This window comes from Hakea prostrata, chromosome 8 (genome assembly GCF_041222555.1).
Source record: "Hakea prostrata isolate BN-2017 chromosome 8, UWA_Hpros_2, whole genome shotgun sequence".
NCBI lineage: Eukaryota > Viridiplantae > Streptophyta > Magnoliopsida > Proteales > Proteaceae > Hakea > Hakea prostrata.
The window spans coordinates 16,892,307-16,963,006 of NC_142607.1; the positions used below are offsets into that span (position 1 = coordinate 16,892,307).

The 70,700-nt window shown below is 38.8% G+C and overlaps 6 protein-coding genes across 9 annotated transcripts; 1 reads left to right on the forward strand and 5 right to left on the reverse strand.

The window, feature by feature from the left end:
- Positions 1-12,605: 12,605 nt before the first annotated feature.
- Positions 12,606-14,953, forward strand: LOC149007304 (rop guanine nucleotide exchange factor 12-like). Its single transcript, XM_089165954.1, has 7 exons — positions 12,606-12,891; positions 12,999-13,115; positions 13,293-13,450; positions 13,540-13,614; positions 13,716-13,982; positions 14,082-14,402; positions 14,507-14,953. The coding sequence occupies exons 1-7, from the start codon at positions 12,606-12,608 to the stop codon at positions 14,951-14,953; spliced, it is 1,671 nt and encodes a 556-aa protein (XP_089022080.1).
- Positions 14,954-17,036: 2,083 nt separating this feature from the next.
- On the reverse strand, positions 17,037-17,717 carry RPS17 (ribosomal protein S17). Its single transcript, XM_089165955.1, has one exon. It carries the CDS (start codon positions 17,661-17,663, stop codon positions 17,196-17,198), a length of 468 nt encoding a protein of 155 aa, XP_089022081.1. The 5' UTR covers positions 17,664-17,717; the 3' UTR covers positions 17,037-17,195.
- Positions 17,718-21,085: 3,368 nt separating this feature from the next.
- Positions 21,086-27,686, reverse strand: LOC149007306 (aspartate aminotransferase, cytoplasmic). Its single transcript, XM_089165913.1, has 12 exons — positions 27,426-27,686; positions 25,643-25,714; positions 25,177-25,238; positions 25,015-25,098; positions 24,655-24,754; positions 24,447-24,567; positions 23,997-24,160; positions 23,392-23,529; positions 23,066-23,187; positions 22,307-22,401; positions 21,887-22,007; positions 21,086-21,404 (listed from the first exon to the last, which is right to left on the reverse strand). The coding sequence occupies exons 1-12, from the start codon at positions 27,633-27,635 to the stop codon at positions 21,320-21,322; spliced, it is 1,374 nt and encodes a 457-aa protein (XP_089022039.1). The 5' UTR covers positions 27,636-27,686; the 3' UTR covers positions 21,086-21,319.
- A 12,835-nt stretch (positions 27,687-40,521) lies between these two features.
- On the reverse strand, positions 40,522-43,455 carry LOC149007307 (tetraspanin-19-like). Of its 4 annotated transcripts, none has more exons than XM_089167533.1 (5): positions 43,093-43,455; positions 42,059-42,144; positions 41,871-41,944; positions 41,661-41,765; positions 40,522-41,567 (listed from the first exon to the last, which is right to left on the reverse strand). In XM_089167533.1, the coding sequence occupies exons 1-5, from the start codon at positions 43,347-43,349 to the stop codon at positions 41,394-41,396; spliced, it is 696 nt and encodes a 231-aa protein (XP_089023659.1). In that variant the 5' UTR covers positions 43,350-43,455; the 3' UTR covers positions 40,522-41,393. The 4 variants fall into 4 exon arrangements, with proteins under 4 accessions (XP_089023659.1, XP_089023658.1, XP_089023661.1 ...); XM_089167532.1 differs by having other exon boundaries at positions 40,528-41,567; positions 41,871-41,951; positions 42,045-42,144; positions 43,093-43,452; XM_089167535.1 differs by lacking the exon at positions 43,093-43,455 and adding an exon at positions 42,841-43,064 and having other exon boundaries at positions 40,534-41,567; positions 41,871-41,951; positions 42,045-42,144.
- Positions 43,456-44,688: 1,233 nt separating this feature from the next.
- Positions 44,689-49,843, reverse strand: GL2 (HD-ZIP IV family of homeobox-leucine zipper protein with lipid-binding START domain-containing protein). Its single transcript, XM_089166102.1, has 10 exons — positions 49,667-49,843; positions 49,271-49,527; positions 48,752-48,869; positions 47,086-47,280; positions 46,626-47,006; positions 46,436-46,537; positions 46,119-46,328; positions 45,590-46,036; positions 45,389-45,475; positions 44,689-45,291 (listed from the first exon to the last, which is right to left on the reverse strand). Exons 1-10 carry the CDS (start codon positions 49,745-49,747, stop codon positions 44,911-44,913), a joined length of 2,259 nt encoding a protein of 752 aa, XP_089022228.1. The 5' UTR covers positions 49,748-49,843; the 3' UTR covers positions 44,689-44,910.
- A 10,440-nt stretch (positions 49,844-60,283) lies between these two features.
- LOC149007309 (uncharacterized) lies at positions 60,284-65,851 on the reverse strand. Its single transcript, XM_089166947.1, has 3 exons — positions 65,214-65,851; positions 61,505-61,585; positions 60,284-60,682 (listed from the first exon to the last, which is right to left on the reverse strand). Exons 1-3 carry the CDS (start codon positions 65,572-65,574, stop codon positions 60,303-60,305), a joined length of 822 nt encoding a protein of 273 aa, XP_089023073.1. The 5' UTR covers positions 65,575-65,851; the 3' UTR covers positions 60,284-60,302.
- Between the last annotated feature and the right edge of the window lie 4,849 nt (positions 65,852-70,700).

Here is a 70,700-nt window from a genome sequence, read left to right on the forward strand (position 1 = left end):
TTGCTTCCACTTTCTCTACTTTCATGCAAAATTTGTTTTCCTCCAATAACCCTTTGGATCCCTCCTTTATTAAATGCTTATTTCCGCAACTGTCCTTAATGATTTGTTGACTGGGGTCTCTGCTCTCCCATCTTTGGAGGAATTAAAAAAGGTAGTTTTCTCTTTAGGACCTAATAAAAAATGATATGTTCGACTTTGTCATCTCCTTCTTCACTACTTGTACTCTACCCTTTGGAGTCAATGTCAGCTACAAAATTTTGGCCAAACTCTTAGCCTCAAGACTTAAACCACTTCTAAGGGACATTATCTCTCCTTGTCAAGGGGCCTTTGTGCCTAATAGACAAATTTATGATAATATATTCTTGGCTCAAGAGATTTTCCACTTTATGAGGAATACCCGGGGGAAAATGGCTTTAAAGCCCCTAAGCGTGACATGTTTAAGGCCTTTGATAGGGTCGAATGGGGGGGGGGTCTTAACCAAATTATTCCAATTCCTTGGCTTTAACAAAAAATGATGTGACCTCATCCACTCCCTTATCTCCACTTCTTCTTTCTCTATTAAGCTCAATGGCAGACTGTACCTTTGTTCTTTGGCTCCCGAGGACTACGACAAGGATGCCCTCTCAGCCTTTATCTTTTCATCCTAATTATGGAGATCCTTTCTAGATTGCTTAATGAGTATAGATCGTTGAGAAGGGCCGTTGAAATTTCCCACTTTTTTTTCCCTAATGATATTCTTCTTTTTGCCGTGCCAGAAAAAGAAGACTCACTTACCCTAAAAGCAATCTTAGACTTATTTTTAGATATTACTGGTCAAGAAATTAACTTTGTCAAAAGTGAAGCTTTTTTTAGTAAAAATGTCTTGCAACAACACAAGAAATCTCTCCTTTCTACTCTCAGCATCAAGGAGATGAGCAAGAAGCAACCTACTTAGGAACAACTCTCTTTCCTAGAAGAGCAAAATCTAAATCCTTACATTTCATCCTCCACAAAATGCGGGAAAAAATGGTTACCTAGAAAGCAACAAATCTGTCATATGCCGGCAGGGGAATACTAATTCAATCAGTTCTCCACTCACAACCCCTCTACCATATGCAATTTTTCAAATTTCCCATTACTTTTTGTAGGAAAATTGACTCCTTGTGTCAAAAATTTTGGCTTGAACATCCTCACAAGCAAAAACAACTCACTCTCATATTATGGAACCAATGTTGTCTCCCTAAAGAGCATGGAGGTCTGGGATTCAAAAGAATGGAAGATGTCAATACTGCACTTCTCCTGAAACAAGGGTGGAGAATTCTTACAAACCAAGAAGCAATGTGGGTCCAAACTTTAAGGCTAAATACTTTCCGGATACATTTTTATTCAATTTGAAAATACAGTAAAAAAATGGTTCATGGACTTGGAACAACATCTGCAACATTTACCTGTACTAAAGAAAATGGTGGCAAGAAAAGTCGGCAATTGAAGAGAAGCATCCTTTGGTTTGACCCATGGATACAACCTCATAGCAATCAACAAATCTACACACCAATCTAGGAGCCACATAACTACAATGATTGGGCAAGAAATGCTATAGTTGTGCAAGTCAAAAATTCAGATCGACTAAAGGAATATCTTTTTACCCACAATCAACCGTACCTCACTTTTCTTACATCTCTCCACCTTACTCTAAGAATTGACTCCTGGCTTTCACTCCTTTCATGCAATGGAAACTTCTCTGCCAAATTGATAGTAACAAAGCAAAGAATCCCTGACCAAAATGGCTTCTTGTGCCCTTCGTGGAAATTCTTTTGGAAGTTACCCTTACACCCTAAATTTAAAAGCTTCTTTTGGCAAATGCTACAAGGACTTCCACCAAGTCGGTCCTTGCACAATGGACCTCATCACAATAAATGTGTCATTTGAAAAAAGGATGTCGAAAACCCTTGGCACCTTTTCATCTCTTGTGAATGGACCAAACGAATTTGGGCTGCTAGCCTGTTTGGCCTACATTTGGATCAATTCACACAACAACCCATTTTACAATTGTGTATCATTTTCCTTTCTATCCCGACCCTTGATAAATGTTCCAAAAAGTGGTTAATCTCTGTGTTTACAATCACTTGCTACTTTGTATGGTAGGAGAGGAATAAAAAGATCTTTAAAAATCAACCTCTTAGCCCACAAAAAAACATACATAACATTTCTTTTTGGAGTGAAACCCTTCAATTACCTTTAAGAACCCCTGAAATACCTTTAAATAATGTTGGCATAATAGCTTTAATGTCCACACTCACTTGTTTTTATCACAATATATGCATCACTAATGAGATTCAATTGCCTCTTCTACTATGTGCAGGGGTACTTAACCCACAGCTAAGCACCGCTAGATGGAGCGTAGGCATTTTTTGGGAAGGACAACTTAAATATGTTAGCACAGTAAGTATAGACAGAGGTGACATCATTGAAGCTACTATCATTGGACTTCATGCAGGAGTTGATCGAGCCCATTCTTCACTTGTCAAGCTTGCAAATATTTGGTGCAACTTACAACAAACAATGGACCTTTTTCAACAACCTATGAAGCACAAGCAGTGGCCGATTGTTTATGTCCCTATTTTGGCACATCTAACTTCTTGTTAAGGCTAGGAGTGATGATGGGGACAAGAAACACAAAATAGCATTGCAGGACTAAGAAGATCTCAAGCAATGGCCCCCGGCGTCTCCCCTTCCCTTCTCTTCTCTCTCCCACCACCTCTGCGACCCCTACTACTACTAGTTACCCCTTTAACCCCTCTTCTTCCTAGCCTTCATTGCCACCATCGCAACCTTGGAACTCACTTTTCCCCAAACCCTCTCTTCCCTTTACCTCAACCGATTGTTCCTTATCATTCATCCCTCCATTGCTTTCGGCTCCCCATCCCCTCATCCATGTCCCTCCTCTGCAACCAATCCCGGCAACCTCCCTTGGAAATTGGTTATTATCGGCCAATTTATTGGCCCTTGTCCCCCCATTAATGTTATCAAAGCTTCTCTCTCCAAGCAATGGTGTGCTCAAGCCTCTCTTGAAATCTTTACCATAGACTCTAGTATTTTTTTTGTTTAAGCTCCCCTCTCCATCCTGCAAAGCCAAAGCACTTGAAGGCTCTCCCTGGTTTGTTGGTAAGACCCCCGTCTTTACCAAGTCTTGGGAGCCCTCAATGCCTTTTTGCCGGGATTCATTTTTCTCCCTCCCCTTGTGGATTAATCTTCATGGTCTCCCTCTAGAATTCTGGAGTCCTGACTGCCTCAGCCGTATTGGCTCAGCTCTCGGTCACCCTCTCCGTGCTGACCTTAAGACACTCAATCTGCATCGGCTCTCTTATGCTTGAATTTGTGTGGATGTTTCTGCTGATAAACCCCTATACCCCCTTGTATCTCCATTGAAGATGATTTTGGTTGAAGATGATTTTGGTCTCCACTATGACCAAATTATCGTTTATGACTAGATCCCCAATCGATGCTCCATCTGTGCTTCATTTAGTCACGATGATATGCATTGCCCTGTCGCATCGAAATCTTTGGCAAACTCAACGCCTCCTCCCTTGTCGATGCCTGAAGACCTTGTGCCCTCTGTCCAATTGGACTCTTCTCTTGCTTGTGTGCTACTGCCGAATGATGAAAAGATGTCGTCTCCTGCAAATGCTTCTGCTTCCTCTCACCTAATCATCGATAGACTTGAGAAATGTTCCATTGATGTTGTTGTTGTGGCCACCGCCTCTATCGGAGCTCAAGAACTAATTAGCTCTACTGTTGCCCTTGCTTTAGGAGGTGTTTCTACCGCTGCAAACCACCTTTCTCCAACTATCGGCTTTCCAGCCACTGTCCATACTCCAACCGACGTGTCCTCTGAATCTCTAATCCCTTCTCCCACATCATTAGCTCACCAAATCATCGCCGGATTTCTTACAATCTACTCCTTCCTCAACGTTGGTAGCCTGCACTTACCGAAGGCATCAATCCAAGGGAAATGCTTGCCCAATCAGTGAATCTCTTCCATCTCACGACCATCAATGTCGCTGCTAACCGTGCTATAGCTTAGGACCCTGCTTCTTCCATAGAAACTGAGAGCCCTTCTCCCAACCTCTTAGGGTCGTCACTTTTTTTGCCTGATCCTCAACCTGCAGAGTTCCCCTTCCATGAAATCTCTAATTCTGAAATCCCTAACCACTCTTCTCCACCTCTATTTCTTACCCAGTTTGGTAAATAAGCTTCGGAAGATGCTTCCCAAGACAACCCTATTACTCCTTTCTCACCCCACGATCTGACCAACTTGACCACTTTATCCCCCCCCCCCCTAAATCTTCATTGTTGGGCCCCTTGCCCATGGGCCCAAGTCCTTTAATCCTAGGTCTCTTCAAAGTTGCCTCTGTTCTCCTCATTGGACTGCATGGTTCATGGGCCTAATCAACCCAATCCTAGCTCCGCTCAGATCTCGTCCATCTCCCCTTCTCGGAATTACCAAGCCCATTCCCCAAAATTCGCTTGCACTGTCATCTCTCAGGCCTGTAGCTCGACCCCTACCAATCTGAATTCGGATCCTCCCCTCTCTCCCCCATTGCATGTCCTTGACCGTCCTGAGTGTCGAAGGAGAAATCGCCCAACTAAAGAGCACAACCCTTTTGGAGATGACTTTTGGTGGATCCTAAGTCCTCTAAGAAAAAGAAGAATAAGAAGAAATTCACAAAATAGTTTATTCGGCCCTCTTTCTATTGGCCCTGTTTTTGTTGTTTTGTTAGTGTTTTTTAGCCTTTTCTCTTTGTCTGCGATGTTGTAAGTGCGTTGTTGTTTTTAATATATTTATTTATTCACCCAAAAAAAAAAAAAACAAAAACAAAAACGAAACAAGTAAATATTAGCTTCCTCCCCACCCTCAAACTATGGTTTACTACCTTAGCCTATAGGTCAACAATAGTCTTAACAAACACTCGAACTACTATAGATGTATCTAAGCTATGTAACTATCCTTCCCAAAAAAAAGAGAGAGATTAAAGGGACAACAACGTTAACCCACGTGATATTCGCAGACGATTGCATATTGTTTCAAAAAGACCGTTTACGGAGTATTTACACACTCAAAGAGTGTGTTGAGCTTTACTGTAAAGCATCAAGTAAAGCAATCAACTACAAAAAAATCCAGCTTATGCATCAGCTTGAACACAATTTAGACGTTGCAATTTCAAAGGTTTTATTTCACTCGCTTAGTGATAACATCGAAGAGAGATTCACCAAATGGTCTAAGAAGCTATTGAGTCACACGGGAAGAAAAATCAAGCTAAAGGCCATGGCACTCCCATCATCAATCTAATGGTAGCCTATCTTCTTTAAAGGTCATTTATGGGAGGCAATGCATCCAGAGAACTGGAAATCCCTTTGGAACAGTAATACTCTTCTGAAGGCAAAGATTTAACTACTGTGGGATTAAAGAACAAAGGAATTCAGGTGGAAAAATGTTGTGGAGAGTGTTAGAAGTGGAGGAAAGCATTACTCATACACTCCTACAACACCAAATGGCAAGACAAGTTTGGTTTGGATGCTTGTTATCGTTGGAGGAGCTCAAGCTTACAAGAGCCATCCATGGCAAATTGAATTGGAGTTGCAAACATTTTAATGAATTAGGGAGTAAGGACACAAAGCGAAGCAAGAGTCTTTGTCCATTTGTGGCTTGAACCTTGTGGAAGGAGTGACTAAGAGGGTTAAAAGGGGAGCATATTTGGGGATTGGAACAGGTGATCCAAGAGGCCACTCGAGCTCATGAACAACTCTGGTTCAGTAGTTGGAAGAAGCGTAATGCAGTAAGAGAAGGTAAAAATGAGGAAGGATACCAAAACCCAAGATGAACCAACCTTTTAAATGCGTACAAGTAAATGTTGATGTTTCTTGAATAGAGAAAGAGGAGTAGGAATCATTAAAAGAAACAGGGAGCAGAGCTGCAACTTGCAAAATTGCAATGCCCTTTCACTTGGTCCTTGAAGGTGAAGTACTATTGGAAGCCATTGCATGCAAGTGATAAGCATAGAGAGGTGGAATCAAGCTGCCAATAGCTTATTAAGATCATTTAGAACCCATCTAAGGAGTGCTCCCTTTTAGTTCTTCCAATCATATAGGACATTGGAGTTCTGGTCACCAAGTTTGAGATGTTAAACCAATGTATGTTTTTAGGAGATCCAATAGTATAATAGATTTACTAGGAAGGAAGGCCCTACTGATTTGGAGCCCGATGGATTGGTGTCCCACTTCATAGTGGGCTAGGGTGGACTATGTCAGGTGGGTTGTGAAAGGGAATTTTGGAGGTATGAGGGTAGAGGATCTATTTCTCTTGGTAGTTGTTGGATCTATGCTCGGCAACTCTTCCTGCTAGATTTAAATAAATTTCTATTTTACCATGAAAGCACTCTAGAAATTGTAGAGTTCCTAATGGAATTGAAATCAATGGAAGGGACAAAACGATAGATTTACTGTTTTAATCGATTAAAGGGATCAAAATAAATGATAATTCAGTCATTTTGAAATATCAAAGAATAAAAAATAATAATAGCCGACCCCTCTACTAGGCTTTGGAAGACTTGCAACCAACCGTAAGTTTGCCTCTTGGTAAAGTGATCAGTTCCCAAGTGTCATTCTTCTTCTTTAGAGGTTAGAAGACTTGTGATTTAGTTTGGCTAGGAGTCTTTTGAAGATTCTTTGGTTGATTATTGTAGAGGTACTTTCTCTATTTTGGAGGAGTCAAGCGTGCATCTTCCAACAAAATGACTATTAAAAGGCACATGTGCGTGGTTACCTTGCTCACACTGGTTGGGGATACCTCTGAGGGCATTATGGAGCTTATCCAGAATGACCAATTTTTTCTTTTTGGAGGGGATGCTTGCGAAACTACTATAAGCTTTTTAGAATAGTACAAAGATAGGTAACATCATGTGCGTCCTTTGTCAACGCATCCTTATATCAAATCTTCTCAATAAGCATGGGTACCAAGCCAATCGGTGATTGAGAGTTCGATCAAAGCTTGGGAATGAAGGGTGCGAAGCTGTATTTCCACATATTTAAAAGCTATTTCTTTCTTAGTCATCTTTGGCCTCCAAACCCTTCTAGTGCCTGACTTCCTACACCTACTTGGTGATAAGGGAATAATTATATTGAACCGGGTTTACTCGCGGTTTGGTCATTAACTCCGATCGAATATGGTTTAACCATGGTCGGGTCCCGAAATCTGGTCGGGATCGGTTCAGAGTTCGAACCAAACCATTGAGTAAAAAAGAAGGAACCCTACGGTATTGGAGATAAACGTGATCCCAAAGAATTTGTGATACGTGATTGAGTCATAACTGGTAATTGCCACTAATACAAAGTGAAGGATCATGCCAAGGAAGGTAACTACCTTCATATTTGAAAAAGGGGTAAAAACCTAAGATCGAACGATCATCAGAAGGAGGCCCAAACGAATCCAATGATTGGGAATCAAAGGTAAAACCTATATAAAAAAGAAATCTATGCACAGTGAAGGTATTTGAATCGTTTCCTTTCCATTACTATACTCAAGTCAAGCTCTGCAACACGTCAGAGCTTTATGATCATTTCCATTACTGAATTAGCCTTCGGAGGTGACTCCCTGACCCCACGGTCGGGCCACATCTAATACTGTTTTGCAAGTCATCCCTAGGATCTAAAAGCTTAGTAGATTTTGGACGCATCACTTAGTCTCAAGCATTCCTCTCTCAAGTAATCAATGCCGGGGGTCCAGTTGAAGGTGCTCTCTTCTTTACTCCATCACATAGGATAGAGGCTCACTCTACATCTATAGCTTACTCTACTTCTTATGCATCTTCTGTCTCGTCTCTTGATTTCAGGGAGCCATGGAGCAAGAGTTCTCCTCCAAAAGTAGCTCTGGGAAGTGGGCTTCATTCAATAGAATGCTTTGTTGGTTCAGCTCCTAAGGTTCCACTTTCTCGGTTCAGTGTGGAGGGAGGCGCTCATTTTTGACCTTTCAGGGGACATGTTGTAATTTGAACCTGGCAATACGTGCTTGAGTTGATGATTTTTTTATAGAAGAATCAGAAGTGAAACCTTTGAAAAAAAAAAATATAGGAAAAATAGAGATTTTCTGTTCTTTTATCTATTATTATAGCATGTGTAGAGTATTAAACCTTTTGAATAGGTCACAAGTGTGAGTAATCGTATATTATTAGATAATATAGGTTTTATGCCGACAAATTTGAGACAGAATATGATAGTGGGAATGTTTAATCCAATATATATATATATATATATATATATAGAAATAGATTTATTTAAAAAAGTGATCTATGGTCATCTTTATTTAATGGGTAATGGTTGACAATGAGAGTTCTCAAGTAGAATGAACATATTTAAGAATTTCAGACTTCTTCAACATGTGCAGTTTTAACTGGAGAGGAGATTAACTGTAGTAGTAACTTCCTTTTATTTCCTACCAAAAGAAAATTTTCCTTTTTATTTCAAATCATAAATATGGAAAACAGTTTCTTTTTAAATATGTTTTCAATAATTTTTATTATTATAATAATAATTAATTTTATAGAAGATCTCAAGATCTTATTGAAAAAATTTTAGGCTCAAATTATATCAATAAATGGTTCCTAGTCTTTTATTATAAGATTGATATATGAATTGTGCTATGTGGTAAATACTAAAGTATTATATGTCACAAGAGATATTTAAATGTGAAGTTCATCTGGGTCAATTTATGGATAACTCGATTCTATTCTCAAGATAATTTTAACAGGTAGTTTAAATATACTACGGGGAGAGTTTATGACCTCTTCACTGAGAGGCCTTAGTCATTGTTAATTAAGCAACATTTTAATGGTATATATAACATGAGAAATACATTTTGCATCTATATTGTTTGACACCTCTCGTTGTTGTACGAGTAAAGATCTCTTCCCTGGATTTTTGGCTATGGTTGTACGGATATTGTCCACGCAGGCCTCCAGTGATAGACAACTAGCATTGGAAAATCCAATGGTTAAAAAGAGGGGTAAAATTGTAAAAGTGATCCTTTGATATTATAGTTTCACTAAAATTACATATTGAATCCCTTAAAGTTACTTAATTCACATGAGGAGCCTGCTTCATGATCTAGGGCAAAATTCAGCCTTAACCCTTGATAAAACCGTCCTTCACGCTGGTAACGATGAACTATCCAAAACCAAGAAGACTTCCACCATTTCCATCTTCTGCATGGGGATTTTTATTGCCTGCCGACGCTATGATAGCGCCATGTCATCGGTTGATCAAACGCCGAGATTCAAGTTATTAATCTTTACATTAAGGATTTAACATAAATTTACAAAGTAAGTCCTTCATCTTCGATAACATCGACAACGATGCCGGCGCTCCTCTCTCATCAGAGCGCGGGTTGTTGATTTTAGGGCAAAACAACAATTCTAATGTTCAATCTCAGGACAGCTATGTTCGATAGTCAACCTCGTCAACCAAATAGGTTAGACAAGGTATAACAACATAAATCTCCCAGTCCTGAAGCATCAAGCAAGTCAATGTGATTCAAAACAAGGAAATGTAATTTGGGAGGAAAGCCACCTTGAAGGTAGAATTTCAACGCGGGTGACGGGGTGCACCTCCCTTTCCCAAATTGAAGAAAAGCATGACCAACAACGCGGCACCGACCGGAGGCAACGGAGCAAGCGCGATGGGTACGCATTGTAGAGTCCCACCGCACAACCTTATGTTCAAAAAATCACCGCCGAGCCACCAATTAGTCGACTAAAAATGCCCACCCAAAGAACCCATTAGAAATCGAGATCCAGAATAACTAAAACCATCGCCCCAAAACATGAAGTTCTAAACATGAATCCCAAACTCAACGAAAGAAGCTCCATGCCTCACCAACCAAATTCGAACAGATGAAAAGAAGAAGCAGATACTAAAGGAAAAAAGACTCAACAAAAGGAAAAAATCCCCAAACCTGAGACTACAAAGAAGGGTGCAATCGGACGGTCGGAAGGTACGGTTCGGTGCGTACCAACGAATATCGAAAACCAAACCGACCGGCATCAATCAAACGGATCGGTTCGATTACAAAACGGCGGCACGTTCGTATCGACGGAAAAACGGTTAAACACGGACTAGTCGGTACAATTTGGTACAAATGAACTATGCCACGTTATTAGTTCATTAGATCCTAATGAAATTGTGATCAACCAATCGATATAATATGAAATTAACATAGATAAAGCAAATAAATCTAATTAATAGAGGCAAAACAAGTAAATCTGAGAAGAGAAATGAATGATGAAACAAAAAATTAAAATAGGGAATTAGGGATAGGGAAAAGATTAAGTGTTTAATTGTAAAATTACAACAACCTAATGTGTACGGACAATTGCACAACGACCGATCAGATGAGTACCTAAACGGAACCGCACCAAGAAATTGAACGAATCAAGAACGGCGACGGTGCGGTTTAGACGGTGCGAACGGTAAACGGTTCGGCACACAATTGACACCCACTACAAAGGAGACCGTATAAATTTCGCCAAAAATTGAAGAAGAGATCACCACAACCAGAATCGAACCCAAAAATGAATGTAACAAAAGAGGCAAACAATTTATGAAATGAAAAAAAGGAAAAGACTAATTATGAAGCGAATCAGGAAGAGATCACCATAATTAGGCGGCGACTCAGCATTTCAACGGCAGCCGATGACGGCCGGTGCTCTGATTTCTCGGAATCATGCTTCCAAATGCATCGTTGAGAATGAAAGAGGGTGCTCCCAAATGGCGTCGGGGAGAATGAGGGAGGGTTTTGGCAGTCGGGTAAACAAAGGACTTTCTTTGTAAATAATATAAGTTAAACCCTTAAAATGCAAAAACAAAAAAAAACGAATCCCGCTCGATCAAACACGATGACAGGCACATCAAGCCGCAACAACGCCCAAAAAAACCTCGGTCTCGCCCCCCTCCACCCATCGGCTCTACATGAATCCGGATCATCACCTCCGTCGGGGAGCACTAACGGTTTTACCACCACAAAATTAGTGGGCCCCATAGCTGAAAAATATTTTAAAAAAAAAAAAATCCCACCACCCACCCCTGGCCCCCCCTGTATTTTGGGGTGGAAAAGCATGCTCCCCGACGGGGTCGCAGATCTAGACTCCTCTTACATGGTCACACTAACACCTTGAAGCGCCAGAAGCCCCTCAACATTCCATCACCTTAAATCTCAGCAATCTTTCAAAACTCCTCCATCTATTCCCTCTTCCTTTTACTAATTGTATCTCTCTAACCCATAATAGTTTTTTGTCTGCATAGCTAAGAGCAAAAATCCGTGTTTCCTTGACGGTTTTGACTTCATAATAGTGGTGGGTCTTACTTGAGAATAATAAAAAAATAATGAGAGATGAAAATCTTAATGACTCTCACGTGGAACCCACATTCTATTATGTGGTTGAAAACCGTAAGAAGAGCATATTGTTCTCCCTTGACGGGAAGGTGATTCAAACTCGTGATTGTACTGCCTATTGGAAACATTCTTACAAGTATGTATGCAAGTCAAACTTTGAATTTAAAAATTAATGATTGATGGATTGGCCACTTGGAACAAATGGTATCATTCCAAATGGTAAAATGATAGACAATCAAGAGGAAACTTAACCACTAAACGATAAAAAACCGTGCCCAAATAAAAAACATTTCCCAAAACTAATAAATAAAATAGAAAACCCGTATTAGAAAAAAAAAGCACAATTTATAATTATTTTTATTATTATTGACATAGAATTCTGATTATTTATTAATGCCTCTACATATTAGGGACTTGTCACAATGTTAGATTTCCTTTAATATCCATTTTTAGATCTTGTATCTAGTATTTCTAAATCAAAACTATAGAAAATCTTCTTTTCTTTTTTTTGGTAAGAAATAGAAAATCTTTGACATATCTCTCTATCTATTCCAACGTGCAGAGCACCAATTCATGCATGGGTAATTTTGTAATTCTCCATCAGCCGGCAGACATGGACATGTACCAGAGAGAGAGAGAGAAGGTAGTTATCCTCGCATGTCTCCGCGGGCTTTTAGGAATCATTGACTCTTCAAATGAGAACTTGAAGCTTCAAGCCTTCAACCTCCATGGATTTAAAACAAAATCAACCAAATATTCCTCTCATTATATTATCTCCTCTCTCTCACCACCTCACCTTTCTTTCTCAAACATGCACCCCACGTTCTATTTTTGTTGACAAAAGCAAAGAGAAAAACTACACAACCCTTCCTTGCTTCTAATTCACCTAATCAACCAAAACCAGAACAAAACAGCTTCTTCTCAACTCTCATTCTCTCTCTCTATTTCTCTTTCTATCTCTCTCATTTTCCTTCCATCATGGAGATGGGTTCTTTCTCTACCTCAATATTTCCCTCTTCAACATAGTCCTCTCTAATAACTAACAACTAAAACCACAATTTTGTCAGCTTTCTCTATCCATCTCTCTTTTTCTTTTTCAAACTGTATTTGCTCTTTCACATGTTCTGAGCTGCAATTTTCTTTCTGCTCTTGATTCTCACCACCCCTCTTGCTCGAACTCACGATGGTTCGAGCATTTGAACAAGATCATACAATTCAGAAATCCAGATCTTTTCACTTCAAAGGAATGTTTGATATGACAGGAAGACAGGCTCAGAGCCTTATTATTGAAAGTTACAAAGGAAGATCAATGGTGGATGATCCAGTTCAATTTCGAAGTCAGGGTTCAAATTCACCGGACCGACTGGAGAAGCAACAAATTGGGACTGCACTGAATCGATCATCTGATGCTGCTCCCAAGTCAAGATTAAGCAAGGAAGGTGGTCCACAAGGCAAAGACAGAAGTTCAGGTAAAACCAAATCAATTTGATTTGATTTGATTTTTATCTCCTACACCTTCTATAAAGAGATCAATCTTGATGTGCCTTGTGTTAATTCTACTGGGTTTGGGTTTCAGAAATTGAAATGATGAAAGAAAGGTTTGCTAAGCTTCTTTTGGGTGAAGATATGTCTGGTGGAGGAAAGGGTGTTTCATCAGCTCTAGCTTTGTCAAATGCCATTACCAACCTTGCAGGTTCTTAATTTCAACTTCTCCATTAAACTCTTTCTTAATTTGTTACAATAAACATAAGTATGAATGCATTACAGGGGTTCCATTAGATCAAATTTTGCTAAGCACTCAACTGGGAAGGAAATTTTCACGTTCAAGAAATTAATAGCTTGTGGATTTTCTTCTTTATAATTTATACAGCTTCTGTCTTCGGGGAACAAAGGAAATTGGAACCCATGGCTCCAGAAACGAAAGCGAAGTGGAGAAAAGAAATTGATTGGCTCTTATCTGTCACTGATCACATTGTTGAATTTGTCCCTGCACAACAACAAACCAAAGAAGGAGGACCAACTATGGAGGTGATAGACTTCTCCCTCACATTCTTCCTTTGATAAATTTTGCATTGTAAATTGTTTCTTCTCACATTGTTGATCTCTTGATCAAATAGATAATGGTAACACGCCAACGAACGGATCTGCACATGAATATCCCTGCCCTGAAGAAACTTGATGCCATGCTCATCGTAAGCACCTGATCTCTTTAAGATTTCAATGATGCTTAAAAGGCTAATTGGTGCTGATGGTTCCTTTCTTTTTCCCCTGTGGTTTCATGATTAACCAACAGGACTACCTGGATAACTTTAAAGACCAGAATGAGTTCTGGTATGTATCAAGGGACTCCGATGATGCTGAAAATGGAAATAGGCAGGATGACAAGTGGTGGCTACCCACTGTTAAGGTCCCAAAAGATGGGCTGTCTGGTGTATCAAGAAAATGGATACAGTTCCAAAAGGAATCTGTGAACCAAGTACTAAAAGCAGCAATGGCCATAAATGCTCAGGTTATATCGGAGATGGCAATTCCTGATAACTATATTGAGTCCCTGCCAAAGGTAAGAAGAACAAGAACCTATATTAGATTTATGTGGAGCATTTGTTTCCTTTTTCTACTTTTAACTCTTATTTATTTCGTTGCCTTATCTTGGTATTAGAATGGAAGAGCAAGTCTTGGGGACTCTATCTATAAGAGTATCACAGTTGAGTACTTTGATCCAGAGCAATTCCTCTCCTCTATGGATCTTTCGACGGAACACAAGATCCTAGACCTAAAGAACAGGATTGAAGCATCTATTGTAATTTGGAAGAGGAAAATGATCAACAAAGATGGAAAGTCTTCATGGGGTTCAGCAGTGAGCCTGGAAAAGAGGGAACTCTTTGAAGAGAGAGCAGAAAGCATTCTAGTACTTTTAAAGCAGAGGTTCCCCGGCATTCCACAATCATCACTTGACATAAGTAAAATTCAATTCAATCGGGTATGAACATAAAATCTAGTCATTTGTCTTGCTTGTTTTTTTCTATAAAAGTTCTACTTATGTATGTAAGCTGAAAGAGATATCTTGAATCCAAAATGCTACAGGATGTTGGACAGGCTGTTTTGGAGAGCTATTCAAGGATACTAGAAAGCTTGGCCTTCACAGTCATGTCGCGAATTGAAGATGTTCTCTATGCTGATTCCCTGGCTAAGGATCCATCACTGGCTGACTCAGACAGAAAACTTTCAGTTGATTCCTTGTCCACGGGGTCTGCAAAGTTTCCAGATCTTGAAGAAGAGATACAGAAGTTGAATTCCATTTCCACACCTACTTCAATGACATTATCAGATTTTATGGGTTGGCATTTTGATCAAGGAGAAGCTGAGGCAAAGAAGGATTCAACGGATGGTATAGAAGAAAGCTTGAAAGATGATGATGATGAAAAGCCCTTGATCAAACCTGCCAACATTAATATCCCCAACAGGAAAATGTCCTACATAGAGAAGCTTGAGATCTTGGGTGGCTTGAGAAGTCCAACAGCTCGTCATTAAACAGAAATGTAGAGCAAAAATAAGAAAAGAAAGAGAAAGAAGGAGAGTAATAGCAAAAGAAAGTGAAGGGAGCTTGAATTCCCAATGTAAATATTCAGACCCAGAAAAGAGTCTTTTAGACTCTAATTGCTTTTGTTACCATTTTCTTCCTATTGTAGATGATGCAGTTGGGTAAATGCTCTACTCTATATCCTAAATGGGTGTAATTGGTTCGTAGAGTTGTAGCAACTGATCACCTTTTATTCTGACCTCCATTTCAGAGTAAAGCATTGCTTCTTCTTAACTAGTTCTATATATTGGTTGAAGTAGGAGCCTCCCCAGTCTTTGCTATTTGGGACTGTTGAGTTGAAATATTAAAGGTACTGATTGTGCAACTGGATAGAAAAATTACTTATGGACTCTAAATGTAAGAGATGAACCGTTCTCGAAGGCTTCCACACAAACAAAATCCAGAGGGGAAATTTTCCTACACAGCTTTACCACAACATTTTTGCAGAGAAGTTGTTTCAATGACTTGACCTCAGGCTACAACTGTCCACCAACCATTGTGCCAAGGCCTGCCCCAAATGTAATTTAAGAACAAATGCTGTTTGTGCTGTTTGTTCAGGGGTTAAGTTGCACTTGTTCATCACAATTCTTTTTTTTTTTTGGGGGTAAAGTCGTCTCATCTTCAGACTTTTGGCCATCCACTTTGTCAGATCTTGAGTGAGTGGCAATATCATGAAAGAAGTGTTTGAAGCTTTTATATGGCAGAGCAACCTGCTTCACCTACTCTTGAGATCACTACTACAACAAATACCTACTTTCTTTCAGGGGAAAAACACCATAGAAATCTTTGATGGTAACTCCTAGTTAATTTCTATTGAATAGGATGTTTCTCCATGCTTAGAATTCTGATCTTCATTCCTAGGAACATCACTAAAGTAAAATTGCATGTACTTCCTAGGGATTTTTATTTGCGGCAGCAGCAGGCACGCTCTAGATTTGGCCACGTATTTAAAACAAGATCGGATGGTGTAAAATCAAAAGGCAGGGGTACATATCTAAATACGGAAATTTCTTTTGACATCAAAAGGTTTATATTTTTTAAAATTTACAAAATCACTCCATAACTCAACCTGATTCAATTCCCAAATTTCCCAAACCCTCCACTCCACATCTTCATCCAGCCATCATCGTCAATTTCAGCGAGCTCCTTGGAAGACAATGATTGCTATCAGTGTTGTTTATGCTCTCAAGAGGCAAGGCAGGAGTCTCTATGGAGTTAGGTGTTAGGGTTTCTAAGAAAATTTGGTTTTCATCTTTCCTTTTTGTAAATGGGTTCTTCAATTTGATTCTTTTTGTTCTAATTAGTGTTTCTTAACTCATTTTTTGAATTAGCTGTAGAAAGAGATGTCTTCACAGGTTTCTGTACTTGGAAATCCATGAAATTTGTATCCTTTCTAACATCGGTTCTGTATTTTCCTTATTTCATCTTGTTCACTTAAAAACCCAAACTGCAATGATGAGCAATTAAGGAAAAAAATGGTGAGGTTTAAACTCATCTACTGACAGGTACAGTGGATTGAAATGTGTGGTTTCTGGTTATAATATTGCAAAATGTTAAGAGAAGAAGGCTATCGAATTTCGGATCATCATTTCTGTTTTTTTTGGGGGGGATTTGATCTTGAAAATTCTTGTCAAGAAAGTGAAGGCTAGCTAGGTTTTATCAAAAAAAGAGAAAAGGCAAACCGTGCAAGAAAGAGTCGAAAAATCCTGCGATTAGGCTTTTGGATAGTCCAGATATCACATAACTAAGAAAAAGCCAAAACTTAGAACCAACTTCCAATACAGAAAATTCTCTTTACGCAGCAAAAGGTTCTCAAAGCTGAGACTTTACGTCATTAATCTTCAATTGAAAGCATCATGCCCCAAGTTCTTAGTGGCAATTAAGCAACCATAAAAATGGCAGTAGTGGCTGTTCCCCCTTCCCTTTCCCTCCAAGAGAAGCCGACTAGGGTTCATCAAAAGTGGTTCTGCTAAGCTGATTAATATAGAACAAACTCCAATTTTGTTTCCAATTACTAATCATTTCACAAGAAACTTGTTAAACGGAGAACAATTCCATTATGTCGATTAATTCATCCACAAAACCAGAATAATTTGGAAACTAAAACAGTCATAACCGAACCAGTTGAAGGAAGCATTGATAGGAAGTTCAATACAGTTGAGATACAAGAATCAAACGCGCAATCTTACTCATTTAAGTCTGCTGGGACTCCAAAGGGATACTAAGCTCTTTTGGCACATCTTCAATAGGTTTGGGACGATTCTTCGCAGTGACGGGAATAGCAATAAAGGCCTTGGTCTTGCTGATAGGTCTGCTGCTCTCAAGTTGAACATAATCACCAACCTTGAACTTGTTCTCAGGGTCGTGAGCCTGGAACTTCTTCTTCTTCCTTATCCTCCTCTTGTACTTGGGATGTGGGTAGAGACGCACCACCTCAACCGCAACAGTCTTATCATTGGTGGCGCAAACAACCCTTCCTTGCAGGGTTTTCATGGCACGAATTTGAGGAAGACATGGCGGAGATGGGTGTGAAGTCGAAACAGACGAAGAGGGCTTGTTGAGGTGCTGAATTGGTGAGGATCCATGAAGGAATGGAGAGCTGATGCTGAGAGACTTCAATTTTGGGAGTAGTAGAAATGACGAAGGCGAAGATAACAACATTCTGGACTAGCGATGGCTGTGCAAGGGAGTGATTTTGCTCTCTTCTGCTTGCACCTTATCTTTGTGGATGAGAAGGAACGATACGGACGGCTAACCGGCCGAGCGGGTCATGTGAGTTGAGATCGGCCATAGATGAGTTTATCCCAATCGACCGATTTGTCCCGTCCAATCAGTTAACCTAAGAGCAACACCTCTCTCTCTCTCTCATACATTTACAGTAAAATTTAACGGTCTCAAATCGGTATGGTGTTGGTACTTCAGTACCGTCAAGTTTTAAGGTATTGGTATTGAGTATCGTATCGGTCAGGTGATTTTAATAGACGTATCGAGTATTATATCGCTTTGGCTAATGTATTATAGTGTAATTCAATGGAGAGACGTATCGAGATGTATCGTATCGGTTGTGTCATATATGGATACGTATCGGCTAGTATCGTATGGTATCGTGGGATACTTTAAACCTTGGTTATATTATTTTCCCTCCAGTGTTTGGGTCATGATAATTGACTCCTTTGTGAGAGAGATATGTAGAACAATGCATCCTCAGTTGTTATTGCTTGCGAAAATGCATCCTCAGTTCTTATGGTGTAGCTTAGACTTAGATTATACCATGATTTACCTTATGCTTAGATTATTGTGTACTCTTTTTACTAAGGGTGTCAATCGGTACGGTTTCAGTAGACTACCAACTTTGAATACTGAAAACTAGAACCATACCGAATTTAAACGGTACGGTACGGTTTCGGTATTAAATCAGTACAAAAAAACGGTTTGAACACAGTATCTAGTGCGATACAATTTTGGTAGGAATGAACTTATGCCACTTTTGTTTTTAGTTCATTAAGAACCTAATGAAATTGTTATAAACCAATCAATGGAATTTGAAATTAACAGAGATAAAGGAAGTAAATCTAATTAATAGAGACAAAACAAGTAAATCTAAGAAGAGGAGTTAATGATGAAACGAAAAACTGAAATAGGGAATTAGGGATAGGGTAAATGTGAAGTGTTTTAATTGTAAAATTACAATTTATATCCCTTAATTTAGTATGGTATCAATTCGGTACGGTTTCGGTACGTACCGACGGTATGAGTACCCAAAACCGGAACCGTACCGAAGAAATTCGGTTTCGGCACGTACCATACCGAATTTTGAACGGTACGGTAAGGTACGGTTTTAGACGGCGCGGTTCGATACCCTTAAACGGTTTCCGTATGCAATTGACACCCTTACTTTTTACATTTCCATTTCAGTTATTATTGTTTTGAGCTAGAGAACGAGACGCAGTACAATATATCCTCAATCCTTTCCCAATGGATAGAATTGTAGGATAGAACTATACACCATTACCATTTAAACTCATATGCTGACGGGAGTAGTGAAAGATTGAAATGTGAGGTTTCTGGTTATAATACTGCGAAATGTTAAGAGAAGAAGGCTATCGAATTTCAGATCATCATTTCTGTTTATTTTTTGGGGGTTTGATCTTGAAAATTCTTGTCAAAAAAGCAAAGCCTAACTAGGTTTTATTAAAAAAGGAGAAAAGGCAAACTGTGCAAGAAAGAGCCGAAAAATCCTACGATTAGGCTTTTGGGTAGTCCTGCCGTCAAGTTTGGGATTGGAAGTTTGGGATTGGGTGAAGCGGGGGTTTAATTTTGTAAATTTGTAGAATAGTAAATCCTTGAATGTAAAAATAAAAATAATATTTACATATGTACCCCCCTTTTGATGTTACACCATCCGATCTTGTTTTGAATACGTTGCTAAATCTAAAGCATTGGTAGCAACAGGCAGCTGCTGCTGTAAATAAAAATCCCTCCTACTAGGCCTTCTCCAAGGCTCCTTAATGGGTATTTGTGGTTCTAGGACAATGAAAAGAACATACAAATGAGATGGGACTTTAGGCAGCGTGGACCTTGGACTTCTTCATCGTAGCCGAAGCCTTCCTTGAGAATGTTGTTAAGCTCCACGGAATTCCCAAATCACTAGTCAGTTGATCGACTGACCGTGACCCTCTATTTCTCAGTACATTTTGGCAAGAGCTTTTCCGACTCCAGGGGACCGTACTCACTATGTCTGCAGCATATCACCCTCAAAGCGACGGGCAAACAGAAGTGGTGAATAGAGGCTTGGAAATGTCCTTGAGGTGTTTCGTGAGCGAGCAACCTCACCTTTGGACTCAATACCTTCCATGGGCAGAGTTTTCTTACAACAATGCCTTTCACTCTGCAATACAAACAACCCCCTTTGAAGCCGTGTATGGACGACAACCTCCAGAAATCACACAATATATACTGAGTACAGCCATTAACAATGTGGTGGACAAAGAGTTACAAGACCGCAATCGGATTCTACGAGACTTAAAACTCCACCTTCGTCGCGCTCAACAAAGCATGCAACATCAGGCGAACAAACACCGTCAGGACCTTGAACTCCAACCTGGTGAGTGTGGGTTTATGTTCGTCTCCGTCCCTACCGGCAATCCTTCTGTGGCTATGCGCATCAACCAAAAATTGGGGAAACACTACTTCGGTCCCTATCAAATCCTGGCTCAAGTGGGAAAGGTTGCATACCGCCTATCTCTGCCCTCGAGTTCTCAAATCCATAATGTTTTTCACATTTCTACCCTGACGCCTTGTGTTGGACAGCTACCGCCACCAGCATCTCCACCGGCAAAAGCCTTGTCTGAAATCACTCCCGCTGCTATTTTACAGCACCGCCATATCCAATGCCATCACTCATCTATTCAGCAAGCTCTCAATCATTGGAAGGATTTTCCATTTGAAGAAGCCACCTGGGAAGATTGGGCGGTGCTCAAGCTTCAGTTTCCTTACCTAAACCTCGAGGACCAGGTTACACTTGCAGGAAAAGGTAATGTTACCCTCCAAAATGAAGCACAGAATTCACAGCAAGAGCTGGCACCTGACTGGTCCATCCAGCCAAGAGAGAGACACGTATCCATAAACTTCCATCAGAGAGTGACTTTATTGTCGGCAAACACAAAAGAGACTTCAAGAATTAATGGGGGTAATTGAGGAATTTACATACTAAAGGTTCATTCTAGAAGGTTTGCTTAACCGTTTACTGATGTATAAAAATCAGAAAAGGAAAATGAAAAGATATGGAAGAAATTAACCAATTCTCTATCTCTATCTCTCTGTTCTGACTCTTCTGAAATCTCTTCTTCTTCCTTCTTCTGTCTGCAAATAATTCTGTTCGTAACAATTCTCCAGGCTACTAGCAAGTCATAACATCCACAGTTTCTTGCTACGTGGATTGAAGATCAGGAGATTTCTAATGTTCTAATTCCTTCACTTCAATGAAAGATTTGTAAAACCAAGACTACCACATAAAGAAAATGGTTATGCCTTGCCAAGATTTCCCCCTAAACAAACTACACCCCAACCCCCAAAAAATAAAGAGAAGATTGCACACAAAGAATATGGTTCAACCAAAATTTCCATACAATGAATTTGGTCCACAATTCACTGGCTTCGACTGCATTCGTAGGATATCAGTCGCCACAAAATTTATGTCCAAGCAATTTAAGCTGGGGATATGATTATTACAAGTACGATAGGGTAAATTCTAAAAATAAATACTCAGCCATGGATGTAACAACAGATGAGCTTGCAACATAAAATCCAATATTAATTTAGCCCATACGGGTGACAGCTGCATGTATGGCATCTGCAAGATGGGGAACGGTCCTTGAGCTCAGACCTGCCATGCTAATTCTCCTGCAACATAATAAGAGAGCAACACAAATTATGAGAGACAACAGAGAGAGAGAGAGAAACAGAGACTGATACAAGACTTCAAAGTTTCACCATAAGTGAATTTTAGACTCCATATACCAAATCCCAGCATTTGAATAACCCAATAAGATGGTTCGAAGCTGGTGGGATCAATAACTCACTGAATTGCTGTTATAAACAGCTAAACCCTAAACCCTAACATAACAATTTAAGAATGAGATGTTTGAATTGAAGAAACGCCTGGTGTGAAAGGTTTAACCATAAACAAAAACCAGCAAAATTTACAAACAAGTATTGGGGATAATAAGCATGTTAAAAATATCTCTGTAAGAGTTATAGATTATAGAGGCCATTGGTTCATTAGACAACTTCCGACTCATATTTGAGTGAAAATTTTCGAAGGGATAATCTATATCCAAGAAGGATGCATTTAATGGACAAGTGTCCTGGAGAAAGAACTTTACCCGTCTGACGTCATGTAGATGTGATACTCTTTGGTCATGAAGGAAACTTGCTCTGAATTCAACCCTGTGAATGTAAACATTCCAATCTGTTTAATAATGTGACTCCAATCGCCTGGTGTACCTGCAGAGAGGCAAAAGAAACACCAAACAATCATGTAAGCTTTCACTGAGAATAATATTTTGTGCAACAGTTATTCTGTTATTGTAAATTGGATATATAAATCACCAAGTTCCTCACAGGATAATCTGAATCTATTCATTAATAAAGGCAGATCATTGCAACTGAATTGGGAACTTGATATTTGAATTCAATACATAAATGCTAAATTTTCAGCCATGACAAAATCTTAGGAAATCAAGATTAATAAAAACAAAATGAAACAAAAACAGGACACATAAGAAATGCAATGACTAGCTAACCTCTAGAACGTAGAGCATCAAATAGTTGCTGGCGCATGCTGATAATTCGGTCAGCCATTGCTTTCAACTCAATTGTCCATTCATGAAACATATCCCTGCAGTCAAACCACACAGACTGTTTTACCAGAAAGAAAAATGCACATAAGGAAAATATTAGTGACATAAAGCGTGAATAAATAAAAGCTTGTTTTACACCATCACCTTGCTCTAACTTTTTATTAGTTCTTTATTTTTAATTAATTATCGCCATTTGTGGAAGTGGACCTTGGCATATGGTAAAGTTTCTCCATGTGACCAAGAAGTCAGGGGTTTAAGTTTGGAAACAACCACTTTGCAAAAGCAGGGGTGAGACAGCATGCATTAAATTCCTCCCAGACCCTGCGGCGGAAGGAGCCTTGTGCACTGGGTACACCCTTCTGCCAAACCATAAAAGTTACATATACTATATGACCCAGTATTAGCATCTTTTATTTTATTCACCCTGAAAACAATTACAGTAGTTTTTTTTTTTTTTTTTGGGGGGGGGAGGGGTGTTGATTAATTGATTGATTAGATTGATTTGTAAATATCATAACTAGGGCATGAGACTACGGGTAGGGTGATGTATATTGGTTTCCTAATCCTCATTTCATTATTGGGAATGCAATAACTTAATCATAACAGAGAACTTGTTAATCTTATTTGCTTTGCCTATCATTTTTCCAGAACCTGGTATACTCAGGTTATATAATTCTCCTTGATGTGTAGCAGCATTTATACCTATCCTTGAGGACAGTAGCTACAATGGATGCACCATGGATAGGTGGATTCGAATACATAGGCCTGATAACAAGTTTCAGCTGGCTTTCAACCCTGCTTGCTACATCTGCTGTCCTGCAAACCTGCAGATTGGAAGACCTTTTAGATTCATAATATGAAAACAATAAGGTGGATAGCCTCAAGAATAATGATGTCACAATTTTCCTTTCAATTATTTTCCTACCAGAGAGTTAAAGTTCAACAGAAAACTACAATTTTACTCAAAAGAGAAATAAGCCACAGCCAATTTTAAATTGATAGATCAGTTGCTTGAAAAGTTTTCTTACAAAGCTGAGGGCACCAACACGCTCCCCATATAAACCCAAGTTCTTTGCATAGCTTTGAGCTGCAAGGCATTCACCACCATCTGCAACAAACATTCGAACAGGTTGTGCATCGGCATCCAAGCTTCCACTTGCAAACCCCTAGAATTTGAACAATGCACGTGGTAAGTTAGAATGGACATCCAATCTGAGATTGTCATGTTGTGCCTACACCCATGGAAAGAAGAAACCTACAATGTTTATACTAAATAACTAAAAGATGATGACTATATAGTGAATAAAAAGGGTAAATGCACAAGGATCCGGCTTTTGCAGAGAATTGGAAGGCTCATAAAGGAATGACTATGACATATGACTAAATAATGTAACTCTAAATGCATCACTTTATAAACTAAACAACTCGAATGTATCATCCAGAATGTAAATATATGACACCTGCATTGGCATCTTAAGACTTTGCACCATAACTGCCGTGACTACTGTGGACCAATTAGCCAGTTCAGACGATTGATTTTCCAGAAACATAATTTTGTTATGCAACTTTAATTTAAGGATCACAAGGGACTTGACAACCTGGACTATCATGGTTTTAGCTCAATCAAAGTTACCTGATAGGCACTATCAAAGAAAGGCAACAGCGATTTTGATCTCATCAGCTGCCTAATCTGCTCCCACTGGTCAAGGGTTGGATCAACACCAGTTGGATTGTGAGCACATGCATGAAGCAGCACTATTGCTCCCATTGGAGCAGAACCAAGATCTTCTAGAAGGCCTGGTTTCCACACAAAGAAATATCAAAACATCAACAAAACATCAGATGTAGAACACAAGATCCAAAGCTGAAACAGTAAAAGACAAATAAACAGAATTCAATGAGTAACCAAAAATGATTTGAAGAAATACAATTGAATATTCAGTGAAAAAAAAATCAGATTTTATTTTAATCTTGATATTTATACAGATAAGCAAATTACACATTACAGGGGTAAATGAAGATTCAGCAGTGTACGTCTGAAAGCTTTATAACAATATAAACCAACCATAAAAACAGCACAAACCTTGGAAGTTCAGTCCACGTGTAGCTGGGTCATAGTAGCGATAAGTCTTCACAGATAAACCAGCTATAGTGAAAACTTTTGGATGGTTTCCCCATGTAGGTAGTGGTATGTATATTGTGCGCTGATAAAAGGGTATTATTAAGTTGTAAGTTACACTGATCATCATCTAAGAGAAGAATTCAGGTTTGATGAACACGCAAACTCTTACCTGGTGATAATGTCTGGCCAGAAACTCAGCACCAACCCTGAGTGAACCAGTACCAGACAAGCACTGGACGGTAGTCACCCGGTTCTCTTGAATAGCAGGACTGTTACAAAAGCAGGAAAAAGTATCAAACTAAGTGCAATAAAGCAAAACATGTTCAATGAAAATCTCTCTGCCCCACCGGCCCACCCCCCCCCCCCTCTTAAAATCAACACAACAAATTAACAATAAAAAACATTAATCTTTTGGTTTATTGGCAATTCAAGAATTCTCTATCTTTGTCTACTTGCAAGGTTTTTAACTTCAAAATGTTTCTATATTACTGCAATTAAAATTCCAACTGAAAATACAAAATATTCTTACCTGTCAGAACCAAAAATAAGCTTAGCACTTAATTTATTGAAATCTGCCAATCCAGTAATTGGGAGGTACTCCTTAACACGGGACCTGATATTTGCACAAAGTTGTTCAGTAACCACTTCATTCAAAGTCAGAAACAGAGATAACAAAGGTTCAGTAACTTACTGGTCATTTACTAGAAGCTGCTCTGCACGTCTCACCACATTCAGAACAAGAGGTTTGCCTTCCTGTTAACATAATGTTCATTAATTAAAATACATTTGACTCAGAAATGACTAAACATTTCCAAAGTGAAACTACAGTGCCTGTCTGCCAGCGAATGTTGGGGGAGGGGATATGAGGGTAGTGTTGTTTGTGGATGTGAGAGAGAGATGTTCAGGCTTTGCCACAATAGTTATTTTGTATATCTTTGGTATGCCTCATAGGACTGAAGCATGGAACAAATAGCACCAGAAATGATAGAAGACAATTTGCAGCTGATGTTTGATAGCCCACAGACATTAACGTGAGATTGAGTTCAGAAGATGAATAGACATAAATATACATCCTTCTAGAATACAAATCCACAAAAATGTTTATATTTACATATTTGCCCCAAAAAAAAAGCCAAGCCATCAGTAACAACACCCACCTCTGTTCGATAAGCACCAACACCTAAATTCAACTTGACTGGGCTAGTATCTTTGTTATATGCAACAGTCACCTGAATGTTTGAAAAATTAAACTCATAATCAGTATAAGAAACAAGTAAAAGAAATCTGCATCAAGTTGTCAAACAGAAATAATGTTAAGCTAAGATTAGGAATCAATAGAGATGCTATATGAGCTAATAGGCATAAGGAAATAAAGAAAGCAGTGATTTGGGAGGGAGTGGAGTTGAATGGGATGTTGGACATTAATTGCAGTTTGGGGTTTCCATTATCCTTGTAGAATAGCAAACCACAACAACCCCCCCCTTTTCCCCTCCTCTGGAGGGAAGCACACATATATTAGACTAAAAGGCCAAACCAAGCAGAGTTTGTGGGGTTTGGATCTCTCTGGGCTCTCCCAATGAGTGTCCACTAATGATAGGATTAAGCCACGTGTAATATCCTAATCTAAGGGCTAGAATAAATCCATTGAGTGCCCTTGGATTAAAATATTACAGGTGGCTGAATCCTATAACTTATTCAGCACTCATTGTGAGATTCTCTCCAAAGAGAGGGAGCCAAATATGAGTGCAAGGAGGGGGAAGGGATAATTTTCCTACCCAGCCTTATCCTAACAATTTGTGCTGAGAGGCTATTTCAGTACTCGACCTCAGGCTGCAGCTGCAGTCCACCAACCATTGTGCCATGGCATGCCCCTTAGACATATTAGACCATAATCATTTTCTCTTAATAAACAAAATTAAAGAAGAAAAAAAACCTAGTTACAAAATTTGAAGGGCTTGCCTCGGCAGTACATCACCCCTATTACTCTAGATAGAACTTCCTCGCCATCTCTTCATCAGTTCATCTTCATCTTCCAAGTGCAATGAATATAAGAGCATACAATTAATAGAGTATGTTCTTGATTGCCATGTACCAGCACCTCAAAAGGATTTGGCACTTGGATTACATTTTCTTTAGCTTATAAGACTTCTTTCAACATACCGAAATAGTTTCACTAGTAGGGGATAAAGCTCATCGGCTGGACAGAGCATCCCAAGCCTACTTATTACATTTTCTTTAGCTTATAAGACTTCTTTCAACATACCGAAATAGTTTCACTAGTAGGGGATAAAGCTCATCTGCTGGACAGAGCATCCCAAGCCTACTTATTTCAAATTCATCTTATTATGATAAAGACACCAGTCACGCTTATCCCTCAAACTTCATCTTGCATGTTTTTACCGAAGAAATTAGAAGTTTCGTAGCATGGTTTTGCAGCGCCTCTTGGGTCAACGTAACAGCTTAAGAACTTCTCTTTTTACGTATACGCAATCCTCCTTTAAAAAAATGAAGGACGCAAAGATCGTAACTTTTAATATCAGGAAAACTCATCGTTTGATCACTATGATCGTGACGGAAGCTGAAATGTACACGTAACGAACTGCTACAAAATTCTCTTTCTTTTAGGATCGATCGAATAGAAATCTAAGCAGTCGAACTAAACCAATCGGAAATTATGTCGGCGATCAAGGAAGCTAAAAGCCACTACTCATCTCCGATTACCTAGACGAATTTCCACAGTTAACATAAAGCTCTTTTTTCCAGGAATCATATAAGCATAATAACTTTGTTGGGGAATTTTACAAACGATGTCAATTAAATCGAACGACAATAAATTAGGTACCTACGAGAATACGAAATATGGAAGCGAAACAAAGATAATAAACACAGAAAAACCAGTGAAGTCAATGTTGTGCAAGGAGAGGAAATCCAGACGCTTACCCCAAGGATCGGATCTTCAGGACCTCGAACAACGTTAGCAAACACAGAATCGCCATTGAAGGCAGCAGTAGGAGAAGAAGAGATGGTGTTTTGGGAATCCATGGAGGAAAGAATTGTTGAAGGATCTTCTGCAAGATGCCTCGCTAAAACACTTAACCTCCGATCAGTTGGTGAACCGTGGGCGCCGGATAAAGAAAACTGGGGGCGCATTTTAAACCTTTTTCTCCGTTAAATGGTTTTAAAGGACGTGCAGTTTCCCGTTAGGGGGATTTGAAACGTTTTTATATTGGGGCACTCTGTGCTGACGCGGCCTTCGGATGGGGCTCTTATCTGATTACGATAGGTGATGGTTAGAAAAGCACGTGGCTGTCACCCACTATCACCAGGAACACAATTCAAGAAAGCAACCTACGGCCACCATGGAGCATTTTAGAAATTTTGACTGTGAAGCTAACACGTGGCACAATGCAACTTTGGAACCTCTGAGAACGCTTTCCAAGGTGGTGTGAAATCGATTACGCAGTCGTCGGAAATTTATCCCGTCAATTTCCTTGTGAAAAAATGGACCATCCATTTCCTTATAAATGTATGACATGTACCCTAAAAATGTGTCAGAGTCAAAAAAATCTCAAATTTAGTCGCGTGGTGGGAAAAACTCCTAGGCTGTGAAAGAGTTTTTCAGATAGCTAGGATTAGCTCGAAATCGCCTACTAGCTCCCCGTCTAGCCTTCTCTTCCACACCATTCCGCCTAGTGGACGTCCACCAGGCAATCACAACTCCCAACCTACTGATTCTACCCACAACAATGCGGTAAATCCACTTGAACGACCATTATGAGCGAACCTCTTTAAGGGAGGGAAGGTTATAAATGGTGGTTCCATAGTACTATCATAAATTGAACCCACTGAAGATGATGAGATCATTGCAGACTGCATGCATTGATGATGAAGTTATAGCTGAGGAAGAACGATGGGGTTCTGCTCTCATTGGATATGTTTTCGGTGCAAAACCATCCTATACTAGCATGTTCAACTATGTAGATCTCCACTGGAAACATGCAGGAGGGGTGGTTGTTCACGGCCTCGACAATGGTATATTCGCATTTAGAGTTTAAGGAGAAGCAAGCAAGCAATCAAATAATGGTAGAAGGACCATGGTTGTTTGGCACCAAACCACTGGTACTATAACCATGGTCAGCCACTGGTTAAATGGAAAAAATGGAAGAAACTAAATTGCCCAATTCGTGTGTATGGCCTAAACCTTCTTCTATGGGGCCTGAAAACATTAGGACATTGCTAGCACAGTAGGTACTCCTTTTTGCGTTGATCAATTTTCCATGCGCAATGATCATCTTTTTTTTTTGTGCGATTATGTGTATCGGTAAAGGTGGTGAGAGGTTTACCTAGTAGTGTCACTATTCGCTGACAAGATGGCACAAAGTACCAGTAGCCTTTGGTCAACAAAATTTTGGACACTCAATCGAAGCATGTAGTCAAAATCAAACCCAACAAACCCCCCAATGCACCTGAGTAGCCAGTAACCGCAATGCAAATTGTTAAGGAATGGAAACGACCCAAGAGGCGTTGGTGGGGCAGGCATTCACAGATGGATCAATGGAGCATGAGGACTAAGAACACCATGAAAATGTTGATCCTAACGACACCAACAAGAGTAGGATTCGAGAACACAATCTGATTTGAGGCCACCCAATGCAAGGTCTCCCGCCTCCATTTACCAGTCTACAATGAAGTTCCACACTTGGAACGTGCACGGGATCACATACCCCGGTGAACTAAAAGCTGCTATGGATTGAGCTCTACAACAGAACTTAGCTTGCTTTGCTCTTATTGAAATTCATGTACATGCTACCCATTACGACTCTTGTTTACAGATGTTCAAAAATAGGTGGAATGGTGTGTCCAACCACAGTGAATCTACCAATGATAGAATATGGGTTCTTTGGGATATCAATCATAAAGTTTGAAGTCTTACTCTCCAACCCTCAGATTATTCACATGAGAATTACTATCAATTACTCGCAGCAAGAATTCTTAGCTTCTTTTATGTACAGGTTTAACTCTGTTGATGGTTGTGCAACTTTATGGACTACATTCCGACAAATTAACAACCCCTCTCTACCATGGGTATGTCTTGGTCATTATAATGCATACTTGTAAATCATTGATAAGCAATGAGGCAATATGCTTATTTTTCCAGAGATATCCAACCTTTCTGGAGTTATACCTGTGACTATGACCTAGTAGATCTTCGATGGAAGGACAGTTGCACATGAAGTAATTGTTCCAATGGTCTTCAAAGAATTATGTCAAAGCTAGGTTGAGTTCTCATTAATCCTACATGGACTAATACTTTCCCCTATGCATTAGCTCGCTTCCTTCATCCTAGTGTCTTCGACCACTCTCCAATGGTGATATGCCTAGGAGCAATGCCCACAACAAGAGGAAACACTTTTTATTTTATAACCATTGGGTCTCTATTTTGGGTTTTTCTCCCAATTGTAGCTGAAGCTTGGAGCAAGCCACAACGGGGTTCCCCCATTTGTGCCTTTCTCTTGAAATGTAAAGAAGTCAAGTATAAACTAAAGAGATGGAGCTGTGACACTTATTTTGATTTAAATGATCGATTTACTGCTCAACAGAATAAAGTCCATAACTTACAAAATCCCATAGCCTTTGGTCCTTTCACCGAAAATGACTTTCAAACTGAAAGAGAGGAAATAGAATAATTAAGAAGCCTAATGTTTGCAAGGGAATTTGAATACGAGCAAAAATCTTGAATCCGCTGGCTTTCAGAACATGATAATACACGGGTCTCTTTCATAATGCTATAAAAGAACGTCGTCATAAAAATTGTATCTCTTCCATCTCATACCGGGACCTGATCCATATTGAAACTGGGCTATTCTTTGAAATTTTATATTTAGGTACAGCTCCATTTTTGTGTGAAGATATAAAACTCTCATTTGAATGATCCTAAACCATGATGAGGCAGCATCTCTAACTGAACCAATTATTGACTTGGAGATTAAGCTAGTCGTTTTTACTATGGTTGACAACAGTTATCTTAGACCAGATGGCTTTGGCACATGTTTCTACAAAAGTTGGGATATTATCGGACATGACTTATGCACAGTAATAAATGATTTTATTAGAAAACCTTGGTTTTCTTGACCAGGTTAAACTTGCAAGGTTAACTCTCATTCCAAAAGGAGATGTTCAAAACACTTTTGGCGATTATCTTCCTATTGCAGTTTCCTCACTTCTGTACAGGTTCATCTCCAAAATCCTAGCCAACAGATTAAAGAGAGTTATGGATGGATACCTTGGTTGGTTCCAATCAATCATCTTTCATTGAAGGTTGCCAAATTTCTGAAAATATTCTTTTGGGCCAAGAACTATTATATGGGTACTGTGATGGTAAGGGGACGCCTAGACTTGCAACCAAGCTTGACATTATAAAAGCCTATGATTTTGTTCAATGGGATTTTCTCTTTACTCTCTTGAGAAAACTTAATTTCCCAAGCCTGTTTATCAACTTGGCACAACAATGGACAATAAACCCAGGGTACACAACTTTTGTTAGTGGAGCCTACTCTCCTCAGTTCACAGCCAACAAGGGTCTCCGCCAGGGATGTTCTATGTCCCCACTACTGTTTAATATTGTCCTTCAGGTCCTCACAGACAGGATAACTAGTGGTGCCTTAGATGGGAGGTTCGACTATCATCCTCACTTCAAATCACCCCAAATCACAACTGTTTCATTTGCAGATGGCTTTTTTATTTTTGGTGCTGCAATAATAAAAAACGCAATTCAAGGGGAAACTTTTAGGGGGTTTGGAAACAACGGGGGTACAAAAAAACCCAAAAAAAAAACCAAATTTTATTGGAATTCCCAATAATATATTTTTTTTTTTTAACAACCCCCCCCCCTCTTGGGGGGGGTTCCCCTTTTCCTTGTGGCGGCGCTCGCCGGCTGCTCTCCCCCCCCACCCGTCTCCCTCTCTTCCCTGGGGGGGGAAAGAGGGGGGTTTTTTTGGTTGGGTGGGCTGGTGTTTTCCCTGGGGCCCCTCTTTTTCCCTCCCCCCCCCACAAAAAAAATTTTTGGACAAAAAAAACATCAAAAGTAATTCAATTCAATTAATTGATGGGGAAAAAATTCCTTACGAATTCGCTTTCCCTTACTTGAAGTATTCACGAGCGGAAGTTTAGATCCACGTTCTCGTTCCACCACCAAAGGTTTACCGGCGAGATTCCTCAATCACAGGGAAAGGGAATAATATCCACAACCCAAATGCCGTGGATTAATGGAATGAAGATCAAATACTAGCAAAGAAGAAAATCTAAGCCTGCGATTCTAAGAGAGGGAGAGAGAGATGGAGCCGCCGTTTCTCAGAGATTCGCTCGTGCGAATGAGTTACTCCGTTACTTGCTCACTAATGCGGTGGTTACTAAAATATATAACCTATTTTGTAACCGCCCTAATAGTGAGTTTCCAATATTGCCCTTGGGCATTTAATTTATTAATCAAATCAATAAATTCCAACAGCTCCCACTTGCACAAGGGCAAGTGTTAATCTTTCAATGTGTCCCAGACACACTTGTATATCCCAGATATACACATTCAATCTCTCTGCTATGTATCCCAGATACATAGACCTCTTGTGTCCCAGACACACATGCATATCCCAGATATACATATATATTGATCTCTTCACTATGTATCCCAGATACATAGACCACCTGTGTCCCGAGACACTAATATCCACAATCATGCGGCAAAATGGGTTGTGCGACCGGTGATATACCGCACGCGTGAGCCCCAAACTAGAAACCTTCCCGAGAAGGCGAGAATGGCACATCACTCATAGAAACAAATCAAATAAGCATTAGTATAACACGGTGTCCTAGGTTTATTCAAACTCACCGGACTAAAGGTATCTCGATCCCTCACGAGAGATCACCTTCTTGTCCTTAAAATGTTCCTCTTTGTAACACATACGGTTGGCGCCCGACAAACACTTTTTAGGGTGCGGTTGAATCAAACCTTTCCTTTCGCCCCAGACCATCACTACACTCAGGATTGACTCCTTTCCGGTAGTGCCCCTTTAGGTCGAATCTATCATGACCATAGGTAACACCCCAAAGTAGCCACATCAACCCTTCGTTTCATGATGTCGTCGAAAGTCACTAAGAACACTAATGGACCATAAGGTCCAGGACTCACACAATGAGAGGAGCGGGGATCCATCCTCTCATTTCCAATGATCGCTAAGCACACATAGTATGATATATGTGCTATGGTGGAGCATTCTATATACAATAGAACGTATGTCCATCTCAACACCATACGGGTCTTAGTCTAGTCGCAACCCCTTGCGCCTAACCCGAGTTACTTTATTGTCGCCACCCTAGCGCCCACATAAAGTACTACTTTAGCTCCTATAGGCAACATGAATAGTGGGAACATTCATGTCGATTCTCTTCACAATAGAGAAACTCATCTTGATTCCAAATCAAGGCGACATCATGATTATGAATTGACCTACACAAAGTCATTCACAATCCGTCTCATCTCTGCTCGCCTCCAAGGCGCCGAGAGGCGAATGCTCGTGTGAGTGAGCCATTCTCTTGCCTATTGACATATGTTGTTTTATGCTAGAAGAAACACAATCCACGAGAAAGTGAATAATAAAAATCTGTTGGAATGAACTCATATTATTCATTAATAAGAAAGTCTCGGTACAAAAATAAGTCACAATCTCACGCAAGCCCAAGGATTTTACATGAGAAATAAAAACATCCTTGGCTATAGGTTTGGTAAGAGGGTCAGCTACCATCAAACTAGTAGATATGTGCTTAAGTACAACTTTCTTTCTTGATGTAATGTCTCTAACAAAGTGATATCTCAATTGTATATGTTTGGTCTTCCCATGATACTTGGGGTCCTTGACATAGCTAAGAGCTGCCGTACTATCCACGGTAGACAAGGGCAGCCTCTTTGGATGTCATCACAATCCCGAGTATGTCGAAGGAATCTCCTCAACCAAACAGCCTCTTGAACCGCAGCGGAGCATGCCACATACTCTGCTTCCATGGTCGAGAGGGATATACAAGCTTGCTTCTTGCTACACCACGAAATGGCCCCGCCATTCGGCAAGAAAGCATATCCGAGAGGTTGATTTGCGCTCATCGATGTCTCCAGCCCAGTCGGCATCACTATAGCCAACTAACCGCAAATCCGATCCTTGGTAACACAACATGTAGTTACTCGTTCCTCTGAGATATCTCAATATCCTCTTGGCTGCTTTCAGTGCTCTATGCACGGGTTTGATTGGTATCGACTAACCAAACCCCTTTGCATAACAAATATCCGGCCTAGTACACATCATAGCGTACATAAGGCTACCCTTTGCCTTTGGAATATGGAACTCTTTCCATCTTGGTTTTCTCCTCTGGAGTCTTAGGACCCATATCAAGGCTCAAATGCAAACCCTTCTCCTTTGGAGTATCAATTGGTTTGCGGTTGTGCATCTCGGTATCTCGTCAAGACATTGTCAATATAGGTCTCTTGAGATAAACCCGGTAATCTCTTTTGCCTATTTACGACAATCTTGACACCAAGCACATAGCTTGCTTCACCCATGTCCTTCATATCAAATACGGAGGACAACCATTTCTTAATGGTTTCCAATAGCTCCTTGCTATTGCTAGCCATAAGTATGTCATCTACGTACGGTGTCGGAATGACATAATTATTATCGGATCTCTTGGTGTAAACACGGTGGTCTTCCTCAAGCATGGAAAAACCATTTTCCATCATAGCTTAGTGGAAGCGCACATTCCTTGTCTAGATGCTTGCTTTAAGCCATATATGGACTTCTTAAGCTTGCACACTTTGCGCTCAAGTCCATGTGCTTCAAAGCCTTGAGGTTGATCCATATAGATCTCTTCCTCAAGTTCTCCATTGAGAAAAGCAGTTTTTACATCCATCGATAAAGCTCCAAGTCCAAGCTGAGCAACAATGGCTAGTATGAGGCGAATTGAGGCAAACCTAACCACGGGGGAAAAAGTTTCCTCATAATCAACGCCCTCTCGTTGGGTGTAGCCCTTAGCCACTAAACGAGCCTTGAATCTCTCAATAGATCCATCCGCCTTTCTTTTGATCTTGAGAACCCACTTGTTCCCAATCGCCTTTCGGCTTGGCGGCAAGTCAACCAAGTCCCAGACATGATTAACTTTCATCGACTCCAACTCTTCCTTTATTGCTTTTAACCATTCCTTTGAGCTTGACCCCGCAAGAGCTTCCTGCACGCTCTTTGGTTCATGCTCATCGACTGAAATCATCTCACGGTCGATCTCTTCGGGAGTTACCATGTAGGCTTCATCCTCTATGTCGAAACGTCGACGAGGAACTAGCCCGCGCCTACTACGGCGCAAGTGCATGTCGGTTGCTCACCGTCTAAGGTAGCTATCACATCTGCACTCCCACTCCCACTAGGATCTTCTGGATGAACCCCAGGTTCATTATCCTGAATCTGAATCCCTGGAGTGACAAGACCACTATCTTGTATCTCAAAGAATTCCGATGATTCTTTGTTAACTCCTGAAAGAGATGGAAAATCATTCTCCAAGAATGTTGCATCCCTAGACTCAAGTTCCGTTCTCCTCTCACTCTCATCTAGTCCAATGAAGACATGGCCCTTTGAGGGTTCGGAATATCTCACAAAGATACACTTTCTTCCTCTGGGTCCAAGCTTTCCATATTGGTGAGAAGTAGAGTGAACATATGCTTTGCACATCCCCATGCGCGCAAGTAACTCAAATCTGGCTTCCTTCCGGTCCACAACTCATATGGTGTGGAAGGAACCGATTTGGTTGGAACTCTGTTGAGGATATAGGCCGCGATCGGCAAAGCATCTCCCCAATAAGAGATGGGTAGATTTGCCTGCGCCATCATGGATCTCACCATGTCTAGCAAGGTTCTATTCCTCCTCTCGGCAACCCCATTTTCTTTGTGGAGTCCCTGGAATAGTGAGTTGTCTAGATATCCCCTTTTCATCACATAACCCTTTGAACATATCGGAGAGATACTCTCTACCTCTATCCGTTCTAAGAGTTTTAATCCTTTTATCTAAGCGATTCTCAACCAAGCTCATGAATTTCTTAAAACATTCCAGAGCTTCGACTTATGAGAAATTAGATAAATGTGACCATACCTTGTATAGTCATCTATGAATGTGATGAAATATGTTTGTCCTTTTCTAGTATGCACATTCATGGGTCCACACACATCCGAATGGATAAGTTCTAAAGGAAGAGAGGCTCTCAAAGCCTTTTTAAATGGTTTTCTAGTTGCTTTTCTGCTAGACATGACTCACGAGGTTGGCAAATCGAGATAGTGAACCTTGGCCTAAGAGACCTTCTCTTGCCAACTTTGTTCATCCTATCTAAGCCAATATGTCCTAGTCTAGCATGCCACAAATTAGAATCAATACACACGGTATTTTGGCAAACAAAAGCATTACTAGAATTAAATGAATAATCAATTGTATCCAATACAATGAAACCATTATCAAGAAAACCATAACCATAAACTGTATCACCCGAGATACAAAACCAAAGAATTGTTTTCAAATACAATTCTAAAACCATGTCTTAAAAGATAAATAACGAAACAAGATTTCGCCGAATGTCGGAGCATACGACACATCATGGAGTAACGACGTCGGCCACCTCGCAAAACTAATTTGCATGTGCCAATGCCATGAACCTCCACGCTTGAGCTGTTCCCCATCGTTATCCTTTTGCTTCCTCTTGGAATACGACGGTATTCCACGAAGCTCGAGCGTTCCCTTGTTATGTGTTACATGCTTTGAATCAACAATCCACAAAGGATTTAGTTCAGCAAGCATAGTAGAACTTGTTACATAACAAGATGAGGTATAACACACAGTACATACCTCTTGCTCGGTGCAATCACGAGCAAAATGACCGGGCTTTCGGCACTTGAAGCAAATCAAAGCTGATTTCTTCTTGCCGGCACTAGTCCCCCTTGAACGCTTGGGCCCACTCTTGTTTTTGTTCCCACCCTGGTTACTTTGCTTGGACCGCTGAGGTTGAGCTTTCTCTCTCTTGCGCTTGAAGCCTGCACCCTTACTAGTGCTAGCTTCAGCGGCAAACACATCGTTTGAGGGGTATCGGCCAACATCCGATCCTCATCAAGCTCAAGGTGCTTGGCGGCTTGATCGAAAGTCTTGACCTCATCGGCATGAGTCAAGAAGATCTTCATATGCTCCCAAGTCTTTGGCAATGACCTGATGACTGCGGAGACTTGCTCCTCATCGGTCTTCGGCGCCCACATGCGCTCAACTCACTAATCATGTTAGACATGATGGTTATATCTTTGCCTCATGGTGTGACCCTGGCGCATCTTATAACCGTCAAAAGTGAGTCGAGCTGGCGGCCTCTTGTGGTGGAAGTCCCTCCATCTTGGAACTTCACGGCCTCCCACAAAGACTTTGCAGTCCTATGCTTCTCATAACGAAGCATCGGGTCATCCCTCATGGAGCTCGGGATTGTAATCCCCGGCTACCCGGTCTTTCCTCTTCCAAGCATTGTATATATCAAGGTCCCTGCGATCTTTGTGCGGTGGTACCTTCCTCGGGTGGGTTCATGGTCGGTTTATGGTCTCTAGCATATCCTGCTCTTCCGGAGATATTGCACCTTTCGGTGCCAAAGGTCATAATTCCTCTCATTCGGCTTATCTCCTTTAGTGAGGTCAGCAACAATGCTCTTGGTAGCAGCCATTTTTCTAGAGATATTACATACAAGAATGAGTTCAATAAATCTAGCATAAAATACAACTCATGCAACAAAAATCACACTAGCATAGTCAACCTATGGGATAAGCACTTAAACCAAAAGAGATGCTAAAAAAACATTCAATCAAATTCTCATGCAAACCCACATAGACTTATACACTAACTTCATTCGTGCAAGAAACATGATTGATAGACCCATAAATAAAAAAATAGTTTTATCAAAATAAAACATGCAATTATGTTAAAGCTATGAGGTGGTTCACCAGAACACTTCTACCTCATTAGCTCCCACTAGGCCCCATTAGGCCCTTAATGCTCAAACATCACATAGATTGTGAGCCATAGATGTCCAATAAATAGAAACACATTCAAAATTGGACAAAAAAATTCAGACGGATTCCGAGCCGGATCACCGTCGACAATCCGTCCGATACTGATTCTAAGACGGCTCTCCATCCGGAATCCATCAGCCCAGACGGACTGCCGTCTCACCAGACGGACGATCCTTACGGCATTCGTGACTAGACGGATTACGAGGCGGCGCACCGTCCGAGAGTCCGTCGGCACGTGACCAAACGGATTCCGAGATGGCGCACCATCCGAGAGTCCGTCGGCCACGTGACCAAGCGGATTCGAGATGGCTCACCTTCTCGGCATCGTCCGTCGGCTCTGTGACCAAACGGATTCGAGATGGCGCACCACCGAGAGTCCGCGGCCGCGTGACCAAACGGATTCGAGATGGCTCACCTTCTCGGCACAGTACCAGACGTCAATTCCCCATTTAACGATTTTTTTCTTCTTTGAGCGGAATTTTTTTCAAAAAAAGCGGAAAATCACGTTTTTTTTCTTTACAAAAATTCATCCAAAAACACATGAAAAAAAATCCAACAATAATTATTAACAAAAATTATCATCATGGATTATCAATTCATGCAAATCTTCATTAGGAAAATTCACAGGGATCCTCCCACTCGGATCCGAATCAAAAATAAAGGTTTCCAAAAACCCTATCAATTCTCCCATGGGTTTCGTATTAAACCCTTGATCCTCCCATTGGATCCATACAATAAAATTAAACAATGGGGAGGAACAATAAACGTGGGAACCAATGGCTCTGATGCCAATGTAGGTAATACATCAAAAGTAATTCAATTCAATTAATTGATGGGGAAAAAATTCCTTACCTGAATTCGCTTTCCCTTACTTGAAGTATTCACAGCGGAAGTTTAGATCCACGTTCTCGTTCCACCACCAAAGGTTTACCGGCGAGATTCCTCAATCACAGGGAAAGGGAATAATATCCACAACCCAAATGCCGTGGATTAATGGAATGAAGATCAAATACTAGCAAAGAAGAAAATCTAAGCCTGCGATTCTAAGAGAGAGGGAGAGAGAGATGGAGCCGCCGTTTCTCAGAGATTCGCTCGTGCGAATGAATTACTCCGTTACTTGCTCATTAATGCGGTGGTTACTAAAATATATAACCTATTTTGTAACCGCCCTAAAAGGGGGTTTCAAAAATGCCTTGGGGGTTTAAAATAAAAAAAAAAAAAAAAAAAAACCAAAAAAAAAGTACCCACGAGGGAGGTGGGGGTTTTTATAAAAAAAATTTTGGGGGTGAGAACACAAAAAGAGAGGTGGTGGGGGGGTGGGGGCCAACAAAGGGGGGTTGGGGAACAAGGGGGGGGGGAAGGGGCCCGGGGGGGAAAGAAGTAAAAAAATAGTGGGGGGTAAAAAAGAGAGGAGGGGGTCGGTGTGGGGGGGGGAGAAAGAAAAAAGGGGGGGGGGGGAGGAGAGGGGGAGGGGGGAAAGGGGAGAGGAAAAAAAAAAAAAAAAAAAAAAGAAAAAGACTGATTGAGGCTATGGGGAGAAAGCTTAGTGATAAAGTTACAGCTATCTGTAGCAGTGAAGGAATATGGAAACAAGATCTCAGCGATGCTGAAATTTTGAGGCGATGTGACGAGATAAAAGTCATTAGATTTCACCAGAGATTACCAAGTAATACTCTTATTTGGAAACCTCTAGCTAATGGCCCATTCACTACGAAATCTACATGGGACTATATAAGACAAAGGAGTCCAGTGACAGCTTGGGCTAAGGTGGTGTGGCATTCTGATGGACGGCCTCGCTTCTCTTTCTTCACTTAGCTGGCTTGTAAACAATGGTTGAATACAAAGGATGTGATTGCTTCATGGGAGATTCAAGTGATCTTAATTGTTGTCTATGTGGTAGAGAAGCCGAAACTTTAGATCACTTAATATTCAGATGCTCATTCACTCAATTTATATGGAAGGATATCCTTGCAAGAAATAGATACCAACGACAAATATGCTCAACATGGATGGAGGAACTTCAATGGGTGCAATCGCACTTCCTAGGGTCGTCTATTATTTGCAAAACTCGTTGTTTCAGTTTTAATGCAACCATCCACCGCATTTGGCAAGCCTGAAATTACAAGATTTTCAGAGGCGATAACATTTTTGCTCCTACCATACTTGCTCGATTCATCTCTGATACAAGACACAGATTTCTAAACTCAGTAGATTATGTGGAGGATATTAATCACAGCTGTGATTTTTTCAACCGGAGGCACATCTGACCTAACTTCCATTGGGCTAAATTCTCAATGCACAAATGGACCGGACCACCTGATTCTTGGATTGCTATTAATACGATGGATCAGTTCGGGGTAATCATGGTGGCTACTGGGCAATCAAAGAAACTCAGAAGGCCATTTCATATTTGCTTTGGCAGGTTGCAGCAATGACAATAATGTTCTCCATATGGAGCTAAAAGCAATACTTTGTGGTCTGCAGAGAGCTACACATTAAGGTTATACTCATGTACAGGTGCAATCCAACTCTCAACTCGTAGTTCAAATCCTAATTGAAGGCTAGCAAATCCCCTGGGCAGCAAGGGGTATTGTGGATGATATATATTGGATATCAAACATAGCCTACACCACCATGTGTTCACACATCATGTAAGATAATCCAAATTTTGTGCAGACTTTTTAGCAAGTTTCTCGAATTCCCTTGGAGAAACCCACTTATGTCTTTGTAACCTTCCTCCAGATCTGGCTTGACTTGTTCACCAGGATGCTAGCGTTACCAACATGTAATTTCTTTTTTTTTTTGTTCCTAGTTTAATACACAACACCTTTTCACCAAAAAAAAAAAAAGAAAGACCTCTTAGGCTGCGTTTTGGTAGCCAAGAAAAGAAAATAGAATGTTTAAACAATTTTGAAATTTGAGAAGAGAGAGGTAGACGACAATTCATAATCCAATATATGCATCATGGTGGAAATTTTCAGACAAGCCCTGTTGTTGCTGTAGTTAGAAGGCTTAGGAATACCCATACGGGTCAAGCCAAAATCTCCTGTGCTCATGGCAAATGGGTTTAATGAATAAAGTGGATATTGTTACTTTTACACCCCTCTACTACACATTTAGGAGATAAATCCATCTTGTCAATGTTTAAAAATAGACCTCCATCCTTCTAAATGTGTGTTTGAGGCGTGTGAGATGTTATGGAGGATCCTAACTCTAAATAAATGGACTCTCGTGGTCAAAAAAAACAAAAGAGAAAAATAAAAGGGAGAAGAAAAAGAAGAAAAAGATAACAGTATAAGATGCCAAACCTTGAAAAGTTTCTTTTGATCTTGAAGTCTTGAGTTTCCCAAACACGTTCTAAACTAGTAATATGGTTGGTTTATTCCGAATTTAGTTGGTCTGAATTGGTGTGGATGAAACCAAATCTAAACAAAAACTTGGATTCTTCTTTGAATTGTGCAGCTGTTTCCTCAATGGAACCAATCAAGCTTCAGTTTATTGGTTCTCATCTCTCATCCAATTATGCTCCTTGATTACTGTTAGAAATTATAGTTTGCGCCAAAGGGCAATTTATTCATTCCATAAATGGGTAGTTACAACTTACAAGAATATAAATAAGTTGGACCATTCTCTCTGAAACAAGTGTAAGAATTATGTTCTTACCAAAAAAAATAAGTGTAAGAATTATGCGTTCTCTTCAAACTCAAGAACTATTTGGGTTGTGGATTTGATTCTCTTTCCTCGTGAAAAAAGATCATCTAGTGATGAAGAAGAAGTCAACGATTCTATTTTTCTCATTTCGAAGCTTCTAAATCCCTTCCAATTGAACTCCCTCCACTAGATAGACCAGGTGAGTCAGGTAATACCAGAAAAGATTGCTTAAATTCAGGTATGCCGAAATTGCAGCAATGACTCCTCGGTTCTGGTCCTTTGGCCCATAAAATGATTGCAACTATAACAGCATTGATCTGAAATTGGGAAAAACATCTACAGCAATTAGTTGAGAAATGGGCAAAAATGATGGCTAACCATAACAGATTTGACTAGAAATTTAGAATTACCTGAGCAACTAAGGTTATGATTAAGAGAAAGCGAGACACAGTTAAGTTGAATCTCAAGAAGTTGCCAAAATTCTTGTCTTGCTCATCAATGTATATGGAGAATTTCTATCACAAGAAGGGGATCCACAAAATCATAAGTTGGCACAGATTGCAAACTGAACTGTACTAGTAGTATGATAGTAGATAAGAATCAGAATTCAGAAATCATACATCTTTCCAGTCTATGTAGTAGAAAATAGAAATAAATGCTGTAGCTTCAACGCAAAGAACAGAGCAAATAGATGCTACATACTTAAAACATAAGTTAAGGAAAACTTGGTTGCAGTAGCACAATGAATAAGAAGATGCATGCAGAGAATTATAGAGAAACTTATAAAAGGATACAGCAAAGAGGGTACAAGGACTGATACAGGTTGCAACCATGTGGCCAGAAAGCATGCTCAAGCACACAATAATTCCCTCACCCAGAGATGCGTAGATGAACCTGTAGAATAACAGTATATAAGATCAATTGTTTGCAAATTAAACAGAAGTAGAACAAAACAAACAGTAACCAGAAGAAACAGTGAATTCATAAAATAAATAAAAACCCATCAGTCAGTTTTTGAGAAGATTAAGAAAGAAGATAACAAATGGATAGGATGTCCTGTATCTAAGTTTTTTTTGTTACTGTTCCAGCATTGAACCATGATCTGGGAGGGCTTATAAAGGCCATATTTTGAATATATGATGGAATCAATATAGAACACAACTTACAATAACCAGAGAATTTGTTTAATCAATTTTTGAGCAGACCAAGAATTTAGACAAGCAATGGATAGGATTTCCTGTACCATCAGAATGGACAGCTAAACCATGACCTGGGCTGACTTTAATAAAGGTCAAGTTTTGGACATTTTGCAGATCAGATCATAACAGAGTGTCTGAAATCAGGAAAGGAAAAGAAAAAAGACCACAACCCTGGAAGAAAAAAAAGGCAAGAAGAGAAAGATTAAGCAGAGAGACAGAGATAAGAGTACCATGGTCTAGGAAAATTTGGAACATAACTTATAGTTCTAACTCCTTCATCCCATCTCTTTAACAGCCAAAGAGAGTAAACAATGATGGCAACCCCAAATAAGTTGACAAGCAGGTTGACCATCTTCATTGAGTTGTGCAAGCAACACCTGCTACATCTCACCATTTTTTGTGTTGATGCGCTGTATTCCTATTTGGTAACTCATCACACATCAATAACAGCAATTTTCAGAGCTTGGAGATTCCATAATTGCTTTCCCATCTCCGTTTTCCAGTAAGATAGAAAGTGATTGAAACTGAAAACGATCATAATGCGACCAAATAGAGAAGGGTATTCTCACCCTATTGTTGAGGGCTCTTGAGAGAGGCACAAAGAGACAAAAGGGTGCCATTGAAAGTTAGACTTGAACCTCACCTCACCTCACAACTACCAGTATGGAGAAGAAGGTAGAGTACAAGAGCCGACCCAACCAACAAGTCTGCGTTTGAACAGGCAATATAACACACGCACGTGCTGCTCTTCCTTCCAAGTTCCAACTGCAACAAATATGATCCATAAAAAAGCTCTGGGTTTGCTGAGTTTGTGTGTGAGAGAGAGACAGAGACACTCGCGTTTTGTGAGCTAAAATCTCTGTGAAGCGAACGGAATGGAGAGGAATTAATCGTTGCCATCGTCGGAGTTGTCGATGGCCAACCAAACCCACCTAAATTTTTTTGTCACAAATTAGAATAATGCTCCAGAACATCTCCAATTCCTATTTCCTCAGTGTAGTTTCTTGATATCAGATTGTTTTTAGGGCAAGAAATCTAATGGTAGGTGGGGTGGGGTCAAGGTTCGACATGTCGACTCGTGTCGCCGGTCGGACTCGGCGACACGGCGACACGGGCGACATGTCGCCAAAAGTCGCCGACTTTGGTAAGGGTTCGATGAAAATCGAACCCCGTGAAGGGTATTTGGGGTCATTTGACATGAAATTTGACGTGTAACCTAATTTGAGGCCAATAAACACATTGGGGGTGTTATTTTGACCTAAAACATCACCTAACCTAAAGTTTATAATTGGCACATGTCCAACTATATGCGGGCAAACTGGAAGTTTGGAAAATTCATATAAACAATGTAAATATGCAAGAGAACACAAAACACAAGTAGTAAAGAGATGTACTAAAGTACAATCATTATACAACATGTTGAGTATGGCTCATGCTCCATATTAGAGGCCCACATCACTTTGACAAAAGAGACGAAAATCGGCGAAAACAACGAAGGCGTATATATGGCGAATGGCGACATATCGCCGATTTCGCGCTTCGATTTCGCGACAACGCCGACACGGGCGAATGTCGCCGACATTGGAAATGTCGGGCTGGGGAGTCGTGTCGCCCAACGATATGCCGACACAATGAACTATGGGTGGGGTACATTCATTGGATTCCATTTCAAATTTATTTTATTAATATTCAGAGCTAGATCCATCTCTTTTCCTTAATGAGGAGGCGAACTAGACTCGAGAGATCATTGTATCTGATTGTGTTGTGAGTGGTGAGAGATTGAAAGGCACTCTTGAAAGAATATTCAATTGGATAAGATTTTGCTGGCTGTTTTTACAATCTTGAGATTAATAAAATTATATTTCTTTTATTCTTCAACAACACTAGGTAGCAAGAGTACATACATTTTAAAGTCAAGGAGCGGAGATTAACCAAACAGCCTAGCTTTGGGATAAGACTAGGCTCACGGTGGCACTCTCTCTCCCACCCATGTCATACTCTTTCTCATTCTCCCTTAAATCCCAACAGATTTGCAAAAACACAAACTCTCTGTGTCTCTCATCCAAGAAAAAATCAAAATTAAAACAAACCAGAAGAAATTACTTAGATAGTTTGTCATCTCAAAATTTTATCTCAATTTCTTCGTCTTCTGTGGAAGCTATTGCTTTCTGGACTAGAAAATCAGCAACAGTATTGATGTTCCTTGAAATGTCAAAGAAATAACATGAAACAAAGTATCTTTGGAGTTTCCTGGTGTCTTCCACCACCAGTCTGATACCATTAGGTGTAGCATGCAGTAGCATTGTCATGTAAGCACCATCAGTTGTTGGCTATCCAATTCTATAAACACCTCATCCATTCCTTCTCCCAACTCATGGAACATACCCTGACCAAGCAATTAACTACATTAATATCTAATGAAACAATGTAGAGGACCTTAAGGAATAAGCCTAAGAAACTACTATCCATCTTCACACTCCAAGCTTGTCTTAATATTCTGAAGTGAACATGAAATAAGAGTGTTAACAGTTTCTACTGACTCCATGGTTAGTTTGGCTGTTGGAGAGCTATTGGCTAGGATTTGAAATGCTATAGTGAGCAAAGAACCTCCTTCCATTGTCTTCTCTTCTGGCTTAGAAGTGATCACTAGAGGCCTTGTCTCAAGCCCATCTGGAAGAATTGAAAACCCTGAAGGCAGAATGGCCAAGTTGCTAGAGTCACATCCAGTAATCACTGATTGCATCCCTGTGATGTCCACAGGAGCATAGACAACCATTGATTCAAAAGCATTTGTGCAACTATCTTGGAGTACCCACATGCTATTCTCTTTTGATTTCATTGCCTGAATCCAATAAACCCATTAAATTGTTGATCAGATTGTTACTGATTCCAGTAGTATCTCTTAAGGAAACAAAGGAAATGGCAATGAGAGAACTCACTTGGATGTTCACGGCATTACCGCGATCCTGTCCCTTCGATAAGCTTGCTATTGATTGAGCTGGACCTCCACTTGACATGATATCCCACTGAAATTATCCAACAAGGATGCGGTCTGAAAATGTGTTCTAGACCCAGAATCTATTACAAGACATCCAAAGGAAGAGAAGGGTTGAGGGGAGCCCTAATTTAAGGAAGCTCACCTGGTGCCGTTTACTTTCATCTCTTAAAAAGTCAAACAGGACATGAGGAGCTACAGGCAAACATACAGAAGAAACTGCGCAGAGAATCACACCCAGAGGTTCTTCTGGGTCATTTAAGTTCTTCCTTGAAGCTACTCTTATGTCATCTCCTCCCTTTGTTGGGATTTTGGTCCATGTATTGAAGCTAGAAGCACCCAATGCACGACAAAAGCTGCTTGTCATTCTCTGTGCCAACTTCAGAATGCTCTTCCTCCCAGCCAGAGTAGCAACACCAATTGAATCCTTTGTGGGAACATTTGTTGCCATGAAGAACACAAGCCTTTCACATTGAAGCTGTAATGTTGCCATCCAATGTCTTGCACCAAATGCTAGGCCACTGTTAACAATCGAACGGAACATGGTGTTCACTGGACTCTTTTGACTCTCTAGATGCTCCACCCAGGTTACCTGGTGGAAAACAAAGATCGAGCAAAATCTTAATATTTCATATTAGATGCAACAAGTAACCCCATATGAATTAAAAGTATACCTTGCAGTGGCCATTGGTTTTGTCTTCGATGATGCAACCAGATGGGCGTTTTCTACATTTTACAAGAGACGCATCCATATGTTCTTCGGCTTTGTCAATGGAAACATCAACTATTGCCCACCTCTCAGCACTTAATTGTTTGCAATATCTGACGAAATATACCTCTCTGGTAGGCACCAAGGGAGTGAGCATCTGCAGCTCAGCAAACATCTGAAGTAACCCAAAACCCACAAAAGATATCAAAACGTTACTCAACCTTATACAGCCATCAGCAATCCAAGACACAAGCAGGTTAATTTAGATGTTAAACAACCCACCAGTTGTACACCACCATTTTTATTCACACCTTCACCACTGCAAATGACATCAACAGTAGCTGCCTTGGAGATCATGCAAGGAAACATATCTTTCCATTGATTCTATAAAATAGATATGAACATGTTAGTTATTCAGCAGTTTTGTCTTCTAAATTTTAATAGAACAACTAGCTAGAAAATGGTGAATTACCACATCCATGAAAGCCTGGAGAAGCCGAGGGAGATCTAAGAAAACAACCCCGGTCTCTCGTGAGGCCTCAATCGATCTCCTAACCCGTCCAGTACTTGGATTCTCAATGGAAAAGACGCGAACATATTCGTCGTAGTTAAGTATCTCACGCCCACTCTCAACACTCCTAATCCATAGTGGTTCCCCTGCAGTTGCCATCTTGGTAACCTCTTCCATTGCTTGGTTCACTAGCTCCAAAATTCTGGACTTGTCAAGCCCAAAAATTCCTGAATAATAGTCTAAAGAGCTTCTGTTCTCTTGATCATTCCCTGCAGAACAAGAGGTGCTTGGTGATGCTGTCCCTGGTGGATATTTTCCAATGGCTGCTCTCAACTTCTCTACCTATATTTGGAAATCGTGAATTATCTTGAACAATTGGAAGACAATAATTAAGAACATTTAACAGTAAAGGCTCGATTACCTCAGCTTTGAGTCTTGCATTTTCGACCCGTAATTGTTGTTCCTCGGTGGTCATTGTTGCATCTCTCCCAGAGGTAGCAAAACCACAATTAGGACAGCAGGCTTTCTTAATGGTCTCCCTCATTGCTTGATTTTCTTCTCTGAGTTTATCTATCTCAGATTTCAGTAAAGAGTTCTCATGTCTCTCCTGGACAGCCTGCAATAGCCTTAATAAGTCACCACCACAAGGGAAGAAGTCGATGAAAAATCTATAGCAAGTACCATTTTATTGATCCAATGCCATTTCTGAGATGATTGTATCCATAAGACTAGCTTATAGGTTTAAACATCAAACTACTCATGGTTTCAGAAATCGTTCAAATCAGCTGGTTCTCCTATCAATGCCGAATTTTTGGCCATTTTTTCCAATTTTATCAGTAAGGTAGCTGGGAAAAAATTAATGAAACTTAGTTATGTAGAAAATCCAGAAATGTTTATAATAGAAAGACTTCCAAAAGTAACAAACTTGTGGAAATCTTTGTTAATTTCTTCTTTTCGATTCCAAATTTCTAGGGTTCTAGCATATGACCAAGCCAATCCCATCTTTCTTTGAATGAATAAAAAATTCATTAACCTTTTCTTTTTGGTGGGAAATTAAAAATTCATTAACCAATAGGAGGGGGTGAGGAGATTGCAACACTGGCCTCACCGAAGCCAACAAGCCCTGAGCAAGAACAAGCAAAGAAAATGCACTAAACACTGAAGACTAGCCAAAGACCCAAGACAAACACAAGGGGGTAAAGTTATGTTTCCTTATTCTCTTCTTTCCTTGAAAAAATGAACACAACTATGGAGTCTTCTCCAAGGTGTTGGCGCCCTTTGGTGGATCAACTATTTCTTTTGTGTCCCCGGAGTGCAAAAGCTAGAGGGGGTTTCAGAGTTTGAGGCAACCCTGAGCTAAGGGACCGAGTCACCCTCAAGTACCATAATGGCCGGCCAAGGGAGAGGGAGGAGGGTGGGATGGGCCATTCTCATCTTATACTGTATGTATTTTACTGATCAAGAGTAGGCGTCTTTAAGTCTTCCTACTAAACAATAGGAGCAAATTAACAAAATGGAGGACCCAAAAAAAATAGACAGGGAAAAAAAAGAAGAGAGTTCAAGTGTATATTCCTCATGACTAAGGTGCACTACCAAAAAGCAAGGTTTAAAGTATTCCTTGATACCATACAATACTATACGATACGTATCCATATTTGATCAAACCAATATGATACATTTCTCCATCGATTACACTAACATACATTAACCAAAGTGATACAATACTCAATATAGACAATACGTCTTTTAAAATCACTTGACCGATACGATACTCGATACCAATACTTTAAACCTTGCCAAAAAAAATCCTCTCCTCATATTGTGCTAGACCTAATGAGGCCATTCGATGGCTCGATTAGCTCATGCACGACATCTCTTTGCGTGCTAGGAATGTGTGTGTAATAGGTCAGCCACCTAATCTCACTAGAGAGATGCACTCCAAGGAGAGGATTTGAAGCCAAGGGTTCTCCAAGCAAGAGGATTGTGGAGTATATCAATGAAGTGGGATGAAATGAATAGTAATAAGGGCACTAAGGTCAATTCACATGACGAGAACAGAAATAGACACAAAAGAACTAAAACATTACCTTGATTTGAGTTCGACGGTTTTGAAACCAGAACTTGACTTGCCTTGGTGCAAGCCCTAATTGCTTGCTCAACTGCTGCCTCTGCTTCTCATCTGGATGGGGTGACTCTTTGAAAAGACTGCAAACACCCATATAAGTTAATAGACACAAATGTTAACTATCAAGCCAAATCGAGCTTTAAGGTTTCATTTTTATTCCTGATTGATTTTACAATAAGAAGCGTTTCTACAGAATCAACGAGTAATATTGGGGTTTACCAAATTCAACCTGCAGATTCACATCTTCTGCACCTACAAGGATGTGGAACTTGCAACAAGGTGAGTTGAATGGTTATGGGGCAAGGGCCTATTTTCACCAAGTTGGTCTTAAAAAAATATATATAATGTGAAAAAAATATGTGGTTGAACTCACTACTAGTTCTCCATTCAAAGCTGCATGGGTTGTTGTAAAGAAGTAGAAATGAAGAAAGGTAAGTAAAGGCATGATGAGTATGACAAGAAGGTTAGAGGAACTACTAACGCTTCCATTTCTCTGATTTGTTCAGCTGTGTGCCTATGATACTTCTTTCTCTTCTTCTTCTTATTGTTGTTGTCATCTTCACCATCATCATCATGTAACCCATCTGCATCTCCATCTTCATCAGATCTTCCAGGGCCAGTATTTTCACTACTAATCTCCAACATCTCCTCTCGGCCTCCACCGCCGCTCTCTTCATCTCCTTCCTCCACCTCCGGGCTCCTTGCAGAAGGTGTGGCGGCATCTCGAAAGACACCAGCCTAAGAAAGAATAAAGAGACAAAATCAAACAAACACTACTTACAGAAACTAGAATTTACAGACACACAGAGAAAGAGAGAGAAGAAAAAAACAACTGGGTTACTGGGTTGGAATTTGAGTTCTACAGATTAATGCTTACGAGTGTGAGAGAGAGAGCAGGAGAAGCAAAGAAGTCTTTGGTGCGGGAAGTTGGATGGTTGTTCGACATGTCCAAACCCATTTCAGTTAGAGTTTTGGATGACGAGAGGCTGGTTTTAAGGTGGGAATCGATGGCTTTCCTGTTGCTTGTTAGAGAGAAGTTACGTGGGGTACGCTAATTAGATTTAAGGACATAAAACAAAGGAATTCAGAGTTTCTCTTTTGAGAGAGAGAGAGAGAGACTTAGGTGATAAGAGATGGGCTAGTAGGTTTGAATGTTAGATATATCTCTGTTGGAAACTAGGGTTTTGGAAGAGCTGTGTGTGACTGTGCATGATTCTGTGAGTTTGTTAACATGAGCAATGCTACACTCCACCAACTTGAATCAGTTTTTATAATCAATATTTATGTTCATTTCTGTTTTGAGTCGTGTCAGGTTGATCTTAGCCTCCTCAACAAGGCAAGTACTACATAAAATAATATGCATCAAGAAACTGAATCAGAGATAAACCAATACCCAATGTAGAATCTCATGGATTATATATGTTTCCTACTTGTGATTTCCTTCTATTCTGTGATTATATTTGTGGTTATATCTGGTATTCTAGTTACGGGTGTAAATGGATAACTAAACTCTGCTCCGAACTTGCATTCGCATCCATATTTGCATTGCATCCGTTTAGGTGTATTCGAAGCCGTCTAATTACTAATATGATGCAGATATGGTAATATCCGTTTTTGACCGATTTGTTATCTGTCCGATAAAATTATCCAATTAAATTACTTAATTGGATTTGTTTTTCTTATTTTTATAAATTTGTTTACTAGAGTTATATGAATATTTTTCTAGATTTTCTACTAAAATAACTACCAAAGTTGCTTAATTCTTAAATTTTAAACCTAATCTTCACAAATAAAATTATAAGGATATCAATAGGTAGTTGAAAACTTGTATTCAATTTATGTTCATACCCATTTAGAAAAAATTATTTAAGAAAATAAAAATATGACTATCATCAGAATCCTGCTGAATGCGTCAGAAAACCGATAGGATATTATCCAAACTATTTGAATATAATAGAATGTGGATACGATATCACCATTATCTGATCCGAATCCAATATTCCTTTTACACCCCTAATTCTAGTAGTGTTCTTAACTATCTTGGTCCGTAGTTTCCAACCAGGTTAGATCAATAATTATTATATACCTAGAAAAAATGACTTTAGAAAAAAGATTAGCTCCTATGCCAAATACATGATGATGCAAAATGATCTCCACACTCCTCCAGAAATGGACTGATGAAAGTTTAAATTTTATGTTTTTCGATGACAATAGATAAGCGATATATATCCAAAATGGTGGACTAAGGAGTTTTAATTTGATGTTTTTGAGCTGTGTTTTATTACTGAAAGTTATTTAAGATGGTAATCAATATAAAGATTAAAAAAAAAATCTCAAAAGTCATCCATAATGTTTGTAATAATCTAAACGGTAAATATATTGTTTATTAACATCGATAATGTTGGGTTTGGGTTTCTTGTATTATGTGGATTGATCTAATTATGGTTTTTGTATTTGTAATTGAAATAGAATTTGGGTCAATTACTAATACTGGGGTAAAATTGTAATTACATTGAGATTAGGGTTTTAGGTTTCCCTATAAATAGTCTCTATGGGATAACCTATAAGCATCATCAATCTCTGTAAGAAATTAGGGAATCAAATCCTGTAAGGGATTGGGGAACCCATCCTGAGGATAAGGATTGGGGGCAAGCAAAGGGTAACACTTTGTGGGTGAGAGAGTGGTGTGAGGTTTCCTGGAAATAGTGAAACTTTTTTTTCTCTCTGATGGACGTAGGCGGTTTTGCCGAACCACGTTAAATTCCCCTTGTGTGCTTTGCTTGTATTATTCTCTTTTCGTGGTTGTGCATCCATTATCTCTATCAGATAATTCTTTGATTTTAATTTTTGACCTTTAATTTATGTTTACCATTGGCTATTATTTAGCAATTTCAAAATCTTCATATTGTCTTTATATATACAATTAGTATTGGATTCTTAACCAAATATAGCATTGTTCCCAAAATGATGATTGTGTCAAATGTTGTTTCTTTGTTGTATACACTTTTTCTAATAGGGTTTGATGCGCATGTAAATCTCCACAATGGGAAGCTAAGTTTAGACAATCATCAAACATATTGCTTAAAGATTTAAAGAATGGCTAAAAAGGGAGATCCATCTACCAGTCTCAATCTCAACCATGTCAACTACATGAAGTCAAGTGTTAACAACTAGTCACCAATTAACACTTTTCCAAGCATGAACTAACTAGAATGATTTTTTATTTTACTATATTTTTTCATTAGTTGTATCATACTTTTTTTCTCATAAAATTTGCTACAACTCATGATTTAAGGTAACACAAGTTTTATTCATTTTTTAAACTATTTTTATTGTTATTTTTTGTTTTTTCTATTTTATTTTTTATTGTTAACATAAATACTAAGAGATATAAAATCAAAGCAAACCAAAGATGATATAAAGATTTTGAAGATGGTTAATACATTGATTTGATCTATTACATCAACAGGAGTTAGCTGAAAACCATTCACCATATGAGGAGAAAAATTACAATGAAAATTGATCTCCTAAAACCTAGATGTCACCATAAGAATTCTCCCTATGATATCCTAACTCAAAAAAACTTCAAATCTCATTTCTTTCTCTCGCTTATACCACGTGAGTAATACAAGGAAGAAAACACATATATATCTTTCAAGTTAGATTGATTTATTGGGTAAGGTTATTATAATGGATCTTCTCTTTTCGAAAGCCCTCTACTCTTATCGTAGACCTAACAAAATTTTCTTTTTGGGTCACCATCAATAAAAATTTGAAGCAAATCAAACCTCACCACAGCCTATGTTGTGTCACAATTTAGATTACACTTATTTTTCAGAAAAAGGGATTTGTAAAAGGAAAAATTAGAGGTAGAAAAGGGAGATGTTAGATATTTTCCCACCCAAAAATCTATTTTATCTGTGTAGCTGTCTTGGAGCCAATTAAAGGTAGGAATGCAATTAATGAATTTACCTCCAAGTTCTCCTAATATATATTTCTGTCCATAAGATAGAATAGTATTTCTTGGACTTCTTGACAAACCCAGGTAGATAAACTCATGACCTTATTCATTTTCAAACCAGTCAGATAGGAATCCAGGAACTGATGGGTCCTTCATATGAGTGGTTCTGGTTTGATTTCAATAGAAAGACACAATTTTCAATTCAATATTATAACATGTTGGAAATTAAATAAGACTTAGAACATAAAGGACCTGGATTTCTTTAATTTTGTCCATTCTCTTCAACTTTTATTTACTTAATGATCTATCTTACAACTGTATCTGATTGGATTTTTCTTAATCATATAAAATGAGACTACTTATCCAAGAGAATTGATTAGATTACTATTATCTTATTGGGTCTTCTTCTTTAACTCCCTTTAAATTTGGTGGTTGTGGAATGGTAGATATTATGTGACAATCATATGGATTGAAGAAGCTAGTAGTTCAGAATGTAGTAAGTTCCTTTTGGAACACTTGATCCTTTGTTTCAGCTTTATCCTTTTTCTTTTTGATTTATTGCCTCCCAGACTTGTGTTGGTGGAAAACATACTACAGAAAACAAGGGATCTAAAGGAAGAAAGAGAATAAGAAAGTGAAAACACACTTCAAACATGTATGATTTGGTTTCTTATCTTCAAAGCTTTGCTTCATAGGCATGCTACTAGACACTATAATTCTGGGAATATGGGGAGGAGAAGAGCATAGAAAACTGCAAAAATTAAGGAGAAATGTGGGTTTTAGAAAATAAGGTGTGGAAAGGGGAAAAAGCTATGTAGAATGTCAGTTGAAAAGTGAAGTTTTGCAAAGTTCTCATACATTATTTTTATTGTAAGGGGATGAGCTTGTTGTTGGTGAAGCATAATTTTTATTAAACTTGACTATTTCGATTGAGGTTAGCATTAGCATCATTGAGTTGGTAAAACTAATATTTGAAATGGTGTTTCTTACTCTAAGAAACAAAAAATCAGTCAAAAGATAAAACTGTTTTGTTTTGGGTGAATTTTTAAATATAAATAAGCAAATGATTTGGACACTTCAAAATAGTCTTAATACACTAGCAAGCAGCCCCTTTGATGTTTGATAAGCACAGGCAACTCCGAAAGTTGGATTTTTATTGGACACATTAGTCTAATCTATTAGTGATTTCTATTAAATTCTCATTTAAATTGTTTTAATTCCAAAACAATCTCTAGTTTTAAAGCAAAAACAAATAGTTTTTGCGTCTGTTTCTCGAAGCAAAAATTGAGTGTGGACTAGAGAATTTCCATCCTGTCTTTCCTAAAAAGGAAATTGATCATTCATTTCCTTATGGATAAGTGACATATGTCTATAGATCACATCAAAGGTCGAAGTTAGATTTAAAAGATATAAAGCTTTTTATTTTAATTTAATATCAACCATTTGATATGACCTACGGATACATGTCATTCTTTTATAAAGAAATGGACGGTCATTTTCTTGTCATAAATGGACAAGATAATATTTCAAAGACTAGATTGAAGTAAAAGAGCATAGAGAGGAGTATCTATGAAATTTAATATTCTAAACATATGAATTCTATTAAACCCCTTCTGATAGTACTTTTGCTTCTATAAGAAAATTTTAACAAATACCTAAAAAGTGTTTTTACTTCTAAAAACAATTTCTAGTATTTTTCAAAGCAGAAACACTCGATGATATCGTAGTTAAGTCTTTTAATGGGATTCATATTGTCGAGAGGTGCTCAGGGATATTTGATCATTTTCTAGGGTTTTCTCTATATTGTTGCATATAACTCTTTCGTCTATTGAGAGGCAATAATGTTTGAGGCATGTGTTACATTCTAATCTTCTTCCTAGTCAAATCATCTTATGGTTTTACCATGATAGTTTTAAAAGAGCCATGTAAAATCCTCATACTATACATATATAATTAATTTCTTCTATAATTCGTTTCTACCATGTTGCTTCACTGATAAATACATTATAAATGTCTTTTCTCATATTATCAAATTTCAAATCTTATCATTCACTTAGACTTCAGAATCTAGAGATTTCACATCCCGGGGAACCGATAGAACGAGTTACACACAAACGGACGAGATTTAGGGAGGGGGAAATCCGGAGTTCAAAAGGCATACATTTGCACTTTACAAACCACGCGACAAATAGTTTTAGGATAAATTCACGATTTCTCCACAACCAAACATCTAATTTTATAAATTATAACTCCATGACTGAAATCTATAGATTTGAAATCTCTAGATATTTGAAATCTCCAGACTCATGTAACCAAACAGGCCCTTAAATTACAGTAGTGTAATGCAAGAAACTTTTTCAATTGAAAGAGATAACAATTGATTACCAAAAAAGAAAAAGAAAATGGAAAGCACCTTTAAGGAGTAAAAATGTACATATCTTTCCTTAGTGCCCAAAACCTCATCCTAATATGTGACAAGACTTCAATTGAATCAAAATTTCCTTGAATATTTGGAGTCATAATTTATGAAATTAACTGTTTGATTAACCAAATATATGGAATGAAATGTTTGGATTCATCTGTAATTTTTGTGAATGCGCAAATGTTTAGCGTTTTTATAGTAGATACAAAATCTTTGGATTTCATCCCATACCTATAAATCTACATATTCACATTTTTAGTGTAAGAATATGAATCTCTAGATTTCATGAATCTAGATAATTTCACAAATCACAACCAAATGGGTATAAATCTCGCATTCATGAACCCAAAGGTTTGAAATCTCTGGATTCATGTAACCAAATAGGCCCTTAAAGCTTGACAAATTTTACATGAAATCCATAAAATACGTTCTAGAAGGTAACTAACTATATTACAAATGAAAATGTTGCAATTGATTAGTAGCAAAACCAAGAATTGTGGAATAGCATATTAGATCCAGTTTCATGGTTAGCTTCTATTCAGGGAAAGCTACAAGAAAATTGTTCGAGGTACCATATCCATGTTTAATTAATGGGGGCTTTCTAGTGCTTTAATCTAGTTTAATGGTTCTACAAGCTAGAGGAAGATTGTTAGAAAAGCAAGCAAAACGACAAGATGATTCACCTGAAGGTTACATCCACAGTTGAACATAGACAATGTTTAACAATGAGAAAGAAGTTTAACCAAAATAAATAAATAAAATAAAATAAAATAAAAATGAGAAAGAAAGAAGATCATAATATAACTTAGCATTTTCTACCCTTCTCAACCTTTTGAGAAACTATAATAATAAAACCAGGTGATGATCCATATAACCAACTCTATTAAATAAGTTTGATGTACTTCATAGTAGTTGTAGTGTTGTGTATTTTTCCTCTCCTGTTATTTTCATCTCATGTAAAGAGGCCTTCTTTGGATGCTCCTCCAAATGGAGAGAGAGAGAAAGAGAATTAATGGAGTGACAGCAACAAGAAAAGAGAGAAATAAGGAATGCAAACAAAGAAAGAGCGATGCAGAGGATCCGTGAGTGAGGGAGACAGAAGATTGATTGCTAAGTTTAATATGAAAATTAAAAATAAAATTTTTAATCAAAAATAAATCTCAAGGGTGGTTAATGAGATTATTTTGTTTTTGTTAATTACCTAAAAAGTTGTATCACGTCTTTAAGTAAGATGCTTGTGAAACATGACGAAGATAGTTCATGCTTTCTTTCTTTTTTTAATCATCTAAGTTATTTTATTTGATGCGGGTGATTGAACAATATCCAATAAGACTGATTAGGCCACGTCATTTTGCAATGCTGACTTGGCAAATCTCCTAAAACCCAAAACCCTAAGAGTTCAAATCCTCTACCAAACCAACCTTATTTTTTTTTTCTTACACCCATAATATCATCTTACACACAAACATTACAAGATTTTTTTTTTCTTTTAGTTTCTTGACAGTGTTGATCACATTGCAAGGAAAATGCTAAGTTAGCAAGTTCTCAGTAATATAGATATTTCATCCATCAGGGTTTCTTTTATCTTATGCTTATGTGATTTTGTCATGAGTTATTTGTATTATCATTATATTTTTCATCGCTCTATAAATCAAAAATGTCTTTCACCCATCAATCAATTAAAAAGGTTCAAATGATCATGGAAAAATAATTTTCTTTGAAATTTGGTCTTAAAGCTATTTTTTTAGTGAAGATGTCATAGGTTTGATCCTTGCTGATGGCATATATAATATCACCGTCTCTTATATATCAAAAAACTCACTTGTGACGGGAGGAAAAAAATAAACAGCTACACTGAAACGAGCAAAATAAAATTTCAACTTCTATTTTAAAGCCCTTAGTGCTTGTTTTCTGTTAACTTAACTTTCTTTTGGGTGAGAACCTTACACCCATTATAAGTGGGCTATTCGGGCCTTAATTGATTAATTAAGTCCTAAATCATCCTTAAATGGGCCATAAGTAGCCTTCAAAGGGTTACCATTAGATCAAATGGATTATAGACCGAGCCACTCTCTTGGATCGTCTATCCATATGGAAAAGAAAATTTTCAATCTACATGGTTAAATGCTCGACACATGTCCAATCTAAAAGCAAAATCCTCTCAATTATAAGAAACATCTGAAACTTAATCCTACAAGTCTCACGTTTTAACTGATTGAACTCAATCGTACCTACCAGTGCAACCTATCTGCATTTGTATCTCAACCCACCTCAAGTTGGGTTCAGCTACCTCGAGGGAGTCGTACCCACTACATATGGACCACGCGAAAAGGGTGGACCCCACATATAAGATGTGCAGCCCACACCCTGGGTGGGGCACCCTCACCCAATAAAAAAAAATAGCAACAAATAGACAAGGTCCATTAATAAGCACCACCCCACAGAAAATTGAAGGACCAAAATGTGGGGCAGTGACAATTTGAGAAATAAAAATAATAATAATAATAATTGCACGATCAATTCACTCAATACAAAACAGCTCTTCAAAGAGTATATCTACCAGTCTTTCTTACTCTCATATGAACAAGGCAAGGATTTCTATTGGTCATTCTGATCTCTGCCTTGTCATCATAATCAAGAAAATATTCCATTCAATCAATCTCCCATAAAGATTAGTAGATAAATAATTAATATACCCAATTAAGCAAGCCATTGTTAGAGAAGTGAATCTTAAAATCAGAAGCAACCTTATAGGAAGTAGTGCAACTTGGTAAGAAAAGTAAGAAGAAATCCTAGTCATAAGATCAACGCCTCATAAGGTTAAGAGTTTGAATATTCTCGGGACCAGAGATGAAAATCAAATTTTTTTTTTTTCTTAAATAGCTATTAAACTACTCTTAAGAAAGTAGTCGTGATGCACATAAACTTGCCGAACAAACTTCAATTCCAAAAAAAAAATTCTAATTTTGATTAGATATCTCAAGCTTGTGAGGATGAAATAGTTACAACCAAACTTGAGGAAGTTGGTAGTTGTTGAAGAGTAGATGAAATGAGAACTAAACTCTACCACAAAAGTTGCAGAAGTGGACAAGTAGACTAAATGGAATGAGTAGGTTTAAAGAGCCATGATGAGAGTCCATACACTTTGTGGCAGTCATTCATGAATGCCTGCTAGTGCTTCATCTGATCAGTTCATGAAATATGAAATATTTGAAATAAGAACATGAATTTTCTCCATCTTGATTTGTCCCTTACTAGTTATTGAAATAATTAAGAATTTAGAACATCCACGTTTCTTTTTCTACATGGAATTAGTTTTAGGGTCTCCATAAAAGTGACCCTGTCATGCTAACTAGGTGTTACATGGGAGACATAAATGGACACCAAATTTGTGGCCTTAGTTATAGAACTTTAAAGCTAAGAAAATAGTGGTTGTGATTCAAAGAACAAGAATTTTATGTTTTTTAGGGCCTTAAACTATTTTCAGTTGAATATGGATGAACCCTTTCTTTTGACAACACAAAGCCAATAACTACATACTGATACATTGTTCAAAAACTATGTGAACCCCATTACAATCACTTATAATGGATTGTGATCATCTTCGTCTCATATTGCTCTTCATTCTGTACATTCAATCATCAGATGGGCGATGCATGGACTAATTTAACTATAATCGTCAAATGGAGAGGAACCATGCCTTTTGAAAACGGACCGATTCCATTCTGTTTCAGTATTTCCATCTAATGGTTGCAACTAAACCAGTCTACATGTCGTCCATTCAATGCTTGGACAAATAGGACGGAGGGCAACACAGGATGTAGAGGATCAGGATTGCTCATAGACTCATAGTCCTAATTTTATTGGGTTCTCTCTAGAGATCTCATCCTTCCATTTTGGTACCAAATCAAACCCTACTTGATCTGAAACTTCAACATTTTCATGCTTGGTGTTGGGTTTATGATAAAAATCACTTCATCTCTTTTGAGTTCAAAATTTGAATTTGGTTGGTCCCACTTAGTGTTAAACATGGGTTAGGTGTTTGGTATCATTAAGAGGGATCTTGGGAGAAGTAAATGGGGTGAGAAAAAAAGAATTTCTAGGGAGTTCTAAAATGGGTTTTGAACAAAAACGGGATTAAACTTTCAGCTTTTTCTTCTTGTGGTTTTGCAAGAAAAGAATTTATTCTCTCTTGCGTTCTTCTCCATTACAACTCTATTGAAGCTTGAGCTTGGATTGAAGGGTTTTATTCAAGAGCTTGAGGTGGAAATGTATTTTCAAAGAAGATTTGAGAGATGGTGTGACCGGTTGAAGTAACATTGTATTATTCTCAAATCTTGTATTATTTTGAAGATTAAAATAATGAAATCCCTCCCCGTGGATGTAGACAATGTCGAATATTTCAGATTAGTGAACCACGTAAAATTCTTGCGTGTTGTTTGCATTTCTCTTTCATTCTTGTGGTGGTTTGTTGTTATTTGCTTTGTAATTATCTTCAACTTATTTGTACAAGATCCTTAGTTTATTTTGTTCATTTTGGATGATTTGTTTAAGTACTCGGTTCCTTGGATTGGGTCTTGTCTTCTACACTTGGAACCTGAGAATTTAACAATGAAACTAATTAAGGGTCCACCTTCTAAAGATTTCTCATCCCATAAAACATTCCACATTGCACAACTTAAAGGGGAGCCCATGGGTTCCATGGTGAACGTTTCATCAAAACCACACTCCCCTTAGATGACCCTCCAGCAAAGCAGGAAACACTGTGAGAGCACCAGAGAACATTCACAGAGAACCTGGGCAGTGACCACACTCTGAAGTAATTCACAATTAGCAATATATTCAGTACATAACCTTTGGTAAGTAGTAAAGATACATATATCTCTGTAGAAGAATCCCACTTTAAACACACAACTACAATCTTCTGTGTAAAATTTTTCATTTGTCTTACTATGGGTGACCAGCCATAACCCAAGTTCTCTGGTTACCAGTATCTACATCAACCAAGTCACCAGTTTTCAACTGTCTTTGGTGCCGATTTTTCTTTAACTACTTGTTCAAACCACAATGTAATTGGATCCTAGAAATAGAAAATTTCACATCCTTCGCTTGCTGGAGGTATGGTTAAAGTTATGGTATCTCCTGGTACTCAGCAGCACCATCCTCATCATCAGATGATAGTATGGATGATCCCATCCATGCGCTAAAACCTTGATTCACTTGTCTCTCCACCTCACTCACTTCCAGGGGAGCTGACTTCAACATCTCCAGACCAAGATTTCTACCAGCAATATCAGCTTCACCCAGAATTACAGCTGACTTTCTTCTCAGGAAAAAGGCAGTACCTCCATAAAGACCAACCAGTCCCCATGATGCAGTCTCATAACACCAAAACAAGGGCAAGGAGCAGCTGCTTCCGAGAGTGAGAAGGCTTGATCCCATAAACAGGGCAAGAATGACAAATACAATGGCAAAGGAGACATTGATAGCAGACAAGCAACGAATAAAACCTGCACGACATACTAGAACTTAAGGCTAGTGAATGAATATCAAGAGCTGTGAGACTACCACCCTAGCATTGACTGGAGAGGGAACACAAGAACTGGAGTAGGGTCAGCAGTTTTCCCACTATAATAGATACAGAAGAAACACAGAGAACCAGCTAGGGAAGGATATTCCACTCAAAAAATAAAAACCAGCTTGCTGTTGAGAAGGATTGATAATTCTTCAAACCATCTTGCAAGACAGGCAAATTATATTAGAAAATTAGACCATTGCCCTTGTTATCACCAATTACTTCTAGTCTTTCATTCTAATTCCCCAGTGGAAATCTCAATAACTCGCACATTCTTTTGAGACAGCAAAAGAATGTGCAAGACAGGCAAATTATATTAGAAACTTAGACCATAGCCCTTGTTATGACCAATTACTTCTAGTCTTCCATTCTAGTTCCCCAGTAGAAATCCCAATAACTTTCACATTCTTTTGAGATAGCAAGTCATTATTAATGGAAAGATAGCATAACTAAGAGAAAATGCTGATCTCATAGGAAAAAGTGAAATCTTTGGACAAGAGAGAAAATGGAAGGGAAAAGCAGCAAGTCCCAAGGAAAAATCAATTTTTAAATGCTTGTCTGGGAAAAGGATGATCAAAGTATATTACAGCGGATCCTAATGGAATGAAATTTACAAAATCAGAGGGACTAGATTCATAGTAAATAGAAGTCTAACTAAATAGTTGGTTGCAGGTTCAAAACTTGGAAATAATTTGTTTTAATATGGTTTATTATGTCCAAGGAGCTATATAAAGAGTAGAAAATAACATAATCATACCCCTTTTTGAAGCGCAGCTGTTATTCTCCACCACTATTAAGAAATCATGTCTGGCTGGAGCAGAATAAGCAACAATAATTCCTGTGTATAGAAAATCATGCAAACCTATGAGTAACAGACAATAAATAAATAAAAAATACTCCACCATTTGCAATTTCCAACTTGCATTGCAACAGAAAAGATGAATGACAAAAACTAGAAAAACAGAAAACTTCATGAGAGAACAAGTAATGGAGCACAATTTTCGTGACAACAAACGGGGTTCTAAAGGCACCTTCAACACCAGTAGCAATAGCACTCAACTTCTGTTGCAAAGGGAAAATTTGGCACCATCCGATACTCATTAACAGCTGAAGCACTCTCCATGTTATTGCTGCTAACATAGGTGCCTTACTTGTTAGCTATGATTGTAGAGGTACCAGAAGGTTAACATTGGTTCTATCTCTAAAAGCACTATCCCCGGTGCTCAACTAGACTCCTGTTTGAGAAGAAACTTCCTGAGTTTCAACTTTTCCTCTGCCTGATAATTTTCTGAAAGCAGCCCTAAAGGTCAAATATATTGTGGATGCTTATTTCCACCAGATTTTCAAGTTCAGCCATCTTGAACCAGGAAACCAGCTACATCAGGTATTTGCGTGATACCCACCCATGCACCAAACTGCTCCATGTACTCTTCAACTGAATGGGTGCCCTGTCATAGGGTGCGGAGTTTGTCGTGCAGCCATGCTCTGGACATAGGGAGAAGATATATGGTAAGGGTTGTGCCACCATGCCATGAAACTATAACCTTCACTAATATAACTTCATCACTCCCTTGTTGGTCCAATTAACTTAGCTCAGGCTAGATTTAGTTTTCTGAGTTCTAACAAGTCAAACTGATTGAAGTAATCATCTACACAAGAAAATTTTCCACTGTAACCTTTGAGCACTCAGGGATTCTTTAGGCTGATCTGTAGCACTCAACTCTCTATGATCCTCTCACTAAAGCCTCTATAGCATTGTTTGCAACAGTGATGGACATTCCCTCACCAATCTGGGATTTTCAGGTCTAAGGGAATAAGCATAGTTGTCAAGGTGTCACCTAGATGTTCAGGTAGATTTTGGGGGGCCTAGGTAATAGCACTTGGTTGCATTGAACTCCTTGGCATTGTCAACCTATATTTTGCCCTATATAGAAAATATAATCATCTCTAAAAATGATGTATTTGGAATTGCAACAGAAAAAACACGTTTATATCAGCACTTCCAAAAGAACTTAGGTCCTCTCAGTTACTTCCACAGGATTGAGATACTGAGCATAACAAAGGGATCAATCTGCCACAGAAAGGATATGTATTATATCTTTTGCCTGAAACAGGTAACCTCTCTTCCCAGCTTGTTGTCACTAGGATGAAACAAATACTTTGTTGTTGGTGTCATCAGTCAGCTTATGCAATCAGCCAATAGAACTCTTGGGAGGCAACTTTTCCTATCCTAAGATACCTGAAATGCGTTCTCAGAAAGGTGCTTATTTATAAATCTCAAAAAAGAGTTTATGTAGTAGGATTCTCAAATGCCAGCTGGGCTAAGTCTGCTAGGGACCTACTACTGTATGTTGTACTTTAGTTGGAGGTAACCCACTCCCATAGCATAGCCAAAAGCAAAAAATTGTGACTTGATCAAGTATCAAAGTTGATTATACAACTAAGGCTCATACCACAGCAGAACTTATGTCATTGAAGTTACTGCTCTAAGAGTTTTTCATTACTTCTTCTGTCAACATGTTTTATGAAATCAGAGAACTACATACAATGCTATCAATCCAATCTCTGAAAAGTGGACCAGGCACATTGAAGTTGATCGCCACTTAGTTTAGAATGCTGTCACAAAGAAACCAATAGCTATGCCATCTGTCTCCTCTGCTGATCAGCTTGGAAACTTGTACACCAAGTCTCTGCAGTAGTGACTGTTTTAGTAACCTGAGGAGGTATGCCATGTAACTTCCAACAAAATCTCTGAATGTGACCACACCGACCACAGTGATGTCAGGTCCTAACTGATCTAGAAGAATCTATAGACTCCTGAGAAACAGCCAAGGGTTTTTTTTCCAGTAGCACCCTCACGATTACGAGCACTTCCATAACTAGACACCTGATTATTAGTGATAGCGGCAAGAGTCCGCGTGTCACTAGATGTAGTCTCATGGGAGTTTTCCCTAGAAACACAGAAAGCCCATGATAATGTGTCAAATAATGTGGGTACTTTGTCTCCACCGAGGATTTGGGATCTCACTAAGCCAAACTCCATCCCAATAATGTGGGTACTTTGCTCACACTAGTTCTTCATTTTAGTACCATTTGAGGTGATGGGAAGTATGAAATTAAGTTCTCATACATCCTTTCAAAGTCCACAAAATATTGGGACAAAGGACGACCCTTCCATTCAACTCTGGGACAGCTCATGAATGCGGGAAAGGTTGTTTTGACCAAAATACAGTACATTCAAATATTCTCATAATACTTTAACAGTATCAATATGGATAACAGAGGTCACAATGTATTTTTCCATAGAGTTTAGCATGTCTTAAACTACCATCATCTACAGTTTCCTAGGTAGGATCTGTAGCATCAGGCTTCTTGGTTAAGTGATCGTGTTTCCCTCTCCAATAATTACTACCCTTACAGTTTTCTTCCATTGGTGGAAGTTAGTGGCTCTCTCAAGTTTGTATTCAAATAGACGGTGAGAGGAAGAGGACAGAACCTCAAACATAGTGGGTTTTTTTTTCAACCTTAGCTTCAGCCATTCAACAAACACTATGCAAGTTGTTGTCCACAGGATTTCAGCAAAGAAACAACCCAAAACCAGAAAAAAGAGACAGAATTAATTAAATAAATTCTGTCCTTCACAACTCTAACATAAAAGTCACCAAACTAGCAAAATGTGTGCTCACAACTTGAGCAGAACCATAATTCAAACCAGTAGAACAATCAAATCAGAATTGCAGAACATGGAACAATTTAAGAAACAACAGGCAAAATCTAACCAATCTTGGAACATAGCCAATTCACGGAACAAAACAACACTACTTTTGGTCTAAAAAGTGCTCTAACAGCAGGAAATAAATTCCAATACAAGGCCAGGGGTGTCACAAAAGAATCTGCACAGAACTTCACACGATTCTCCCAGTCTCAAATAATTTCAGAACAGGGTACTAACCTTCCAATGATCTGAACCAGAAGTAGCAAATGAAATCCTTCAAACGAGTAGAAGTGGCAAAAACTTCATATCTCATAAAAAAAAGGATCAGGTGCTACGTCCCCTTCAATCGAAAACTAGAAAAATCTTTCAAAACAGTTGCAATGAACAACTAATGAGAAGTAATACATTGGATCTGCAGTTGCTTGTACAACCCACATCTCACCATGTAAAACAGAGCGAAAACAGATTAGAGAGGAGAAGAAGGAGAAGAAGAAGAAGAAGAAGAAGTTCAGGAGAGCCAAGGAGGTCTCACGTTAGGCTGTGAGCCTCCACTGGCCGAAGACTTTATTGAATTATAAGTAAACTCATAATACAATCTAGAGCAGGAAACTAAAATCCAGAATTAGAAACCAACTCAAACAAGAAAAATTATTTTAAGAATGACCATTTTGTTAGGTTTTCACTGCATTTAGTACTAGTATGAACAGCTCTAATAATGATAACGAAAACAAGAAACCCAGAATTTTCTGACCTGCAACAAGGTAGACACTCGAGGCAAAGAACAAAATAGCTGAAGGGATGAACAAAACTACCCAGTAGTAATCCAATGCCTCTTTCTCCTTGAGGTAAAACCGTCGCTCATAGAGATTAGAATCTCCAGACATTTTTGCAGGCGAACCATCTGTACAAAAGGATCTGTTCCTTCCATCACTGGGGAAAACAATCTTCAAGCTGATGAAAATCGAAATAAGGATTGCAAACCATAAACTCGTCATGATAAGTGTGATGGCTGGCCTCCGTAACCGAACCCAAGCTTTATCTCCATATCTGAGATTCTCGTATTCATGCTTTGGCATGAAAGCCTGGCGAATAGCATCACCAGTAATCGCCATTGGAACGAAGGAGATGGGTTCTCAAAATTTCTGGATCTGATCTTAGTAAAGCATCGACAATGATTTCAGTAATTGAGTCACAAACAGGAAGGAAAAAACTATAGGGCTTAAGAGTTGCAAAAGTTGAAACGGAAACTGAAATGGAAGTGGATTGTGGTTTATGGGTATGTATAAGAGACACTGAAGAATTAAGAAAACGCTTGGAAGCCATTAAGGAGTCGAGAAGTTTTAAATCAAAATTCGCAAAGTTTCCCTCGATTTCCTGTTGACAGTTGCAGACCCGTGTTGTTTTGCCTTAGCGATGTTGCTTCTGAGACTTTTAAATAGAAACTGTTTTTCAAATCAGGTATTTTCGACTCCCATCAAGTGTTATTTTACCAATTTACCATTCGTATATGACATTTCTACCCAAATAATATATGTTTTCCATGAGGATAATGATGTAATTATGCTCGAAAATTTTGCTTCAACTAACAACCATGACATAATTTTCAAATTATTTTTGAGGACCTTACTATCTGATGATTGTAAAATAGTTTAAAAAGAAATATCATCTTCTAACTTCTAAATGTAGATAACAATTGCATATTATCAGGCCAAAAAAATAGATATATTAATTACCTCTAAATAAATAAGTATTTTAAACATGAATGTGTGATTCACATAAATCATAAATGTGTGACTTTTTTTTATTTAGTAAACAAATCATAAATGCATGATTTCATGTCATCAATCTACCGGTTGTGCAGCACTATGGGGAAAAGGTTATGAATCATTCAATAACTGAGCATACTTAATGAAGAGATGTGAAAAACTTCGAAAGAACGCTAAACAAATGACAATAATGTGACAAATGTTTTGTTTGGCCTAATAAGGATATGGGTGTCAATAAAAAGAACTTTTGATCGAATAGTGGCACTAGTGTATCCACATCGTACTAGCACCTTGGGTTCTTGGACCTGCAATTATAGTTTTCAGGTTAGGATTCTAGAGGGTTTTATAGGTGTAGTAACCACAATTGCTTTGTGGGGGATGGTAAGTGCTCCTCAATTTGTTTATCATTGCTCTAGAAGTTGCCAAGACTTACATGGAGTTGCTTGGCTTTTTGTAAGCCCATATAGGGTCCTTAAGATTTGTTATGAGGGGTAAATGTAGTCCAAATGTCCTGTTGAGATGGTCTTTATTGCTCTTTGGGCAAGTTTTCCCCATGACCATCCTATATGGGTTTCTCCCTCATGTACCATTCCTGCACACATTAAGATTGCATTATTGAACATTGTCAAGGGTTATAAAGCTCTACACAAGCATACAGTGTTTAGCAATAACCTACGGTAATTTTCCAGTTCATTTGAACTTGGAGGTCTAAGTTGTAGATCTTCAAACCATGTTTTCACATAGTCCATATTCTTAACAGGATTTAGTTCTTTATTGGTAGAAACTACCTCATTATACATTATTTAGATAGTGTTCCAATTAATCATCATAATTGAGAAAAGCCATCTTAACATTGGTTTATCTAGAGTAGATAGAATGAAAGAAAAAAGAACTGCATAAGTCCATCAAGTTTGAATGAATAAGGAGCTTAGTTCGGAGGCCTAGTCGGAGGCCTAGTGGGGCCTCCTGCCTAGATTCTTCTGGTCCAACTGCAACCTAAGAATAGATGCCAACTTGTCTCCAACTCAATTTCCTCAATCATAGTAGATATCCTCTCCACCACATCAACAGGACTGACACCCCTCGGTTGAAAATGGGTATTAACCTCTCCAATCTTATGATCGGCGCCCCCCCCCCCCCCCCCCCCCCCATAATAAGCATGTACCCACCCGCACCGCCCCCCCCCGCCCGGGATCGAACCAAAAGGATTTCTCTCTGCCATTCCCACCTTTTTGAAAACCATACCTGCAAGATGAGGAATAATCTCTTGTAAGCTATTCCAAAGCATAGAACTTGACCAACTTCCAACTTTAAGATCAAACAAGCATGGTTTTGGGAAATATTTAGCTTTGATGCATTTGACCCGAAGGGTCAGTAAGAAACGTCTACACTTGTCTTAAAAATAAAGCCTTTGCATCCTCCATTCTTCTTAAGCCTAGACCTCCCAAGTGCTTCGGGAGGCAACATTTACCCCCAAGCAATGAGAGTGAGTTGTCTACATAAGTAAGGATGCCCCAACCATAACTTTTGGCAAATAGAATTCATCCTTCTGCAGACTCCCTTGGGAAATAAATATATCTATTTGAATTTAAATATAAAATGTAACGTTTTTTTATTTTTATTTTATATATATATATTTATATATATTTTTTTTTTTGGTAACAAAGGGGATGCTAGCGTAGACATAAAGGAGCTACCCAGAGCATGAGTGGTTTTATTTTATTTTTGCTGAGAAAATAAAATTCTATTCAAATATTAAAACAGGCACACAGGTCTTCGAGCCTAGTATTTGTCCAATCTTGGATGTGGAGGCGTACATCCATTGAAGAGCTAAGTTTGTAAACCAGTCAAAGAGAATATTAGTAGAGGAAGGGTTAAGTGTAGTAGAAGGCATCCTAGAAAAAAGTGCAACCAAAAGTTTGGTTAGAAGTAAGGGCCAAGTCTTTCCCCCAAAGATGTAAGAGGAGATAAAGTACTTCTTGCTAATTACATCAAATTTCAAAGACTTGGCGATGTGAAAGTAGCACCTCTAACTCGTTGTGTATGCACAAAAGCATGTTTTCCAAAAAATTATCAAGTTGTTCAACCCCCATAGTTATGATGTGGAAAGTTCCTTCAAAAAAAAAAAAAGAAGCAAAAATCCACCCAGTCCAGTTCAGGTGTGAGTGGTGAACCCCTACATGCAACAAGATAGTTGAAGAAGTCGTCAAAAGTTGGTTAGAGATGCAACAAACACATTGTTGTACATCATCATGTATGGATCCAACTCCTCAAATTGCCCAATACCAAGAGCCTAAATGCCTTGTTCCTTGAGCCGTAAACTCACATAGGACATAGTCCTCTCGGGTTTAGGGCTTTTTTATTAAACAACACGTTATTACCCATAGAACTCAAAGAGTAGCAAGTAACAACAATAATTGAGAATGTCCATCATGGCGATGGTTTACCAAGACTAGGATTAACCAAAAACTGCAAAGATTGAGCAAAGAGGTTTAGTAAGGAACTTAGGCTTTAGCCCTAAGGGGTCCGCTGCCCAAATACTCTTGGACCAATCATAGGATAGAAAAATGTTCCCTACATGGTTTTATATTTTGACACTCTTGGTACTTGGTCGGAGCTTGGGGAGGGGGGGTTGAGGTGATAGATTACAGATACATAAGGATATCAATAAAACGATGTTGGCCCAAACTAGCCCAAATTTGGTATGGAACTCGAAGGACGAGTTTAGGTTTTTAGAATAACTAGCCATGTTAATTTTAGCCCTCAAGTCATCATGACCTGCCCTACTCGCCCTATGTTGATTAATTAGACTCATATATAAATTGTGTTTGAATAGCTACTTAACCAAAAAGAGATTAGTTTAGTTGGCAAAGGCAAACACTTTGTCAATAAGCTGATGTAGTCAAAGTGCGTGTAAGCTAGCTTGGGTGAACCCTACTTCCAAAAAAAAAAAAAAAGAATAACACTTTATTAGTAAGAGGTCAAGATTGCAAATTTCCTTAGGACTACTAACACATGCTTGCTATTTTCTTTTTCAATGAGTTTAAAATCGTAGCTTGATCAGGGTAAATTAGAGCTAATTCGATCCTATCATGGTAATGTAGCATGTAGGGTGGTTCGTTGGTTGGTAGGTTTTGGGTTTAGAGTTTTTCAAATCTCGGTACAATTGGGTAAGGTTTGGGTTTAGGCCTCTAGGGTTAAGTTCCCAAGGTAGGGTTGGATTTATGCTAGCCAGACTCAACTTGGCCATTGATACCCCTACATGGCTACATATACACATAGGGGACCTTATTGTAAATTTTATTTTCTACTCCTTTGTATTTGGCCCTCTTGGTATTTTTCTTTCTTTTATTTAATTATTATGGGCTAAAACTCGTGTTGCATTACTTAAGTGCTCAAAATTACGTCTTGGATCATGAATAAAACTAACATTACTAAGCCTAGTTAGCTTCCGTTGTTAACTAGGTTGAAACCCAAATATAATATTGTTTTTAGGAGTCCAATTGGTACTCTTTTTTTTTGAACGAAAAGGAAATATCATATCATAGAAAAGAAGTCCAGGAGATCTGCCTGGTCAGAACAAGCGATTGGTCGATAATGAAAAAAGGTGGGGACGACCACCAGACACGAGACAAAGATAGTTTCTTTGCACCTAAAGCAAGGAAATCAGCAAGGTAATTTTGCTGTCTATTAATATATACAACTTTAAACAGATCAAAAGAGGTACTAAGGACTAAAATTTCATGAAAAAGACCTATGCATAACCAATCAAAAGTGTAAGTTCCTTCAGCAAGTGCAGAAACCACAGGCTTGAAATCAGTGTGAATACGAACTCGTCAAATTCCAAGGTTCACAGCAAGCAGAATTGCATCCCTAATAGCTTCCAACTCAAGCAGGGCAGCAGAAGCACTATAACAGGCAACAGATTTAGCCACAAGAAAATAACCAGATGGAGTCCAAATGATGCAGCCTCGACCTCCTTGAGCAGCATGGGCATCCCAAGCAGCATCGGTGAAAATGAGGTGAGAGTGAACATCCTCCACAGTTATAGAAGAAACCTGGCTAGAGGGGGAGGGTGAAGAAGAAAGCACCGTAGCATTCTGCAATTCTGCAATTAAACTTGAAAATTGGATTAGAGTTTTATGAAAAAATGGGATTTCCCCTTGAAATATGAACCTATTCCTGCTTTTCCAGATGAACCAGCATAAGGAAGACCAAAATGTGTCCACCCATTTCAAATTAGAAGAACTTCGAAATCGGGTATGAATAAAATTCATCCATTCTTGAATTGAATTACCACAAAATTCCAACACATCTATTCTCAACGGCGAGAATTTCCAACATGCTTTAGCATGATCACAGAAAAATAATGCATGGGCAATTGTTTCAAAATTTGAACAACAAATATAACAATAAGGTGAATGAGAACTCTTTCTATGGAACAAAGGTTGATTAAGAGCAACAACACCATG

Bases quoted from the DNA above. Each gene is read 5' to 3' on its own strand.
- LOC149007304 (XM_089165954.1), top strand. From the start codon at position 12,606: ATGGTTCGAGCATTTGAACAAGATCATACAATTCAGAAATCCAGATCT. The intron at 13,116-13,292 runs GTTCTTAATTTC...TAATTTATACAG, and splicing joins TGCCATTACCAACCTTGCAG to CTTCTGTCTTCGGGGAACAA. The intron at 13,983-14,081 runs GTAAGAAGAACA...TCTTGGTATTAG, and splicing joins ATATTGAGTCCCTGCCAAAG to AATGGAAGAGCAAGTCTTGG.
- RPS17 (XM_089165955.1), bottom strand. From the start codon at position 17,663: ATGTTGTTATCTTCGCCTTCGTCATTTCTACTACTCCCAAAATTGAAG.
- LOC149007306 (XM_089165913.1), bottom strand. From the start codon at position 27,635: ATGCGCCCCCAGTTTTCTTTATCCGGCGCCCACGGTTCACCAACTGAT. The intron at 25,099-25,176 runs GTAAGTTACTGA...TGCAAATATCAG, and splicing joins CAGCTTCTAGTAAATGACCA to GTCCCGTGTTAAGGAGTACC. The intron at 24,161-24,446 runs GTTTGTGCTGTT...TGTGGAAACCAG, and splicing joins ACGTGGACTGAACTTCCAAG to GCCTTCTAGAAGATCTTGGT.
- LOC149007307 (XM_089167532.1), bottom strand. From the start codon at position 43,349: ATGGCAACGATTAATTCCTCTCCATTCCGTTCGCTTCACAGAGATTTT. The intron at 41,952-42,044 runs GTATCCTTTTAT...TTATGTTTTAAG, and splicing joins GTCCTTGTACCCTCTTTGCT to TATGTAGCATCTATTTGCTC. The intron at 41,568-41,660 runs GTAATTCTAAAT...TCCCAATTTCAG, and splicing joins TCATAACCTTAGTTGCTCAG to ATCAATGCTGTTATAGTTGC.
- GL2 (XM_089166102.1), bottom strand. From the start codon at position 49,747: ATGGGTTTGGACATGTCGAACAACCATCCAACTTCCCGCACCAAAGAC. The intron at 49,528-49,666 runs GTAAGCATTAAT...ATTCTTTCTTAG, and splicing joins CTGCTCTCTCTCTCACACTC to GCTGGTGTCTTTCGAGATGC. The intron at 46,538-46,625 runs GTAATTCACCAT...TCTATTTTATAG, and splicing joins TCCAGGCTTTCATGGATGTG to AATCAATGGAAAGATATGTT.
- LOC149007309 (XM_089166947.1), bottom strand. From the start codon at position 65,574: ATGGCGATTACTGGTGATGCTATTCGCCAGGCTTTCATGCCAAAGCAT. The intron at 61,586-65,213 runs GTCAGAAAATTC...TTCTATACACAG, and splicing joins GAGTGTCTACCTTGTTGCAG to GAATTATTGTTGCTTATTCT. The intron at 60,683-61,504 runs GTATGATTATGT...TATGTCGTGCAG, and splicing joins CAGCTGCGCTTCAAAAAGGG to GTTTTATTCGTTGCTTGTCT.